Here is a 57,558-nt window from a genome sequence, read left to right as displayed (position 1 = left end):
CCAAACCCTAAAACTAAAACCTCACGTTCACACCTTAAAATTTTAGCGAATTTGACTGAAATTTGTTAGAGATGACTCAAAATGACAATCGGCTACTTCGTGCAAATTGGTACTGCTAGATCTACATGTCGACTCATGTCGAAAGTTAACCATATAATATATTTAGAAAATAGGTTGGAAGTGGTTTAGAACCAGTTTGAGATATTGGTTTGGTTTAGATTGGAATTTTTTACACCATTGAGTTGGTTTGGTTAGATATATAAGAGTAGTGGGTTGGTGTGGTTTGAAATTAACTTCGTTTTATATGTGGTTTGGTTTGGTTTTAGGGCAGTTCTCGTACCTTTAGCAACCTTAGACAGCTAGAAACCAAATTATCATATCCTGTTCCAATGTACCATCGCAGTCTCTTTTATTTGTGCAGGTGTGATGTGGATACTATGGAAAACTACAAATGACATGGTTTCAAAAACGGTAAGCTGTTGGCCATGCCGATTGCAGCTGCCCACAAGTTAATATCGTTTCTGAAGCACCCGAAGGCGGAAGCCACTGCTTAAAATGAAGGACGCCCCGAGCGTGGAGGAGAGCATCAACAAGTTGATGGCGGGTCTGGGAGAAGCAATCCGAGTTGTCGCTCGTTTTTTTTCTTCTGTCAAACTTTTTTGATGTAATGTCTGAGTTGTAAGTTTGTTTACGTTGTTTCGAGTTTGGGGTAAATTTTTTAAAAAAAATTGGAGCAGTAGTACAGATAGTAGTTTTGTAGAGCTCTGGGTAGAGCTGTTCTTTTGTTCCATTTCCTTTGTCAAGTACTATGACGATTAGCTGGATGCCAGGATTCCGTGCAATGTTAAAGCTTAGAAATAATGCTCGACAGATGTCTTTGATTAAAAAAGAAGGAAACATTGCTAGTTCTGAAAAGTAAAGGGTACCCTTGAAATAATCGATGTAATATTAACCGTACATTGTTACACCAGCTAACATATGAGGTACATTGGATGGAAATTATGAGAGGCACCACGTGGCTCTCAAAGATGCGTTTGAAGGTGCATGGCTCCAGTATTTTAAGATAAAATGCCGATGTTAGCCCTGTTCGTTTCAACTTATTCAGCCGGCTTATCAGTCACCAAACAATGTTTTTCTCTCACAACAAATCAGCTGTTTCAGCTTTTCAGCCAGCTTATAAGCTGAAGCGAACAGGCCTGTTATCTCGACTGCCATGTTCTCCTGGAATGCTCGGACTGTAGCACCGACAAGACAACAAGTTCATGTGTACTAGTCAACAAACCTGATGGACGCTGAATAAGGAACTTAAATAATCTTAGCGAAATTGCAGCACGGAAGTGGTCGTGCCGGAGTGGTTATCGGGCATGACTAGAAATCATGTGGGCTTTGCCCGCGCAGGTTCGAATCCTGCCGACCACGCCTTTTTCTTTTCCTGTTTTTCAATGCCGAACTCCACAGTTTTCCTCTGCTTTTTTTTTTCCTGTTTTTCTTATCGTTTAGTGGTTCAAGATGCCGAACTCCACAGTTTTCCACTGCTTTTTTTTCCCCGCACCAGAACTTACGGGGTGTTTAGATACCATCCGCTAAAGTTTAGCACCTATCACATCGATTATTTGGATAATAATTAGGAGTATTAAACATAGGCTAATTATAATACTAATTGCACAGATGGAGTCTAATTCGTGAGACAAATCTATTAAGCCTAATTAGTCCATGATTTGATAATGTGGTGCTAGAGTAACCATTTGCTAATGATGAATTAATTAGGTTTAATAGATTCATCTCGTGAATTAGCCTAGGAGTTCTGCAATTAGTTTTATAATTAGCTCATATTTAGTCCTCCTAATTAGCATCCGAACATCTGATATGACACTGGTAAAGTTTAGCACCTATGATACTGACCCTTAGAACGCCGCACGAGCTCGAGGGAGAGCACAGATTCTTCCGTTATCCACGGGCGACCATTTTTTTTTTTTTGTTCTTTCTGCCTGTTGATGTGTTCAACTTGGCCAGGAGAATGGTTCAGTTTGCTCCATCAACAGAGCATGCCGTGCCATGAGTTAGTGGGACAAATCGTTCACCAAACTATTGGCGAGCTTCGGCAAGAAAAATAATGGAAAACATGATTTGCGAGTTCAGTGTTCCGAATCTACACGTGCGATTCGAACAGTGGCCTAAACCAAGGTGCAGAGCCAACAAAGTTGTGGCGTGGCATGCTCCAGCCACGAAGCAAATAAAATCATAATAAAAGAGGGAGTTGCTGGTGATGTTATTTTCCCCTATGTTTCTAAAAAGGTTGTTAATATTTTGGAGAATTCGTACACTTGATTTTCTTTCCACCGTTAGATCAAAATCTAACAGATGTCCATCCTCTTCTTCTTTGATCCAACACCTCTGCCATCTTCTACAGTCCCCTCCATCACTCCACCTAGATGGACCGGCTTCCCACCGGTTACGAGGCTTCATGCCTCCAATTCCAATGTGGAGCCTCGATAAGATGACAAGGTCCACCTTACCCTGTCCATTGTTAACTCTCACCACCGTCGTGATAGATGTGGTTGCCCCTCCCCCTCTCCGACCCAACCACTAGTTGTCCTCCACCATCATGCTGCTGTGCCACCATCACCTTGCCTCACCGTTACTGTACCTGTCACCTTTGCTATGCCGTCTTGCTGCTCACGACTTTCCCCTAAACCTCAGAGCTTTTTGTTGAAAACCTCACCCTAAAGCCCCCGAAGGCCCCAACCTTGAGCCCTAAGCACCCTAAACCTCGATTTCTAGCCATCCTGGAAAGATCGTCGGAGGAGGAGAATGATCTCATGCGGCCTTGGATTGGCAAGCGTGCAAGGAGAAACAAAATTCAAGCGTAGGGAGCACAAAAATACACTATAGTGATATGACTTTTTTCCTTTCTAAATTTGACGTGCAATCAGGATTCAGGATAGTGTACGCCATCGATTAATGCGGGTCCCACCTTAATTGAAAAGGGCGATTACATAAAATGAGAAAAAGAAAGATGTGGTACAAGTTACCCAACAAAATACGAGATCTTAATTGATCTCGCGCCAAACAGTAACAACCGCCTTCCTAAAATCGAAATAATCATAGCATTGTGAGTATCCTTACATTGTTATTTTTTAATAAACTGACGGCAGTTGACGGCGGTTCACGAAGGTTTGAACCTCCGCCCTCCCCACCGTCCTCCCCACCCATAACTGTTGGGGAAAATATTAATGATCTCCTAAATACCGCTTAAAAGAACAAACATGAAGGCCCAGGCCCATCCAGGATAACGAAATCGCCATCAAGCCCAACATGAGTGGGACTCCGCCTCGCCCGACCGCGGTCCCGGGGTCGGGAGTGTCTGACCTCCCGCCGCGAGGCTCCGCCTCGTCCGATGCCGACCCCGGGGCATCTGGCAGCGGCCGCTTGTCGCCGCTTCGCTGCCCTCCAGCCTCGGGCGCGACGACGGAGGCGGTCTCCGCGGACCTCCGGGGAGCGCCCTGGGCGGTCTCCTGGGGGGCACCCCGCGCCGGCTCCTGGGCAGCGGCGGGGGTAGGCTCCGAAGACCCCCGGGGGACGCTCCGCGCCGGTTCCAGGGAGGAGCCCTGTGTCGACCCCTGGGAGGCACCCATCGCCGACCACCCTTGGGGAGCGTCCCGCGCCGGCTCCTGGGAGGCGCCCCGCACCGACCCCTGGGAGGCGTCCCGCGTCAACTCCTGGGGGGCGCTCCGTGCCGACCCCTGGGGCGCAGCCCCAGGGCCTTGCGGAACCACGGTCCGGGCGGGCGCCCCCTCCGCTTCACCCCCCGCGGCCGACTGCGAGCGCACCTCCCGGATTACAAGTGTGCCCGATCAGAGGGAGGAAATCAGCTCCTCCCCCTCTTCATCATCTTCCTCATCTTCATCCTCTTCATCATCATCATCGTCGTCGTCGTCGTCGTCTGACACGACCTGCCCCCTCCGCCACCGTTGGAGCTCCTTGGCGGCCTTCTTCTTCTTCTTCGCCGTCTCCTTGTCCTTACGGCGCTTCTGCGCCTCGGCAAGGAGACGGTTGCGCGTCCGCCGATCAGCGTCCTCCGGCACCGGCGGGAGCGAGTCCACGACCCGGGTCAGCGCGCCCTACGAACGCAAAACGGCCCCACGTCAGAATGACAATTACAAGACGCGAAGAAAGGAAGTCGGCGCCCCAACCCCTTACCAGGTCTATGAAGCCCGCATCCGGGCGCATCGGCGGGTGCCCGGGCACCGGGTACTCGGCGTCCTTGTCCTCCAGCGCCTCCCGAATCCGTTGCCGGATCTCGGAGGCGGCAAGCGCACCCGCCGCCAAGGCGGTGCCCTCGGTCGGCGCGTCCGGAGTCATGGCGGCAAGCGAGCGAACCTAGAGCATCAGCGGCGCCACTCGCTGGGCATGGTACGCTCCGATGACCCCGGCGCCGCTAAGCTCGCTCCTCTTCAGCTGCTCGATGGCCTGTAGCAGGTCGAAGATCCGCTTCTTCTCCTTGTCCACCGGCGCGTACGCCCACACCTCCGGTGCCACGTCGATGGTACGGCCGGTGAACTCCGGCAGGGGGGAGTCCGAGTAGTTCTTCACATAGAACCACTGGTTATGCCACCCCTTGTGGGACGCCGAGGTCTTCATCGCCATATACTCCTTGGAGCGAGTATGGCGGAGGTGGATCCCGGCGCACCCAATCGGCACCGGAGGCGACCGCTGCTGGCTCCCCCTCTTCTCCGTCCTCTGGTACAAACTCACTGTGAAGAAATACTTCCACAGCGAGAAGTTAGGCTCGATGCCCAGGAACCCCTCACACAGTGCGACGAACGCCGCAATGTGCTGGATCCCGTTGGGGTTGAGGTGCTGGAGCTCGAGCCCGTAGTAGTGGAGGAGCCCCCGGAAGAAGCGGCTTGGTGGAGTAGCGAACCCTCGCTCGTGGAAGTGAGCGAAGGAGACGACGTAGCCAGGGGGAGGCGCCGGCACTTGCTCCGGCCCGGGCAGCTCCCACTCGCCCGCCTCCGTCCTCTCGCAGAGGAGGCCTTTCCGCACCAGGCCCTCGGCGCGCGAGGAGTTGAAGTGAGAGATCCCCCAAGAACCCATCGCCGGAGGAGGAGGAAGCTTGACGGAGGGGGATCGGCTTCTTCTCCCACAAGCCACAGCACATTACTACTCTCCCTGAGAGCACAAGCACGAAAGAGACTTGGGACCAGTCCCTCTCTCGTCGATCTGTAACCCCTACTACAGAACCCCACGTGGGCAATACGAGCATCCTCGATACTGGACGTAGGGCTTCCCTTACCCGAACCAGTCTAAATCCGTGTCTCCCACGCCACCATCTGAAGCCTTACGCGCATAAAAGAAATTTACTAGTCTAAGTCTTATCCGCAAATCTTGACAACGACAATAACTTAGAGGATAACTCGAATATAACGTTCCATGAAAAAATCATTTTAAATGTACAATTGATTTTAAGCTAGATGCTAGTAAGATCTGCTAGTACCCACATAAGAACTTACATCATTTTTAGAAACCTCTAGATGTTTCAATTTAAATTATTTGTTCAGATAAAAACTACACGTCACTACTCTCGTTTTGGTCCTTCCGGTTCTCTACAATTTCTCCAAGAGAATTGGTGAAAACTCAAGAACTCTCACCTATTCAAGTAGCAACATAGTGTATTTTCGTATTTTCAATTAGGAAAATTAATTTAGCTTCGTTGATTGATGATAATTTTAGTTCAATAAAAAAAATCTATGATTTTAACATGTGAAATTGATTTTTTCAGAGATAGTATATTTTGTATGTTTATAATTTGGTGGATTGTTCCTTTTCAAAAAAAAAATTGGTGGATTGTTTGTGAAAATGCCATTAACATAAAATATGAAATTTTGTAAAAAAAAAGTACCATTATTGTTCAATATAAAAAATTATATATCATTATTGACATTCCCTCCACACTCCACGCTCTCTTCAAGAGGATATTGGCGAAATTAAAAAATCTGACCTTTTGAACTAGTCACATAGTATGTTTTGTAGTTTCACTTCTTTTATCGATGAGAATTTTCACTGAACAAAATTATCTAGTTTCATGATTTTAACCTGAAAAATTTATTTCCGGCGAAAGTATTTTTTATGTTTATGATTTCTTGAATTATTTGTGTGAAAAAGTTAAATATTAAGCTAAATATTTCCGCAAAATGGCAAAAAGGTAGCCCGAGCACGTGTCAGCTATGCTCGTGCCCGTCTCACACCTGCCCGCCGTTCCTGCACACGCGTCGTCCGATCCCTCCGCCGCCCGCAGCCTCCCACGACCCAATCAACCTCTCAGCAGCACCGCCCACCGCCCTGCACACGCCGCCGCATCCGAAGCCGACTCCCACGCGCATGGATCCCCACCAGGTCGCCGCCGCCGGGGTCCAGCACGACGACCTCGGCGACACTGCCACATCCGCAGACGCGGGCGGCGACAGTGGCGGCAGTGGCGACAGCTGGGGGCGCGCTCTGCTCCGCCGGGGATGGGACCTGTCACGGAAGGCCGCCATCGCCGGCGTCGCGGCCACGGCCGCGCCCGTCGTAGCCCCGCCCCTGCTCGTCCTCTCCGTCGCTGGCCTCGCACTGTCCCTCCCCTTCGCCGCCTACCTCGCCAGCGTGTTCGCCACCGAACGCCTCATGGGCGCCCTGCTGCCGCCTCCCCGGACCCAGCCATACCACACCTGGGACGTCGAAGACGATGAGTTCCTGGATGCGTCAGAAGCGCCCGGCGGCGAGGCCACTGTGTTCGACTACTGGAGCGAGACAGAGGACGGCGCCATCATGGAGATGGAGGATGATGAGAGCTACGCGTCGTTGCCTCTGTCACGGGAATGTCGTCTGTTGGAAGAGCCGGCGCGGGCATCGAGCGACGATGAGGATACGATGCCAGAAGGTGAATTTCGTTTCCAAGAATCAGGCCACGAGTCATTTGTGTTGGATAATAGTGCACAGAAAGAGGAGGACAACGAGTATATTACCATGGAGGCGGTGTTGCTCCCAAAGGACTTCGATGAGTCCATATCAGCAGCACCGGCGTTGTGCGAGGAAGACGATATGGTTCCTAAAATCGTAGAAGCCCTGGTCCAAGAGTTATCTGTATCAGACAGTGGAGATAAAACAGAGGATGGCAAGCGCACAGGTATGGATGAAGTGGAGCCTAGCAAGGAGATGGTGTCAACGGGCATCGACATCGGCACCACTGAAGTGAGCGGCTTCCCAGTGACGGACGATAACACGCTGCAGAGCAAGGTAGAAGGTGATGTAGCAGTGGAAATGTTGCAGGAGGAAGTGACCATTAACACCAATCCTGTTACTGAGGAGGTGGTTGGTGTGCAAATGGAGGCCACTGCTACTGAACTGCCTGAATGTGAATTGCTGCACCCGAGTGATCGTGTGTCTCAGGAGCCACAAGCGATGGCAGAAGCTGCGTGTGTTGATGATATTCTCGAGAGTACCTTAACACAAGACATTGTACTGGATACTGGTGATGCAAATTCAGAGAGTGTGGAGCACACTGGTGTGGGAGATGTTTCTAGTGTGGTCTCAGTGGTGACCGTGGATGATGTTGCAGATCTAGCTTGCAGTATGAGTACACCGGATGTCTCAGCCATCAGTGACGATAAGATGAATGTTGAGAGTAGGCCAGATGTTGACCACTCCAATCAGACAACTGGTGTAGAATACACATGGGCGAACAAGGTGAGTGTTCCGGGCTCACTCTGTCATTTAAAGAATAATATAATTTTTTTTATCTAGAATGGTTATATGATTATATCAATGTTGTTTTATGCAAAAACATCATCCTCTTTGTTACATTATTTTTAAAAATAATTGACACGTGTAAATATGCCCGTCTAAAAATTGGTGGTGAAATTGGTAGTCAGCGAAAACAGAGGAGAGGAAAAGCATGGACAGCGAAGTGTCTACTAGGAGCATGACACCGCAAGAAATTGATGTTTCTAAATCACCAGTGCCAGATGATCAGAGCAAGAGAGAAGATGAAGTAACAGTGGAGACGGTGCTGGAAGAAGTGACGAGTACTACTGATCTTGTTACAGGGGAGGTGGTTGGCGTGCAAGTGGACATTGTCGCTAGTGGAAGCGAGTCACTGCCACTGAGTGACCTTGTGGCACAAGAGTTACAGGCAGTGACTGAAGCTGCAAGTGTTGAAAGTATTCAGGGAAGTACTGTAAGGGGAGACATTGTGATGGATACTGATGATACAAACACAGAGGGTGTGGAGCAACACGGTGAGGGAGGTGCTTCCAGTTTTATCTCAGGGGCATCTGTGGTGACCAGGGATGATGATGAGGATATAATGTCCAGTACGAAACCTTATGTCTCTGCCATCAGTGAAGATATAAAGAGTGTCGAAGGTAAGCCAGATGTTAAACACCCTCATGAAACAACTCTTTTTGAAAACAAGCTGACAGATGAAGGACTGAAGGGGAAGGTTGTAGCTGAGGACAAGGTGAGCTAGTGACACATTTGCTACCCCCCCCCCCCCCCCCCCCCCCCGTTTGCTACATCATTTAAATCATCTTTAATTTTCTTATTCAGAATTTGGTACTCCCTCCATTCTAAATTGTAGGTCGTTTTGGCTTTTCTAGATTCATAGATATTATCATACACCTAGACATATACTATATCTAGATGCATAATAATATCTACGAACCTAAAAAAAGCTATAACGACCTATAATTTGGAACGGAGGGAGTACTTTATTTGGATGTTTATGCATTTAGTGGCAGTATGCAATGCATCCCTAATTGAACAGATGCCGGAAGTTATACTTCATATAAAAAAGGATTTTTTTTATTTTGTTGCTACTACAGTGAATGTGCCTAAGAAATGATATTATGATAGGATTCATAGTTCTTGTATATTGATACAAACCTCAGTAATTCTGTTAATAGTTAAATAGCTGATGTCTACTTTCGCTGTTCGTCAAAGGCTACAGTTTCATTGGCAAAGAGGAATAAAGATATCCGTAGCATATTAAAATCGATGCCATTTTTTCTTGTCCTGCTTATAACTAACGTTACATGCAAATCATGAATAGTAAAAGTTGGGTCTGAACCTTTGTGTGCCAATTTTGATCTTCTTATGGGTTCCTCCATTTGAAGAGTCCCAAACTGTCATTCATTGAACACTAAGACTTCATTTGACATGATCTAGTGAAGTTACAATACAACTGAAGTGAAATCAAATCCAACTGCACAACAGGACGGTATTGTTTATGCAAAAGGTGTATTTTAATTGCTAGAACTATGTGTTGATAGGTAGAACAATTTATTGCTGTCATAGTTCTAAATTTACTCTCAGGCCTAATTTCCTTTCCAATTATTATATTGCTGGGAACTAGCAGAGCAAACCTGAATGAGGTGTCAAAAACACAATGAAAAATATGATCTTTTCCTTTTAGTAGTTTTTTTACTCAAGAATTTGTTCTTATGAAGAACTAAAGCAAAAGACGGTAGTCACATGACCAGCATAAAGGGTACAAAGAAAATCGTTGTATCAATGATGGCAGGAGAGATAAAACGAACAGTTCAAAGCTTGGTCTGTTATCACAAATGTTTAATGATTTCATGCCATGGGACAACATGAAACAGTCGAAGCTACTAACTGCTAATCTATGTGCATGAACAAGGCAGTTGGGCAGTTTATACTGATTGATTGCGATTTTCTTCTAAGCTATAATTTGCCTAGCATGACCCATAACCGTCTATGTTTCTTATTTAACATGAAAGCATAATTATCACTTGTTTACCAGGACAACTACATAGAGGTACAGCTGAGGGAGCAGCTTGATACACTAAGAACAATAACTGGGTATCGCCCGGCGACATCCTTGACTCTGGAAGCCGAGCTTGCTGGGTTATACATATTCGTCGGTGTGGAACCCCCTGTCAGCTCGAGGGACTCCTCGGACCTGACAGAAATAAACTTGAAACTCCAGTTCTTGAAATCGATAATAGGAGTGGAGTAAAGATCTGAGAGGGAATTGATATCTCAGGAGCTTTGTGGTTGTGTATGAAGCATAAATTGCAGTAGTCCACGGTCCATTCTCTGTTAGAAAGTTGAGACCTGTATATGCCATTCTCTGTTTTCATGTGAGAGACGGTGGTGAATGTTCTGTATGACTGTATATACCTACAGTTCCTGTTCCATTTGTCGTCTTTGGGAATGTTTTGTTGCCTCAACTGTGACCTTAAACTTACCTATTGGGTGGAAAACGCTCTTTGCAACTGTTTCAAATTGTGATTTTGACCTACTATGCTTACTCATGTGGCTTATTAGTGTGGTGCTACTCCCGTCGTAACAGCTAATATTTATCACCATTCACCAGTCAACACCTAAAAATCAAATATAGCTGTGATTCGTCCACCCTAAGTACTACAAGAACAATTTGGCTGCAATGTAAGCAGCGAATACCGTCGATGAGCTGCTGGAAACGGCTGCGGCTAGTGTTTCCTGCGAGCCAGGCTTGTGCTGGCTTTGCGGGTGTGACCTTTGAAAATACTTAAGTGTAGCAATGTGCTTGCGCTCAATATTGCACTATTACTAGATGAAAACATTGAAAATACTAACAGATAGCATGCGTGCTGGTACATGCTACAGCCCGTTTCCTTGTTACAATCTTCTAGATGAGGTGGGAGGTAGTCCAAAAGACGAACGCTAGCTTAGCTGCTGCCTGCTAGGCGACGGGATTTGGCTGAGACAACGAGATGAAAACCTTGGACGATTGCGATAAATTATTCTTAATTTTAAGCTTTGGGCCTTGGTGCCTCCGTTATTCGCAGAGATAGATGCTTGGATGCACAGTCGTCCTGCGCTGTTGCTTTCATGGCATTGCGCAATATAAACCTTGCGCTAGCAGCAGGTAACCAATTCCCTTTTCCTATCCAACAGCAGCTAGCTAGCCTGCGTGACACCGGCACACAACTGCGTCGACCGACTGCAGATACAGAGGCTGGACCAATTAACTCGCTGCAGCAGCGGCCGTGCGGAAAGCCAGGAGAAGAGCGCGAGGCATGCTGTACCGGCTTCGTACGGCTTGGCGAGAGCGGCGGCCAGAGGCGCGGTGTGCTGCTCTGGAGCCGTGGAGCGCCCACCGCGCCCCGCGCGCGGTTGCGGCCGGCCGTGATCATGTTGGAGGACGCTGGCCGCTGGCCTGGGCAGCCTCATAGTCGACAACCACGGCTACAACGACGTGTTCGACTGCACGCGGCGGAGGGCATCGGCTTTCCGCGATGATTTGTGGGACGAGAAGGGCCACGGCGCGGAAGCGGCAGGGCGGGGACTTCGTCGGCACCAGCAAGATGATGGTCTTCCTCGATGTCACAGTCAGGCCCGTACCTAAGTTTAGGAGGCTCTGGCGCCAAACACAAGATGGTAGCCCCATATTTTCTTTCTTCCCCATGGAAACGCCGCTGGCATTTGTACCGTTCTAGTATAGTACAAGTAGTATATGCACCGGATCTCCGCAGAGTATGTTTGTACTATTTACCGTTAATAATATATAGAAAAATGTTCCGGAAAAATCAAGAACTTTGCAACAGAATTTCATTCTGACTCATCCGTCTGTCCATTTGCTTGCTAACCAGAAAAGACGAACAGTTCACCCCCCTAAACGAATTCCGGCGGAGACTACAGGAGCTGCTGGCCGGCCCATGCGTCTTGGAAAACTCATCATCAACAAGGTGTAGTATTTGAGAAACCTAAGTGCAAGGCGACAGGAATGTGTATAGAAACCTATGTACTATACGGCATACGGGATTATGGCACACGCTGGGGCTGAGCCATCAAGGTACATGTCAGCCGCACTATGCCAGCTGGAGACTGGAGTATTCGTTTCTTTCCAAGACTGAAGTTTGTCTTGGCTGTCCAGAAACAATGGCGAAGTTGCTGAATGTTTACTCCTACTTTCGTTTTCGTCAACTCTCCCCAAACAGTCATCCGCTCTCCATATATACGCGCTCCTTCACTCAAGAATCTCAGCTGAAGGTAGCTGCAGAATTAATGGCAACGCACATTGCATACTATGGCTTTACTGTCATTAGCATCGCGGTCGGAGCGTGTATTTGGTTTGGTGAAGATGAGACGTTCCTGATGTTTACAGCCATTGTCTTCAACCTGGCCGTCATGGCCATGTATGTTGGGCTTATTACAGCCATTCCTGATCTTCAGCCTTGATTCTGACGATCAGCATTGCAAAGAAACGCGTGCTACGGTGATGAGTGCTATCCTATCTTTACACTCCTATGCAATGCAACCCGAATAAAAGGACTGCGTATCCTGGAACAATGACCAAGATTGCAGTGTAGCAGCTTGGCATGCAAGAGTCTGAATTTCTTCTGTAACCAAGTACAACGTGTCATACTATATCATATATGTCGTGTGGTCATCAGTCATGCCAGTTTTAAATTTCCTTTGACGAACCACTGTGCACTCGTTTCCTTAATTATGTTTGTTCAGTGTGTAATTTGCATGTGATGCCTCCTTTTTTTATTTTTTATTATGAGATCTGCTACTTGTATGCGTAAGTGATGATTGGGTTGCATTTCTAGCCCGCCAGTGTGGCGATCAAACAGGCCACAGGAAGTGCTGGGCTGCTGGGCTAGCCCAACCCAAGCACGAAACGACTCGGGCCCGTCACATTTATCAGAGGCAAGCCTCCCGCAGGGGCAAAACGTCGAACACATGGCGCGCGCCATCCTCCGCCGCGCGCTCTCTCTCTCCGCCGCCGTGGCCGCCTCCGCCCACGCAACCCCCCGGGTCGCCGCTGCTTTCGCTTCCACATCCTCCTCGGCCACCGTCGTTTCGCTGCGCTCACCCCTCGACGACCGCCTTCACCGCCTCCTCCGCTCCGAGATCACCTACATCGCAGAGCGCCGCCCTCCCTACCCGGTAATTTCCCCCCTTTCCCTTCCTCGCGCACGATTCACTTCTCACTTTCGCAGCAAGACCCGACCCACACGGCTTACTCCTCTTCGTGCAGCCGCCGACGAGCTTCAAGTCCTTCGCCGTGGAGGACCGCCCGGGGGAGCAGTGGGTGCGCCTCCGCGCCGCGCGCCGCGGCCCCGAAGCCGAGGAGGTGAAGGTCGAGGCCACCATGTTCGACGGCGCCGCGGAGCCGCTCCCTGAGGACGCGCCCCTCTTCCACCGCGTGGAGTCGCTCGAGCGCGGCCCGCGCCTCCATCTCAGCCTCATCGTCGAGGTCACCCGGGCCGACCGCGTCCTCGGCTTCATCTGCTCCGCCTGGCCCGACGAACTCGCCGTCCGCCACGTTCTCACCCTCAGGGCTGGCGGCGGCGCCGCCAGCAGTGATGGTGCGCGTGGTGGACGCAATTTCGAGTATGGATTAGGATTGCTGTGCGGTGCAGTGAGCTTTGTGGCCAGCAATTTGGTTCTCTGTTACCTGAGGTTTGTATCGTTTGGTTCACAGGAAGCTGGGTGCTGGGGAGAGGGAAGCGGTGACTAGGTTCTTGAAGGAGAGGGAGGTGGACGGGGAGCTCGCTGAATTCTTGCACGACTACATGGTGAACAAGGAGAAGATGGAGCTGCTCCGATGGTTGAAGACTGTCGAATCATTCCTTGACAAGTAGGATAAGGACGGGCACCACAGGTAATATGGTCATACTTATGGATATATCCTTGATTCTAGGTAACTTTTAGTATTCTGAGGCCGAGTAGAAATGAGTTCAAGTATAGCTCAAGGGCTGCATTGCTGGAAAAGAAGTATAATTAGTTAATTACCTGTAGATACCGGTAACATGTGATGACTGAGTAAGCCCTAAACACCTAATGAGGGAGTGGGGAAACAATAATCCGTCCACAGTTATGGAATTTCAAAATTCATGGTATTGTTTGTACTTGGTATTGATGATAGGGTTTCCTAGTAGTTTAGGTGGGGAGATGGTGAAGAGGAAAGTTAATCTACATACCAGACTGCTGATATCTGAAGACTTTGAAGGCCTTGATAATTTGCTTTGTCTTCAGGTCTTGCTGGTGTTGATACGATTATACCTATGGTCAGGTCTGAGGTCCTGTTTTGGAAACTCAAGTTTAATTTTTGGTTTCAACCTCTGGTGCATTTAATTTAATTCTGAGAAAAATGGTGCAAATGGGGATAATACAACCAAGCAATATGCACCCATTTACTCTCTGAAAATTTACAGTTGGTTACCATGGTTAAGCTGTAGTGAACTTGTGTTAACCCACAACCGTTTAAGTCTTAGAAACATTTTTCTGTGTTGCTTCTCTCTGGGAAATCTTCAACTTTCATTACCAGAATGAGGAATTGATACAACTATATAACTGATTACCTGTTTTCTGTTTGGAATCAATAACTGTTCTAATCAACAATGTCTCTTAATTTTTTTTTGAAAGAAACAGCGAGGGAAAACCCCACTGTCGTATACATATTAATAGGAGAGAAAAAAAACACTGTACAGAGCCCGAGAAGGGCAACAACAGCACAAGAGTGCCCCCACCGAAGAGAAAACTGAAAAGAAAAGAAAAAACTATACATTAGTTATACAGAGTTTACCCAATCTAAAAAGGCTTGTTTGTTGCATCCTTTAATCTGTGTGCTTGAAAAAACAATGTCTCTTAATCATTGACTGATGCCCCTAAATCTCTGAACATGATTCCATTTGCAGGTGCCCTGCTGTTGTAAGCATGATTTCCAATCTTGTTACTCCCTGAGCTGGGAGCCAATATGCTCCAACAACTGGTGTTAGGGATGGTCTGCTGCAGTGCATGTGAATTATCCACCTCCCCACTACCGTCATGTATGAATGTTTACTTGCTGCTGCTGAAGTTCTATTTTTCAGTTCTCATAGTAGCTCAGTGCTCATGGAAATTGATGATCTGAATACCCTACTGTATTATCATTTCTTTGTGGTGAAGTTTGTTCTCCATCGTGTATCTGTTGACATCTCTGCCGTTTGATTTTTTGCAATACCAAATCTGTTCATTTTTGAATTTCCAAGTGTTACCTACGTGCGTGCTAGAGTAATCTGCTCTTCTGAACTTCCATAGTCCAATGGCAAAGGACCTGCAGCCCTTGGACTAATCGGGTGGACGGCATAGATTGAGACGCAGCACATGAACTGATTCAATTGATTTTTCAAAAGAAAAAAAAACATCACGCAAGCTGTATGCAAGGAACCTGCCTGGTAGGTACTCCGCGGGCCCCCCTGACGGATTATGACCTCACTGACGAGCGGGGCCACCTGCGGATTCAACCCTCCTCTCAACGGCTAGTTCCACCCCCCAACCGTTGGGACAGATACCAAACAAAACCTCGGGAGCTCTCTCGCCAAATCACACCCCTCCTCTCTCCGATCTCCGTCTCTCTCTGACGCTCCCCTCCCTAGCTCACCTCTCGAGAGATCGCCAAGAAGCGGCGGCGGCGGCGGCAGCGAGCTCCGCGGCCATGGGGTACACGTACACGCCGACGTACTACTCGGGCCTGCAGGACACCATCGCGTCCCTGTGCAAGTCCATCATCCCCTCCTTCCGCGTCGGGCGCCGCCTCACCGCCGACCAGGCCGCCGCGCGCCGCCACGCGGAGCAGCTCAAGTGGCAGCAGGAGTCCTTCCACCGCATCCTCCACCTCTCCGCGCTCCACCGCGAGGGCATCGTCCCGGCCTCCGACGTCGCCGCCTTCCGCGGCCCCATGCTCGCCGCGCTCGTCGCGCCGCCGCCGCCGCAGCACCCGGAGCAGCCCGCCGTGCTCCGCGACAAGCTCCTCTTCCTCCAGGAGCTCCTCTACTCCAAGTGCATCTCGGCCGCGGAGTACAACGCCTCCAAGGCGCCCCTCGTGCAGCGCCTCGCCGCGCTCGGCGTCGTCGTTGACTGCCCCGACGCGGAGGCCTCTGCCGAGGAGTGGTCGGAGATCGACCTCCAGGACCCACCTCCCCCCGCCTCCGCGGCGGCTTCCGACAAGCCGAAGCACAAGGCCTTCATCACGCCGTGGAAGAGCAGATCCAAGAAGGAGCAGGACGCGAACGGCGCGTCAAGGCCGCCGCTGGCCCCGGTGGACCAGAACAACGCCAGGAAAGCGTCGGTGCTCATGGCCGAGAGCTCACCGTCCCAAGCCGTGCCGTCCTCCGGGAAGGCCGAGAAGGGGAAGAGGAGGCATCTGGCAGCGATGTTCAGCAGCGGCGGAAATGGCTGCGAGAACAAGGACCCTGCGGCGGAGGAAGGGACCGATGAGAAGGAGACGGTGAAAGGCAAGAAGAAGAGCTCGTGGGGCTTCGATGGGCTCAAGAAGTGGAAGAAAGCTGGCTGTAGCAGCGGCGATGCGGCAGCCATCGGTGAGCAGCCGGAGCGTGCTCTGCCACGGTCATCGTACAGCGAGTGCCGGCTCGAGGCGAGCCCCATGGCTGCCTCTGGCCCGGATGCCAAGAGGGCCAAGACGAAGCTGCACACGGCGACGGGTGATGACTCTGCTTCCGAGTTGTTGCATGACAAGGTACTGTGAATTATTGCGACTCTTGAGGAATGGCATTGCGCGAACTATCATCATATGACGCATTGGACATACTAGTGGGCTGGATTCTTTTTTTTTTTTCCGAAGCTATCAATAGCGCAATTGAGAGTTTTGTCTCGAATTACTGAAGGTTCTGGTGGAGAACACAAAGAAGGAGCTCTCAAGGATTCAGGCTGAGCTATCATCTACAAATCGGAACTTGAGCTTCTCGTAAGTCGTAGATCGCTCTTCTTGGCTAATGTAACCTTTTTGGATCATGTTCTCTTGTTTGGAGTGATTGAAGATGGTTCCTGTATCTGTAGGGATCAGCAAATTGAGGCCATCTCTACAAAGCTTCCAGTGGACAAGTCAGAGCTCAAGCCCTTTTTCCCAAAGTACGCACGGGACATCACCACTTGAACATCCACCATTCAGATCAGCCACATGATTTTCGGCATTTCTGAGACGATGTCATTGTTTTTGCAGGGCATGGTGTGATCAGCATGGGGACGGCGTGATCACTGCTGCAAAGAAAGAGTTCAAGGAACATGTCGAAGAGATGGAGAAGCAGAGGGACATCAGTGACAGTGAGGGCTGGGCTACATTTGACGACATCAACCTTGATGACAACTTCAACCCCAGGGCCTTCGCTCAACATCAGTCAGACTCGGAGGCGAAGGGGAACAAAGTCAATGAGAGCCTGACCAGCAGTTTCACGAACCCATTCTACAACGACAAGAACCCGTTCTTGAACACAAACTACGACTGATAGAATCATACAAGTGAATGGTGTTTGGGTCTCTTGCATTGGGATGTATCATTTCGTTTATATATTCTGGTTACTGGTGTTGCACTTAGGGTTCAATTGTTATATTGGACCAGGGTTGCTGTTTATGGTGTCAAAAGTTGTATGATGGGAGAGTATGCTCCCTTGGTTAATCAATTACGCTTGATATCTATGAATGATTACTCCCAGCTTTTCTTTCCCATTGACCACTAACATTAAATTTTGCGTCAGATGAAAGACCCTAGGATGCACATACAGCTGATAGTTCATTTGGCTTCACAAAAGATAAACTGGCACTGCCAGATGCAAGTCCCTAGAGTTTATATACATCAAGCAGTTTATTGTTCTCCCAGACATGCAATGAAGTGTTCTAAAGGATGAAAAATAAAGGATATATAGACATGTTACACAGTAAGATGGCACAATAGTAAACTAATTGAGGTAACGCCTGCAGTATCTTGATCTACAGAAGCAAGGGATCCTCTGGCCTTCATCTTCACGGTTAAAGTGGTAATCGTAAGTAATTTCCTCCCCTGGGTTTATGTGACGTTCTGCAAAGAACATTACCTGGACATAGTAATAATGTGGTCAAATTCTAGTCCACCACAGTTGGAGATTGTGAGAACCCCATAGCTTTAAACTTCTAAAGTTTACAACACACTCCCTCCGTTCCAAATTACAGGTTGTTGGATTTTCTAGGTTCATCCCTTTTATTATGCACTTAGATAAGTGCATAGACACTATGTCTAGGCGCATAGAAAAAACTATGAACCTAGAAATGCAAAAACGACCTAACAAATTTCATGCTGTAGTTTGCCCTTTTTATTTGCTTTTTGGTACTGCTGCAGGACTAAAATTTACAATGCAGAAATATAAATTTTGTAATAAGAAAACAAATATACATAGGCAAATTGAGTACCTTCTTCTCATTCCTGACCGAGATTATTTTCGCAACGCAGTTTGGCTGATCCAACACAGATTGAGAGAATTGAATGAATATAAAAGGGTTCATTTGAAAAAATAAGCTGATTTGGGCCCTGTTTGGAACACAGGTTCAATGCCCACTAGAATCAGGGGGGAAAATCTCATGTTTCAATTGGGGTATAAAGACATGTTCAAGCACAAGTCATTACCTGGCATGAATGGTTTACAAATCTTGCAATCCCACCTTTGCGGGTGGCATCAATAATATGCTCCCTGTCAATCTTAAAGAAATAACAGGCACTCTTATATTGTAGTCGTTTCCCAGACTGGTATTCGATCTCTCTTTTGTCGGCAACCCGCTGCCCAACAATTTCACCCACATACTCTACAACCTGAACTATTTTGATGCAAAACTTCAGAACGGTTTCATTTTGCTAAATTCCTTTAACAGTGGATACATTGAAAAAACAGAACTGATGAATTACCATAGAGCCACGCGGAATAAACACTGATGTGTAGAGACCAAGTCCATGTATGCCAGATTTGTACACTACCAAATGCTTCCATCCTTTTAACTGCTTATAATGGATGTATTCCTTCTGAAATGAAAAACAAAGACATGCATGAAATGCTTAGGGTTTCATCCGAGCAGTTGATTCTATAATATGCTGCAACCTATGATGTCTCACTATAGCAATATAGCATATATAACGCTATCATTATAATGAAAGATAACAGAAAGAAGATACCTGTCCTCTCCCGCTAGGCTTCGAACCATTTATGCGTAACCAAGCATTTATCTGTTCTTGGGAAACACTGAACTCACCACTGTACTCTTCAGATTTCTTGTGACTACTACCATGACAGCCTTCTCCCTTTCGACCTTTAAAACCCTGTTTAAAATAACAAATTTGATTTTGATTTCCAGGTAATGGAAAGGTTAAAGAAGTATTACCTCTGTACGTGCGCATGTCCAGCTGCTGCTTCTCAAGCATTCCTTAGGATTAATGCGACTAGAAAAATCATTAGCATGATCCATGCATCGCCCATAAAAGCCAACATTTTCATTGCACTCACCTTCAGGCTCACTTTGCAGCAAACCCTGTTCAGATATCACAAGCAAATATGAACATGGAAAATAAAAGCTCCATGAGTGTAATGTTAAATGCAACAATTGAAGCAGATTTTTTCTGGTAAGCATGAAATTCAGGACCTGAGAAATCACAGAAGATATTTTTTTAAAAAAATAGAAATCACAGAAGAAACAACTGTGATTTTGCAACCAAATAAAGGAAAAATAGAACAGAGAAGAAAACAAAACGGAACCTTTTCGTTACTATTGGAAAGGAGCACATGACTCATGTCATCCTAAACAATCAAGCAGTGTGGAAATTATCTACAATAAAGCCACCTCCTTGTTCCTTACATTGCTTGCAGAACATGCTAAGAATTCGGGCATTCTCTATGACATCTCAGGTTTACATAGTATATGAAAACAATAAAGTTGTAACCAAAGTTTCGAACTATTTCCTAGAAGCAGGTAGTAAGTAATGAAAAAAAGTGAGCTTATTATATGTGCAGGTATCATACCCTCTGATGTGCACACCAAGGATGAAAGAGCACCAAACAATTTACATCTCGGCACTTAATAAATGAGCCCCCAGTTCTGCCACATATTGAACATGCCTGATGGCAAAAAGAATTGCAGGAGTCAAGGTCAAGAATACTTGTTAAGAATTATTAAATTTATAATTGTAATACTATTGGACGACTTCATTACTAAACATCAGAGGAATTCCATGGTCAGGTGCAGAAAGGTCACTCCATTAAATTATCATAAGAATATGCATGTATGGGACTCACAGTATTTCTCTTGGCAGGTGAAGCACCCGATACATCAAAAGCACTCATCGTGGTGGCATTTGGGCATTTTGTGCCAGGTGTCCAAAGTCCACAGACCATGTGAACCCACTGCATTGTTCGTGGTCCAAGTAAACTGGAATTGTGATTAATAGAGGTCCAGGAATTGCTGGTAATGTTCTCCCCATTCGCAATGCTATCCCCACGTGCACTGTCTACTGGATTTCGCAGGCCTATTGCAGACAAAATGTTCAAAGCCTGTTGATTTGGAAGCACAAAATAAATTAAGCTCGGCACCATCCCTATGTAAGTACTTACTTGTACACTCACTCCTTCCGTTTCTTAATGAATCAACATTTTTTTCTGATCTTGCTGTAGTCATCAAACTTTTGAGCAAACTTTTCAGAATATTCTTGGTTTTCAGTGCCCTTGTCATAGCTCCACCTCCATAACCACACAACACACAGGCCTGAAACGCAGACGCAATGAGAGACTGGTAGGCAACACAAAAATTTTGTCCCCTACAAATAATTCATCTCGATTTGGTAGATTTTAGGGGAAAAAAACAAAGCTAGGTTGTATCATGAGCAAATATTTTCCTTAAAGGCAAGACAGTACAGTGACTATCAGCAGCCTAGAGGCTCCAGTGTTTTTTCTCGTGGCAGCTTTAGTTTGAGATGCTCCAGCATGTCAGCCTAGAGGCTGTGACGCCAGTATGCCACACCCTCATGAAAAGCGCTGCAGCGATTGGTGGCACCAAGTTGCCCGGACAGTGAGCAAGGACCTGTGGATGGGGCTGAATTCCTCTCATCACCCTGGTCAGCTGGATGATTTGGAAGCTCCGCAATGACTGCGTGTTCAATGATGCACGGCCAGACTTGCAGAGTCTCTCCCGGGCAATCTCAGAAGGGGCAGAGCTCTTGACAGCATGTTCCAAGGGTTTAGAGCAGCTGCAAGCACGAGAGTTGTATCCCTAGGTTTTGGTTGCCCATTTAGTCCATGGCACATAGTCTATTGTAAGCCAGGGGCCATGTTGACCTAATAATTCAAGGAGGGGCGCATAGTGAGTTAGTGAACCATTCCCCAGTCTCCTACACGGCTAAAGTGTGCGGGTCATTGTTTGTTTTTTTTTAAGGTAACCGGATCATTTGTTTGTCCTTAATATAATGACAGCCAGATCTACTGCTGGTTCGAGGAAAAAGATTTCAGCAGCCTACCACTAGAAGATACTCGCAAAGTTTCAGTTTAGGTGGTTGGGTCCAGGGTTCAGATCAGTAAGGCATGGATGCACTTAAAGTCTTAAACAGAACCAAAGTTGATATAAATGAACTTTGGCAATGGAGTAGCAAATAGAATGTGCCCATTTAGATTAAAAAATATCACTGGATCCATGTACATAGCTCCTTTCCGTGAAATCAACTCTGAGGATCAAGCAAATTGGAGGCTTACTGATACACTACAAGGAAACTTGCCACTTTTGACAGCTAGAATATATCCATGTTGCTACTGATGAAAGAATCGACCAGTTTCTTATCATATTCTTTCTAGATATCGTGTTCTTGAGTTCCAATGTCGAAACTTTATTGTCTAGAAGCACCATATCTAGGTCCATTTGCAGAAAGAACCATCAAATTCTTTTTGTTTGTAACCATCCTGCTAAACTCATAAAGCATGTGCATTTCCTTTAACAAGTTAAATCATTGGCTACATTGCATCTATTCCTTAAACAACTAAATCATCGGCTTAATTGCCTAAGGACAGAAAGAATGGAAAAGATAGTTTTATCGTGATACTAGAGCAAATAAATCAACATGCTTAATTAGTGATGATAAGATGAACTGGCAAAGCCACTCTTGTAGTTTGCATACGATAATATTACACTAGGTAAATATCCACGAGGATGCATGTACTAATCTACCTCCGTACCTCGTGACATACTAAATGCTTTAAAAATTACTTTCTGAAAACGATTTTGCTTACTGTGTTCAGGGTATTAGTCTTGCAGGGTCTACAGAACCATTGACCTCTAGGAACTTTTAGAACACCATAGCAAGCTTGGTGCACCTGCACCAAATACAGACCTCTATAAATATGCAGTAGTACTAGAGCAGAGGTAAGAAGTAGTACAAATAATTTGATATAGCACTTTTTTTATGGGATACTTTGATATAGCACTTGCAGCACTCTATAAATTGATTGCAAGGCTCTGGGTCTGAGATTCCACAAACGCAGCATGGAGCATCTAAGCTGAGTCTTCCACTGTCTCTGTACAAAATAATGTTGGATCAGTTGGTAATGAAATAAATTAGATAAATATAGAGTATTTTCCCAAGAACATATTGGTAAATAAATCTACAAGATGCATATAATGGAATCACAACCTCCTAACATTTTCTTCATGGGTTAGCACAGCATTTTCTTTGCCACTGCTGGAATAGCATGCTGATTTGTTTGCAAATTTCTTATGCCTCTTAATCCTAGTAAGGGATACACTTGCTCTTCGATTCTTGGTCCCTGTATATGGTATATAGTGTTAGTAAAACAAAACTGCAGTTTACTAGTGTATCCTGATGCATTTTCATGCAAAAAACAATTGCTGCTCATGTTAATAGTTAATACATAAACTGAGGTATGTTGCCACTTGGGAAACAAAGGAGCGGCAGCTATGGTGCCACAGGATCAATTCATGGCTGTGCCATGCTGCTTAAAGAAAAAAAAAGGGTTTGTTCCCAGTTCCCTATGTCAAAGAAAATATAATTAAACTGTATACCAGGTGGTGAAGCACAATCAAATCATTTCTTTTTCTGAAATGGCTTCAAAGTTTCTAAAAATACTAAAAAGTGCTAACTACAGGGCATCTATACAAACTTCATCCATCTTATGGAGCATAATCAATTTCAGTAGTATACAGCCAAACATACTACGCTAATCTTCTCTTACCATTACTTCTTGATGATGTTATTGACAGGCGATTTGTTTCCATATCTTTTAGACCAAGAGGATCATCTTCTCCAAGAACTGAAATGAGAGGCCTTTTCATATTTCTAGTTCTCTAAAGAAAATCACTGTAAGATATATGTTCAAAGTAGCTAAAATGAAAGTTTGTGAACTATACCACCAGATGGTCTTTTGCAGTGAGCCATAAAATGTGACCTCAAACCATTAGATGAATACCTACTCCTTTTGGAACCCTGCATTTCATATTCAGCTTGTGGACTGCAACCTTCATCATCAATGGGGCACTTATCTACAGAACAATCTGATGAGCTGTTCACAGAACAATCTGAGCCCTTTTTTTCATACAAGTGGGTGCTTTCGGTCTTACAGAGTTTAACAGAATGACATCTCTTAGCCTTTTTAAGAACCAGACTGAGTGGAACGATTTTGGGAGATTTTCGGTTATCATTTGCCATTCCCGTGGCAATTAAACTTGAATCAATTCCAGCACTCCCACTGCAAGCATCTTCACTGTTAGGTTCATTAACAATGCAGTTTAGAGACACATATTTAGGTAGTTTGCGGACAAATGCTCGACTCCCTTCCTGGTGATGTTTTGTTCTACCCGGAGTCGTATCCTCTACTTGTTTTTTTCTATCAAAGGAATCTAATCCACCAAAAAAATTTCCCTTGGTATCTGGTAGCTTGCCATCACCTTTGAAAACCTTGTTCTGGCTATGAAGCTGTTTCACAGGCTTATTCAGTTGCATGGTAGGATGTTTTCGCTTGGTTCTCAACACCCTGCAAGAAAATGAGTTAACCTCATTTTGTGGTTGACAACCCCGCTTCTGGGACGACTGGGAACTAGTCCTAGTACAATCTTCTGATTCAGAATTTTTACTAGAGCACCTCAATGTTCTCATTCTTTTTGGCAGCCCAAAACAAAGCTCCTCATTGTCCTTTTCCTCTAGTCTACTTCCCACAGAAATCTGATTACCCTTGCGCTTCACTCGAGATGGAGCCAACTGAGATCTGGTAAAACTATTTAGGGCTTCCTCACATCCTGTACTACTGGCAGGCACATAGCTGGATGCTGAACATTTCTCAATTCTTGATCCTTCATCACATACATTTTTATGTTTCCTATGTTTAGCAGTAGATGACACTTTGTGAACTTCAGGTGACATCTGAAACTTTGTAACCACAATGCTTGATGATCCAGAAGAGAAACCAAACTTTGGTTGTCCTTTAGATACTACAGAATCTTTAGAAGGGCCCTTTCTCTCTGTTACGGCTTTGGACGAACTATCATCAGCCACTGAAGCTTCGGATATATTCTTCAGCCTCTCCGTTATTGCAATAGAAGGCTGGTTCATTACTTTATCAGAGACATCTTTACAACGAGAAGCTTGAGATAAGCTTCTTCCTGCAATTCTATTGCTTAAGCATTGGCATGTTAATTTCTCATTCTCCTCTAATGTGCAGCATCTGGTAGGCATTTGCATCTGGTGTTTGCTTATAGGTGCAGTATGACCAATTTGATCAACTCTGACATCACAGTGCTTTGTAAAGGCACAACTAGACAAACATTTTGGGACTACAGAATAGCAACATCTTCCATTGCAACAAGGACCTTGTTCTTTTGTGCTACGTCCATCAAACAGAGAGTGTTTTGTCAAGCTGTCTGTTGCATGTCCCATGGAACTGCAATAAATAGAAGTACATGAAAAGAAGCATGGAGATAGGTACAAAAGCATATTCATGAAGTCTGAAGTGTGATCTAAGGTGGCTAGGGTAAAAGATGAAGTGCATTGAGATTAAAATCATTTTTTTTTCTCGAGTGGGCAGGAGAGTTGCACAACATTGCATTAAGAGGAAATGTACATAGAGTACAGCCCACACACAAATTTGGATGCCTATTTTCTTCTTAATATAAAGCCACCACACACACACACATCAAAAGGATACTATTATATTTTAATTAAATGATGGAAAAAGTTTGTCAGATCCCTTAACTACAAGGGGGAGTCTAAAGCCCTGAACTGCAAACTGTGTCTTGAAATTATTTAGTACGTAAACTATTGGAACAATTAACCAGAATAAGGCAGGAATTTGAAGACAGTCATTATCGTGCATCTTGGTAACAATCATGGTGCTAAAACATGGATCAAGGTACACAGTGAGAAAAACAAAGGTGCGTAATGTGATGGCATAATCAGCCAGAATAGCAACAAGGAGAACAAAAGGATCAAATAAAATCAGTTTACTTTCTGTAGTGCAATCCATCAATGGGGCATGCATAACAAGACTGCAAGATGTGTTCTCGAGAACATAATGACGATCTTTGCATAAAACTGGAGCAGGCACAAAGTTCATCTTGCCCTGAAACAAAAAAAGAAGTTTGCAACCAAATTAAGACATGGCAACAGTTCAACAATTGTCCATCATAGACACAATTTTCCTAGATGAAGAAACCAACCTTCAAGGGTAGGCTTACTTGATACAACTGGACCAAGATCACTAGAAAAACGAGTTCTGCACAAGTGACCAGGTATAAAACCAAGCTTGGAAACACCTTCCTGAATTTTGCAACAGCATCCACAAATCGATTTTCCGAGTGTTGACGGATCATTTTGGCAAAAGCTAGGTAGAAACTCCTGAGAAGAACAGCAAGATTTCCCATTCTCACAACTGATTTTGGCAAAAGCTCTCAAACTTCTATGTGTGCATAAGTCATCAACTCGCTCAAAAGTACCATGGCCCCTGGCCTGCACAAAATCCTTGGATTATACAAAAGCAATAAGGAACAACAATTTTCATGGCTGTGCTTGTTGTTGATTCTGCTATGTGCAAGAGCAAGATGAACTTACCATTTTATCATAGAAACAGGGAACCCCAATCTCACCATGTGCAACCTGATGGGATTTATTACCCATGTGAGTGCAGCACATGCAATTTGCAGGACATGAAACTCTTGCACAATTTGAGATTCCAGCATTAGGTTGATTAGGCAGCAAATGTGATGGGCAATCCCCATGAATCAAATGTTCCTGACTATTACCATGGGATGCATCTTGAGGATTATATCCACTGTAAGATGCTGAAAGAGAAATGCCTTCTGATCTCCTTTTCATATGAATAATGGTTGGGGCCAACTTTGGATGATTATCATTAACCCTTGTCTCAATATGTCTACTGGCATTTTTTGGATGATCGGAACCACATGCGACATCCAGGGCCTTAGGATGATAATGCTCGTTACTGTTGAGAATATCGTCAATGGGTTCAGGTGTACTATTTCTCTCAAGGTGTGAAAGAAATAATGAGATAAATGAATTCTTGGATGTATCATCCGTAAGCTCACCAACTTCAGAATGTTTTGTTCCATTAGTAACTAGAAGTGGTTGCTTATTTCCAGTACTAATGGATGGTCCATTATGTTCAGGTTCAGCTAGATTGTTGTTGACCTTTGTTGCTTGCTTTGGGCAAGGATCTGCACCACATGGGAAGTGCACATATAATCATGAACCAAATCAGATGTTTCTGCTATGATGCTCTAAATCCTACTAAAAACTCATATTTATCAATAACCAATATTTGACTGTTTCTTATTGTGTCCTGTCATTTTGACATTTACAGAGTCTCGGTGTGGTTAAGCATACACAAAACCAGAAATGCTTGATTGGTTATCATAGTAAACTTCTAATATTCTACATTCGAATGACAGTGCACAAAGAAAATAACGAAGTCGAACAACATAAGAGGCAAACTCACTCTGATTTATCAATGGCCTGTGTGATTGAGGTTTCTGAAATTCAATGACCGCCGACTGTACCAATGGAAATAGAGTGGTCATAGATTGATGATAAGAAGATTGTCCAAGCTTTAATTCAGTGTTTGAAGTGTTGCACAAAGTGTCCTGCAATATTTTGTGGGGGAAATCAGGTCTGCACGCCCTACTATCATGGTTCACAACTCTTGAGGAACGTGGCTCAGGATTACGAAAAGAGGCATCAAGGTTTTTCTCCAAACAGATTCCATAATTATGTGCCAAGTGATTTCCTTTGTAATGTCTTCCCATGCTTGCTTCAGAGTGTAGGCTTCCACTAGGTGTGCTAAGAGGGTTCAGGTTTAATGCATGAACCGTATGGTTTCTAGCGAGCCCTACATTCATTGTTGTGGAATTCTGTAGTAAAGCAGAGTCCTTTGTTAAACCTTCGTGCACGTCAACACTCTTTTTGTAATTTGTTCCAACTGACCCATTCATTTGCTTATCAACATTAGTGCATCCTCCACCTTCGATGTACAGATCGCTGGAATAAGCTGGGTTGTTTATAAGTCCATTGATTTTTCCATATCCACCTAACAACCTTACTTTTCCTGTACCACTGTTTCTTGAAGCAAGACTTTTCAACATGTATTCTTCTGGAGAACTTTTCATACATGCCCAGTCTGGCCAATCCCACCTGGTATTAGCAATAGATCCCGCCACCTAGATACATACAGATGGGTAAAAAAAATGCAACATTAGCTCTGCTTAAATGTTTGAACTCTAAAGAAAGAGGTTGTTGATAACTTTGAATATGATTGGGCATGCTGGAGCTGCATATGTGACCAAAACATGTTTCCCTAAGCTCTGTTTTGTCTTTCCAGAGACAAAAGTGTCTCAAAGGAAAAGGTGGGCAAGAAGAGCACAACTAACTAAGAAAGGCATAATTATAGTCACTATTTTACATCATGTAATAAACTGTAGTGAGCAATTCATGATTGTAGACACTTGGACCAATTAAATTACAACAGATGGGACCACAACTGGATCTAATACTCACTCCTATGCAGAATTTGAACCATTGCGCAATAGTCATGCCATTCTCCACGTGGACAATTTCACCAGCTTTTTCTGGAGTTCCACCCGCATGCTGTAACAAACATATACAAGTACATAGCTTCAATTTTTCAGACATAAAGTGGATAACTGTTACCAGTAGAAAGAAAAAACCATGTCAGAGAGTTATAATGCAGAATCAACAGAATAGCTAGCACAATCCTTTAGTACCTCGCAGAATTTAGCTACAGACATTCTCAACCGATGACACAGGCAAATGATTCCAAAAAGCCCAGCTTCACCCACAAAGAACTCTCCACCTATTCAAACACCATGGGCATATCAGAAGAACTTCAATATATATGTTGAGTGAGGGTAATCGATTTAGGCAACACCATCAATAGATTGCTATAAATATCCAACTAATAGTCAGTCTAAACTTTTCTCGTTTTCATATAAACAGACTGCTATTAAAATGCTGAAGGCAGGACTCATCCAATGGTTGTGTGTAAATGTTTTGATTGCACACAACTCATCATAGTTAAATGGCTGTCTTTACTAGAGGCCATTCCAGATACAGGAACATTCTAGCCATTTCAAACACTACCTCCACAGTGATACTGTGGTAGTCAAGTCAGGTTGTAACAACGTTGCAACTTGCAAGTTGAACCCACCGACGTTCAGACAGGTGACATGGATACGATCACCAAGCAGCGTAGGATGATGATGAGTCGTCGATCTGAATGGCAATTTCTGCAGTGCATGCGGACTTGAATCCTGTAACTGTATGCCACCATTTGCCATTCCTGCAAGTTGCAATTGGCACAAGTAGTCAGATCATGGAAAGCTAAAATTTCGGATAAATATGGTGCCATTGCCTCCAAAGCTCCCCAGTACCATACCTTCATTAGTTGAAACTTCCCCAGTAAAAGTACCCATTCCATTAGCACTTTTATTCAGAAAAAGTGCTCCAGCAGAGGACTGCTCATTGCTACTGCTAGCTGTCAATCCATGTCTTGAATACTTGGGCAGAGTGGCAGCACTACAGAGCGGGGGTGTCCGAGTAAGATCAATGACATCAGCAGCATTGCTCGCGTTTGGCTTATCGAACAATGCCTTAAGGTCCGGCGCAAGGCTGAAAGTGGAATAGCTCCCCGGAACTTGAGCAAGCAACTCGTTGCTCGGCCCAGCTCTCGCAGGCTGGCCGGACTGCGAGGTCGACGGATTTGTGATCAGCTGCTCTGGCGCTGCCGTCGCTCGGCCACCCGCCGCGGCCTCCTGCGCGGCGAAGGGGCGGAGCAGGTGGCGCAGAGTGACGCCGTCCATCTGCACATTAACGCCATGTTAGCGAGCAGCATCCCAACGCTCAACAGTGAAACAGCAAGCAAAGCAACCCCGTGCACGTGCAGTATAGCAGTGCATTCCAACCCCAAAATCGCGCACATAGCGACACCACCCTCCGAATCCCGGGATTGGCGAGGGTTCCGGGGGCCGAACGAAAAACCTCTCCAAAACCCCCCCGCATTCCGCGCCCGCAGCGATCGAACCCCCGAAATCCCCACCGAGATGCGCACGGGGGGCGCGTACCTGGTTCGGCAGCGGCGGCACCGGCGCAGCGGGGGGCGCCGGCGGAGGCCACCGCGCGGGCCACGACGCGCCGTCCATCGCGCGGCCTCCCCGCGGCAGCGAGGCGCGGTTCGGGTTCCAGTCGGTGGTGGTTGTCTAGTGGCTAAGTGGCAGGCAACCGCAGCGCAGAGCGAGCGAGGAAGAGGAGGGGCGGAGGACGAGAGGTGAAAAGTGATTTCGCAAGCGAGGGGGGTGACGCTGGCGTGGGGACGTGGAGTAATGGGGTCGCGCAGGCGCAGCGGCGGGTACAGCACAGTGCCGCACTGCAGCGCGGCGTGGGGACGCATGGCGGCTTTGGTCAGGCTCGCCTTTGATTGTCTTGTCGAGTCGTGGCAGGCGCTGAGACGATGGGGTTGGCAGGGGGTCTTTCTCCCTGGACCCCGTCCACTGGACGGCCTGATGGCGCTGCTCGGCGAGTCGCACCGTGACCGTGGTGTCAGCGGGCCTAAGCACGGATTGATTCCCGCTGTCTTCCTCCGCTACAATGATTCTCCCCCTGATTTGACTCGCCCTCTCTGCTTTGTTCCTGCTCCTGAAAGCTTTCAGACTGATCCATGGTGAAGAAGGAGTCATTTTTTTTTTACTTTTTCTACTGGGTTCATGGACACCCGGTGCAGCGACCACTTTTGGTGCCGAAAGACAGCAGCGCGGGGTGGGTCCTGGTAACAGTTCAAAGCGTAGAAACCGCTGGGGCCAAGTGTCCTCGACCTCGAGGACCCGGTGTTCCATGCGCTAAGCTTCAGCTGCCGTTGCGCTGGTCCCACTTGCAGTGACACCTCGCCCACAATAGACCGTGACTGATTGTCGTGCCGTGCAGTGCGCCTACATCGTGGACTGCCACGCGCGCATGCTTCGTTTGATAGAGCAATGATGTGATGACGACTCCAAAGTGAGGAGCCTCGACATCCGTGAGCCGCCCGAAATGATGCGTACTCCATGATTGGTGGGCTAGGAGTCCGAGCTCACTTGGCCCACGCCCCGGCGTGAGCGCGTGACGCGCGACAGGCAGGCCACAAACAGCAAGCAGGCTGGCCCCAACAAACTGCTGGGCTCGTCTCGCTCGGATCCGATGTCCTTGCAAATCGACGAACTCGCTCGCAATCAACAAGCTCGCCAATTTCTTAGGGTGGTTCCGATGACGAAGTGTGATGGGACGGGATGATTTTACTTCATTCCACGTTTGGTTGGAAGATAGGTGGGACGGGAATATCCCTACAAAGGAATACACTTTCCAGATCCAGGATGACTCCATCCCACCAAAACGAGCGGATGGGGGCATCCCACTTCACCCCATCACGCGCTAGTATGCTCCGTCACGGAGGGGCGGTTGGGGGCGGCGTTGCACGGCGGAGCCTGAGGGGAGGGCGAGGCGGGGAGGAGAGGTTGGGGGCAGTTGCCGGAGCCCGAGGATCTTCTTGCGGGGGTGACGCTGCGCGGCCCGAGGGCAGGGCGGCGGCAACGTGGAGCAGGGGGGTGGTGGGGTAGGGTAGGGCGGTTGGGTGGAGCAGGAGGGTGGCGGGGTGGAGCAGGGCGGCAGTGTGGAGCAGGGGGCGCCGGGGTAGCAGGGGCGGTAGCGGGGTAGCAGGGGCGGCGACGTGGAGCGGGGGGCGGCCCTAGAGCGGCGGCGTGGAGAAGAAGAGGGGAAAAAGGAATAAAATAAAATAAATATATACATAATGACATGTGGGGTCAAAAATACTGTAGCTAACGGTGTCAAAAATTTCATCCATATCACCCACCTCAACCTCTCCAACCAAACACAGAACGGGACCGTCCCATCCTATTTCAACCAAGTACTAGATGGGACTGTTCTATCCCACAAAATTGGAACGGACCGTGCCGTTCTACATTATCTCTCATCCAAACACATAGTTATTGGTTGACTTGGCCTTGTGAATTTTCACATTAGATTATCGAACTAGCATTTTTGCAAGCACAAAAACCTTATAAATTCTCGTGTTTTATGCGAAATTCTTCTGTTTCTCCATGCTGCATTGCAATGATGTAAAATGACGTATTGCTTATTTTCATTGACCGAGAAGACATGTAGCTTTACGTGATTTCCCCCCAAAACCATTCTCATCTCATGTGAAATTTCGTTGTCAATTTTCGCTAAAATACAGTGACAGAAACTCTTCAGAAAAAACCCCCCACAAAAATCGAACAAATCGGAAGGCTATCCGCAAGGACCGCAACCCTTCGTCGGCTGGCCCTCTCGCGCACTGCCGTCACGACCCAGAAAGATGGCGGCGGCCGCGGCGAGGCGTGCCGCTGGCCTTCTCCCTCTCCTCTCCTCGCCGTCCGGTGCTCGCATCCCCCTCCGCCGGGCGCTATCCCTGATCTCTCCGCCTCGCTCCAATCGCCTCTTCTCGCACCCCGCCAGGCCCTTCTCCACCTCCCCCTTCTCGGCCTCCGCCTCCGCGTCGAATGGCGCGGCCGCGGAGAGAACCCGCGAGCTGCACCTGTACAACACGAAGTCGAGGAAGAAGGAGCATTTTCGGCCGCGAGCTCCTGACGGGGAGGTCGGCATGTACGTCTGCGGAGTCACGCCCTACGACGACAGCCACATCGGCCATGCCCGCGCATACGTCGCCTTTGACGTCCTCTACAGGTTAGTTCGTGCGACTGTGAGCTCTGTTAATCTAATCGCACACTTGATTCATTTGCCGGAGGTAATATGGATTCTAGTTCTAGTGCAGTGTTACAGACTTAAGAGGCAACCTAATAGCAGCATTAACTACCGAGTGAATTGATGGCTGATATTGCGAATTCAAATAGACACAGATACATTTGCCTTGTGATGATTAAGCTGATTGTTACTCCAGCCCTAAAAAGGCTGATTGTCACTGCACATCAACATTTTTGTGTTTTAACTGGTAGGATAAAAACTGTAGTGACATGGTTACAGTGGTTAAGTTCCTTGTAAATTGGATCTTCCCTTATAATTTGACTGTGCGTGCATAGATATTTGTTCTGGATTCCTAAAGGTTATGTGTGCTTAACACATCTTGCAACCTCTGATCTACTCCCTCTGTCCCAAATCATAAGTTGTTTTGGCTTTTTTAGATTCATAGACTTTGTTTTGCACTTAGATATACCCTATGTCTAGATGCATAATAATATCTATGCATCTAGAAAAGCCAAAACGACCTATAATTTGGAACGGAGGGAGTATTATGTTATGGCCTTATTTATGTGATACTTTTCTTTCTAAGGAAATATTGCATAAACTTATTGTGCCACCTTGATAGGTACTTGCGTTATTTGGACTATGAAGTTCGCTATGTTCGGAACTTCACCGACATTGATGACAAGGTGATCTTCAGACTAAGCTTTGTTTGCAAATAAACAATGCTGAGTTCTCAGTTTCTGTTAACCAATTTAATGATTTTTACATAGCTCAATACTTGAAGTTGCAGTTATTGTTTTCTTTACATCTTTGTTGTTTACAAGCTGTTCAAAGTCATAGCTTTATGGTGCACAGAATTCGCATCAACCTGAACTGAAGTACAGAAGAAAGATCTTGTTTGAATGTTCACACATTTTGGCTGATGTCATGTTTATTTGAGATTTATGTCTGAATTTAAGTAATTGGCTCTATATAAACTATTTTCTGCTGAAATTGTATTACGCAATTTACATGGAAGACTAGAATGAATATTTAAATGCAATTTGCTAATCTGCACAGGAAACCTGAGTTGCACTTCTGGAATTCTGTAGATAATTGCAAGAGCAAATCAACTGGGGGAAGATCCTTTTAGCTTAAGCAAAAGATTCTCTGATGATTTCCTGTCAGACATGGCCAATCTTCAATGTTTGCCACCATCCATGGAGCCCCGTGTTTCAGATCATATTGATCAGATTATAAATATGATTAAACAGGTATGTGTACTTGGTTTTGTGGCTCCGTAGCATTCTGTGCGAAGTACTTAATATTTATGCTTATGCATTTTCTTTATTCTGTTCTCTTGAAAATGTTACTGATATCTGTAGTAGGCTCAATAGGAGGTTAAATCTCAGTTTGGTTGGAAGTTTCTTGCTTTGACATACTCTAGTTCAGATTGAAAAGGTTCACCATATGTCATTAAGTTGGCAATTGATTATTTATTGCATTGTGTTGCTTGGCCTGTCAACTCATAGGGTTCATGTAGAAATAACACGCAATTTTGAGATGTACTTTAGGCATTGCTATTACAACTTTGGGAAGCGCTATGTGATTCAGTGATAATCTTAAAAGTATGCGAGCTGCACAATGTTGTGTGCTATGTTTGTATGGTCGTGTTCAGTATGATCACGCCATATGTATGCCGTTGTGAACATGAAGGACAATATGTTATGTTGCTCTCTTGATGTGAGATATCTGCTGTAACTAATTAGCACTCCCTCCGTTTTTAAATATATGATGTTTAGGACAAGCTAATATTTTAAAAATAAATTAATTATCTTGTCCTAAATGTCATGTATTTAGAAATGGAGGGGTACATTTCCATCTGGTTGCATACCTATAGCATCTCTCTAATGTGCTAATAGTATCAATGCTGTCTTTTGTATAATGACCTTTTGCACTAACAGCTTGACTTCTTTGTGTTTTTGGAACTTTTCTTTGAGCAGATCCTTGATAACAATTGTGCATACGTAGTGGGTGGGGATGTCTATTTCTCTGTTGACAACTTTCCTGAATATGGAGAGTTATCTGGTCGAAAACTAGATGATAATAGAGCTGGTGAAAGGGTTGCAGTTGATGAAAGGAAGAGAAATCCTGCTGATTTCGCTCTATGGAAGGTAAAAGATGTTCAAAATCCTAGTATGCAGCATTTTTTGTATTCCATTCTCTGCGGAGATGGTTTAGGGAATCATAAAATTAATTCATTCCATGTTAATCCCAGGCTGCAAAAGATGGGGAGCCATGGTGGGACAGCCCTTGGGGCCCTGGAAGGCCAGGATGGCACATAGAATGCAGTGCCATGAGTGCACATTACTTGGGTCATTCTTTTGACATACATGGTGGTGGGGAGGACCTCATCTTTCCGCACCATGAGAATGAGATAGCACAGAGCCGTGCAGCGTGTTGTGACAGTAGCATAAGTTACTGGATACACAATGGATTTGTCAATGTAAATAGCCAAAAGATGTCTAAATCGCTTGGTAACTTCGTAACCATACGCAAGGTAAATGTGACATTTCAAATCCCCAGTAAGTAATAACTCCGTTCCTGTATTTGCTCAAAGGCTGCCATTTTTCTCAGGTTATAGAGATGTACCACCCGCTTGCTTTGAGAATGTTCTTACTGGGCACACACTACAGGTCCCCGATCAACTACACAATAGAACAACTCAATGTTGCATCAGATAGATTGTATTACACGTATCAGGTATGTTCTGCATATATATTATTATTTCTGATACAGAGATGTGTGCAAGAACCCCTTGCTAGGCAACTCTTCGCTGATGCTATCCCATATTTTTTTCTGGCAAGAAAATGGATTAGGTAGTGAATAAGATAATCCTATTTTGTACTTTTGGAAGCAAACTTCTCCTTGTTCAAAATGGATTGCTAATATGGTTCACGGGTAGTTCTCCCAGGTAACATGTATGAATACTTGATACCCAACTTGTACTAAATTAACATAAGAATTTTTTGCTGGGTGATGTTAGCTTTTCACTAATAGAACTAGCCAATTGAACTTCACCTGACCCGCCCTTACTGCCTTGAACCTAAGAAAAACTGCATTGCTTAAACTGAATTAATTCTTTGTTTATACTGAAACTGCTTGTTTGTCCTAGCTGATTCCCAAGTGTTCACATATTAGCCGGCCTAGCTGCCTTGGACCTAAGAAAAGCTGTGTTGCCTAAACTGAACTAGTTCTTTGTTTTATACTGAAACTGCTTGTTTATCCTTGCTGATTCCAAGTGCTCACATATTAGCCAATGTTTTAGAATCAGTACTGCTGCCACAGTTGATTGTTCAATGTCACTTGATTGTTTTGATTTGGAACACAAGGGATAGCTGCAGTAGTGGATACTTGATCTGAATTTGCTGGATTGTTCCTTGCTACAGTTTCTTTCTGAAATTAGATCTTCGACAACACATAGCTAATTCATGCCTGGAGACTGAGAAGTTGCTTCTATTTGCCTGGAGACTCAGACATTCTTTAAGTTTTTTATGGCATTGAAAGACATATTTCACGGATCTTGCCTTTTCTTTTAAGCACCATTTCAGTGCTGTAACTTCTAATCAGAGGGCTCACATGAACTTTTTTGTGTCCACAGACGTTACACGATTGTGAAGAGAGTTGCCAGCAACAGCAAGATAACTCTGGAGACTCATTACCTGCTAATACCTTAAATTACATCCAGAAACTACATGATGAATTTGAGACTTCAATGTCAGATGATCTTCACACTTCAGTAGCACTGGCTGCTATTTCTGAGCCATTGAAAGTCATGAATGATTTGTTGCACACTCGTAAGGTAAATTTAATGATGAACTCCTGGAGATACAGTTTACTAGTATTCAGACTGAACTGTGCACTTTCATGCAAACGATTACCATTTTCATGCAGATGGTAAGATTTATCTAACTTGTTTTGACCTTCCTCTGGCGTTTGAACAGGGAAAGAAGCAGGAAAAACGATTGGAATCACTTGCTGCCTTGGAAGAGAAAATAAGAGTAGTGCTCTCTGTTCTAGGATTGCTGCCTTCAAGTTATCATGAGGTGAGTGCATCTGTTAACACTGCTGAATTAGATTGATATATATTGTTGGTGAGTCTGCAGCTTGCAGAACAAATTTGTAGCTACACGAGTACACTGTCACAGCCTCTGAATCATAGTACTTCATGTTGGTCCTTGCAGATTCAACTATGTAAACTCCTGGTATTAGGAAAGCTAAGTTTTGCACAGTTAAAATATGACAGAGGCCATACTCAACGCAGAGTTATAAGTTGAACTGCAAGTTCTAGCGGACCTTTTGAACTTGTCTCCTTGATGAATGAAAGAGGGATAAAGGAAAGAAACTTATATTAGTGATCACTCTACATGTGCTTAGTCATTTGTAGCGTATATCGCAATACAAGTTTAAAGCAGAGAATGCAAGTGCATCTTAGAAGCTTTTTTAGCTTTAATTTTGATTGTGGCGCAGCAAATTTGATCCAAGTCTGGCACTACCCTGAATTTAAGCTTCAGTTTTCACCAGTATCTTTCACTGATATGAAACACCCCCTTCATGCTACTAATGGGTTCCTGTTCTCAGGCTCTGCAACAACTGCGTGAGAAAGCACTGAGAAGAGCTTCCATCACCGAGGAGCATGTGCTGCAGAAGATCGAAGAGAGGACTGCAGCAAGGAAGGCGAAGCAGTACGAAAAATCTGACGAGATCAGGAAAGAATTGGCTGCTGTTGGAATCGCCCTCATGGATGGTCCTGACGGAACGACCTGGAGGCCATCTGTGCCTCTTTCTGAGGAGGAAGGGGTGGTTGTGAAGACTTGATCTGCGCAAGAAGTTTTTAGGGAGACCCACCTACACCTGTTCTCGCCGGTCGTGCTGGATTGCAATATTGTGCACCATTTGCACGATTGTGCGCTCCCGTGAGGGCTACAAAGTAAATGGAACGAAAAGATAGCCAATTTTGGTTTTCACCTTCTTGCCTTGCGATTGACAAGTAGCATTCTTGACAGCCGTTACTGCGAGTTTTATAGATCATGTTTTACTGAATATTTGAACAGATATACCAGTTATACCATTTACCTTCAAATCTAAGAAAACATAGAATGTTTCGGCTGGAATGCCATGCGATTTGCATAGGGCTGCTGCTGCTGATCGTGTTCTGCCTTCGTTTTCGTCTGTTTTCGTTTTCTTCCGTTAATGAGCGGTAGCCCGTGGGGCACCACCGCGCCAACGAGGCAGGCAGCGACCACGTGTCGTCACTAGGCTGCTCGCGGTAGTCTAACGCGTGGGCCACGCCAACCACACACTCTCGGCTTCGTGCTCTCCTCTCCGCCGCGCAACTCCGAAAAGAGTTCAAAGCGCAACAGTTGCGCACACACTTTCTCCTCTCCTCGTGGCCGCTCGAGCTCGCAAAAATTCGAACTCCACGCCTCTCGCTCGCAGCTCGCTCCACACGGCATGGCGGCCTCGGCGCTACAGCCCGAGCGCCATCTCCTCCTCCTTGCCGGCGGCGGCGGCCGCCACCGGCCCCTCCGCATGCTCCCGCCACGCGCGCCCCTCCCGCAGCAACGCCGCCGCTGGCCGCGGGCAGTGAGGGTGTCCTCCGGGGACGGTGGGGGCGGGAAAGGGTTTCCGAGCGCCGTGGAGAAGCAATCGATTCCGGGGGCGGTCGGGGAGGATCATGGAGCGAGGGGAGAGAAGGAGCTGGAGGGGGAAGCGGCCGGCGCCTTGGAGCTGAGGTGGCCGCCGTGGGAGGGGTTGGCCGAGCGGTACAAGCTCATTGGCGCCACCTCCCTCGCCTTCGTTATCTGCAACATGGACAAGGTGACCCATCCTGTTCGTGTCTCATCTGGACCTTGCACGGGATAGTTCAGCCGAAGGCCACTATTTCAATAGTCTGTATCTGTACTTGCTTAATGATACAGGCCATATCTAACTTGTCACATTTTTTAGTGCTCATTGTAGTATTCATTTGCATCACTGGTACGAGCATGTAACCTTCACTGTAGTCCAAGAGGGTCTTTTTAAATACTATATTACAAGCATGCAAATGTTTGAAGTAATGAGAAAAAGTTCAGATTACTCCCTTCAAGTATAGTGAAAGTCCAGATAACCCCCAAAACTATGTTTTGGTTCAACTTACCCCGTAATGCAATTTGTCATTTTTGTTTCTCCGTACACAAGTTGAATTTAATTTGAGAGTTTGCAGGGTGGTAGTGGGCATCATAATTTGTACTAAAAAAATATTTATGAATTTTTCATCATTAGTTTTTATATAATTTTGTATCTCAAGGATAAATTTTATTATTAAATATCCTACCCTATCAAAATAATGATAAAAATTCATGATATATTTTTTTAACATGTCTTATGATGTCTGCTATCATCTTGCAAACTTCAAACTTAAAACTCCACTTGTGCATGGAGAAACAAAAAAGACAAATTGTGTTAAGGGGTAAATTGAACTAAATGGCATAGTTTAGGGGGTAAACTGAACCAAGAAATATTTTAGGGGGTTATCCAGACTTTGGTTATACTTGAGGGGAGTAATTTGGACTTTTTCCTTAAAAAATAATAAAATTGCTGTTTACAGTTTAATGCACTCTTCTTGATGCAACATGATGGAACTTTTGTTAATTTCAATATTCTAGTTCTGCAGGTTAACTTGAGTGTTGCAATTATTCCAATGTCACATCAGTATGGTTGGAACTCATCAACTGCTGGCTTAGTTCAGTCCTCATTCTTTTGGGGTTACGCGTTGAGTCAACTACCGGGAGGATGGCTGGCAAAATTGTTTGGCGGAAGGTTTGTTTAGGGTAACAAGATCGTCTCGAATATGTATGAATGCAAAACATCTATGATTGTGAAAATACCGATCCATTATTGTTTACTAAGTAAGAAAATTTCAAAACAGCAGTATGAAGTAGGAATTGCCAATTGCTACTGTATGGTTCATAAGCTGAGCATATCTTTATTTGTTTTACTCCTTTCCAGGCTGAAAATAGTTTATATTTCCATTATAAATTGAAGCAGTTGAATTCTACTCAGATGCCTTTCCCAATTTCCTATAGTTGGATCCCATGTTCTTTCTCATCATCTAATATTACTCCTACAGTACATATAATGTCTATCTATTTATTGTTGTACTGTAATAATTTAGTATTGTTATTTTATGCTGATTGTAGGAAAGTGCTTGAGGTCGGTGTTGTGACATGGTCTTTGGCCACTGCTACAATTCCTGTTGTAGCAGGGTTCATGCCAGGACTCGTTTTGTCAAGGATTCTGGTAACCTACTCACTTTAAGTATCTCCTAGCTGTTGATCCAAAATTGTATTCAGGGGTTGTATCATTCGTATCGAGTAACATAATCGACGTTTATAAGGATATTGAGCACAAGCAGTCCCTCAACATTTAATTAGGGTTTAGGAGAAATTAGGTTATTATGAAGAACCTGATTTTGTGCTTATATTATTTAACAAATGCAAATTTCCAGAAGTGTCAGGAATCCCAGAACAAAAAGAGATTGTGAAATAACAAATTACCATGTAGAAGCTTTGCGATATGCTGATACCATAATTCCTTGTATAAATTCTGGAGCATTCACGTTTGAGCACAATGTCCAGTCATTGCATCTCCTTTGATTGAGCTGTGGGTGTGTGAACTTGAACAAAAAAAAATTACCACCGTTCTTTTATTTGCATTTTATTCTTTTAAAATTGGTTATATGCTAGGTAGGCATTGGAGAAGGTGTCTCTCCATCAGCTGCTACAGATTTAATTGCTAGGTAAGATCCATTTTTATATGCTAGTTTGTTTCCTTCCTTGTCTTGACATTTATTTTTGGAACTTCTATCTTGTGGAGTTGTGTGTTATAAATTCTAGCACAACAAAGGCAGCTTATATGTTGGCATTTTCTCTTTCTCCATGCTCCTCTTTTGATGTTTAGCGGATGAATTTTTGCATAGCTACATGTGAATCACAGGTGGTGACTACATTTGTCAATCTTACATTAAATGCTATTATAATTGACAACGGTTCATATGACATATATTTTGGCATGTTGTAAGTGTAGTTTGGAACTTCAGGCTTTCATTGGTACTCACATGCAGGTACATTCCCTTGCAAGAACGATCAAGAGCAGTTGCTGTTGTTTTTGGTGGTTTAAGCTTCGGAAGTGTCTTAGGGTATGTGTATTAAGATATATGGTAGCACAATATGTTCGCAATCTTTTATGCAACAATTTACATACTTCCATGCATATGCCGATGCATGTAAATGCTGAATTCAAACTAAATTAGAGTTCCCATATGTGTTCAACTCTAAATAGTGGCTTCATAGGAGTATTATTTTAAGCTATTGTGCTTCTATCAGAAATTCCTGCCAATCATTTGATATTTTCCAGTTTTTCCTGTAAGTAAAGATTTTAAAAGTATCCCGCTTTAAGTTCTGGGCATCTAACTTGTCGTGCACTTGGATGTAAACATAGAAGATTGTAATGAGAGATTTATCTAGAAAGATCAAATGCTAAATCTTTTTTCCCGTGAACTGCCTGCAACTGTTTTGCTGCTTTCATTTGTTTCATTCTTCAATCCACATGGATGAGGTACAAATTTAGCATCCTAAGCATGATGGGAAACTTGTTGTTTTCATTATCTCAAATCTTGATAGCTGCACAAGACATCCTTAATAACGAGATGCTAACTTTTTTCTTGTTTATCAGAACAACATTGCCTTCCATTTGTCTGTATGAGTATATGACTATGCAGCTTGAAGTAATAGCAGTAGCTTTTCTATATAGCTAATGGTTTGCCTGTTTTATCACATTGCAGACTTCTGTTTGCCCCTCCCATCATTCAGAACCTTGGCTGGGAGTCCGTCTTTTACATATTTGGCCTTCTTGGGATTATTTGGTAAGCAGGTTTTTCTAAGCAGTAGGAAACAGATAATTTGTTGTGGCTGAACTTTATTTTCTGTTTTGTCCACAGGTGCGTAGGGTTTGATTCTCTTAAAGGGCAACAGTTGGGTAACAACGAAGGCCTATTCAGTAAGTGCTGATCTATTTTTACGATATCAGCCACCATGATAGAAATGTTCCCTTAGAAAACACTATAATTATTATCTGTGATATATTTTCTGAGGATTTTGGAAAACTATATGTTTCTTATGAACCGGTCATGTTTGGAGTCAAAACTTTTACTGTTTATCATTACATTACAAAATTTACTTCTACTTTGCAGGTTTGGGAAAAAGTTCTACTGTATCTGATGGACTTGTCTCATCAACTGTATCTTCGGAATCATCAGACCCATCATTGGAAGATTTGCAGAATTCACTGAAGGTTGTTTTCTACCGAGGTCGTGCTATCTTAATCTCTACTTTGAGTATTTATTCAGGGATCAAGTCACAAAACTGTTGCCAAGTTCTGATGTCGATGAAATTTTAAAAAGATGAGTTCCATAATCAAGGCAGAACAACCAATGGAAATCTAATGTCCAGTTTGTTGCTCATTATCATCTCATCTCCAAGACATATATTCTTCCTAACCAGTTGGCATCAACACACTGTATTTCCAATGAAGTGAACAACTCTCAGAGTCTGAGAAGAGCAAAATCTAATTCAACTACATGCAGATAAAGTTTATCGCTGTCAAGAAATCATGTGATGCAATGTAACCATCTTAAGGAATGCCGGAATGGACACATACTTTTCTGTATAAAGATTGTTTTTGTTTAATACATATCTCTAATATAGCAGGCTCATTACTTGTTTTGTAGGATGTGCCTTGGAGAGCATTTTTCAAAAGCAAGGCCGTGTGGGCAATGATATATGCACACTTTTGTGGAAATTGGGGGCATTATACTTGCTTGTCTTGGCTACCAACATTCTTTAGGTTTGGCACCTTGCAAGTTTTCTTCTCAAGTTACTTTATAGGAACAAAGAGAAAAGGACTAAAATTGAAATCGGATATCATGAATTAACAGAAGATTGTTATAGTTTCTCTCATCTTAGCTACATTTTCTGTGATATAAGTCTATATCATGCCCTATTATCCTATTCCTGTGATCTAGAAATGTATGGAAGTGTTAGTTCTAATTAAAATACATTTTCTATCTGTTCATGATATTGTGTCAAACATATGTAGCAACTTCTTATTGTGATTTTTTCCCCCAACTCATGTGTTACACAGTGAGGAGCTGAACCTGAACTTGACAGAAGCAGCATGGGTATGTACACGCTTTCTTTCTTAAGTTATAGTAAATCCTTATATTAAAAGCCTCGCCCTCACTAGGGGATCTCAATCCGCCTTTATTTATCATTGATATCAACTCATTTAGTGCTTCTGAATTTACATTTTTTTTTTCTGTAGGTGTCAATCCTTCCTCCTTTGGGTTCAATGGTCATTTCATCTATTGCAGCACCTTTTGCAGACAACTTGATATCAAATGGAGTTGACACCACGAGGGTAAAGCATTCATTCTTTTAATTGGCCTCCCCTTGAGGTCGTTGTGTATACCTTTGTTGCGGCGTGTCAAACCTCAACTGTTTTTTAGGCACCTCCGTGTAGGTGCAATGGTTGCTTGTTGGCATTTAGAGAATAGTCATGGGGGACTGGTGGTTGAGAAAACAAGAGAGGGTTGGCAATATCAGCTGGAAGGAAGCAGATTGACATTTTACATTTCATTGAATTTGTCTGGCCCCCCTCAGTTAACTAGAGGGGTTCTCAACACTCCATACTAGACCTGGACCCTACACCTCACTAGGACTAATAGTACAGTGCATACTCCATTCCATATTAAGGACTATTTCATACGAAGTCAATTCTTCTCTTCGTATATGCCTATGACTCCTATGTATCAGCCGCTGCTGATTGCTGCAAACTCCAGTACTCCCTGGATTCCCAAATTGCTTCTGTCAGTTTCCTCAACAAGAAGTCCAATATAGAGGCTGTATAAGCCCTGGCAATTCTCAGGAGTGAACATAATATATGCTGTATAAATCATGATATCATTTTCATTAATTCAAAAAAGAATTGTAGAACTGAAAAAAATGAATCTGTTGCTTAAACTTGTAGGTACGAAAAATATGCCAAACAATTGCCTTTGTTTCACCTGCAATTTTCATGATGCTTTCCTCTGTGGATCTTGGACTGCCTCCCTGGGAAATTGTTGCTTTTCTTACAAGTGGTCTAGCACTCTCCAGCTTCGCATTTTCAGGTCATGTTGTTAAGATGGCAATCAAATTTTCACTTTTTACATGGTTCCAAGGTCCAAACCTCAATATTTTGGTTGGTAAACAGGGCTTTATTGCACGCATCAAGATATCTCTCATGAATATGCAAGCATTCTCCTGGTAAGTCATTAAATTAATATTTTCTCAAATTGCATGTATCTTCTCGAAAAGAAATAGAACAGTAACGTTCTGTCGCTTAGATGCTTAAAAGGATGACTGAAAGACAGTTTGCAGTCGGTGCAAGTTGCATTTCTGGTACCCTGTACTCCTTAGATTCCATCATGAGCGATTGTTACTGATTTGTTGCCTTTGTGCTCCAGGGTATCACAAACACTGCAGGCGCCGTGCCTGGAATTGTTGGTGTTGCACTGACAGGCTATCTTCTTGATTCAACTCATTCATGGAGTGTATGCCATCAAACCATCGTCATAAGCTATTTTACATTTTATGTACATCTCGAATCACCATATTGGTATCGTTTTATGTGCAGATATCACTCTTCGCACCTTCTATCTTCTTTTATTTAACTGGTACTGCTGTATGGTTAGCATTTGCCAGCAGTGAGCCCCAGGATTTTTCCAAGTCAGGACCAGAGTCGTGAAGTATGGTTCCCCTTTGCTCAGAAGGGACTTTTTTCAGAAGGAAATTTCATCTTTACTGCATGAATAACTATGGATCCCTTGGGCAGCAAATAGGTTTATGTTCCTTTTCCAGTTGCAGATAGGAGGAATCCACTAACAAGGGGACAACGTATACTCTGTAAAAGCGTATGGCCATTGGCTGACATCTATATAGGCCTTTTTTGGGGTTATTTTTCACATTTTGACACGATTTCAGAAGGGAAAGAGGAATTTGTTCATGGAGAGTTTATGTTTCCATCAGCGGTAGTATTGTGCCAGGAAACACTTTCAGGTGTAAATATGGAGCACCATGACAATTTTGGTTCGCAGAACACAATCCATTTTTGTGACATGTTTGATGTTGTTTAGTCCTGCACTCCAGTTCGACTGGATTGGATTTCCATTGTTTGTGCAGCCAGAATGAAGTCGGTAACTTGCCACTTTGTTCAACATAAGTAATATGCCTTTTCAGTCGCACACCGGTAAAGTGCTTGTCTAGTCCTAGTCCAATCACCAATGTTGTCAATAAAAAAAGTCCAATCATCAATGCCCAGTCATACCAGACAGTTCCAAGAGTATAGGTCACGTTGCCAATATCATAACCACAATTGGATAAATGAGTCCCAACAATAGGAGGCATGAAGCCGCATGATGCTTCCAGCAACTATAAATGTAATAAGCACATTTAAAGATGCTCCCAGCGTCTATTGTCAGTGAATACAATTCAGGCCTCACTGCCTCAGTAGCAGAATGAGATTGAATGGCATGACACAGAATCACAGCTCCAATAATAGTAAATGACCCCACTTGAACACACAATTAAGACTACATGCACAACGGGGAAAACACAAGGTAACAATTTAACATCAGATGTCAAATTTTCCTACACTATTGAGACACTGACAAGCCACAAGCTACATTGGTCCCAAACCTGTTTCACCATCTAAACAACACAACTAGCAGCATGAAACAGCAAGGGGGTGGATGCAGGGTGAAAATTGCCAGATCACTTCTTCTTCTTAGAAGGTGGCTGGTCCTCATCTTCGTCGTCATCTTCATCATCATCATCGTCGTCATCATCATCGTCATCCTCACCATCGTCATCACCATCTTCATCATCATCGTCATCGTCATCACTCCCTCCTTCACCATTAGCCTCAGGATCATCATCGTCATCATCATCATCTTCACCCCCATCATCCCCAGAGTACTCCTCAGCATCATCATCATCTTCACCCCCATCATCATCCTCATCTTCATCATCGTCGTCGTCGTCGTCATCCGACCCTCCAGCATCCTTATTCTCAGGAACACTGTCTGATTTGATTCTGCCAAGTAGCCTTCAAAAAATACATGAACAAACTAGTCAGGGCACAAAACATTTTTTCTAAACTAAGCCACTAAACAAACACTTAGACAAAGAGTTAAGAAACCTACTTGTAAATTGCCCTCTGGTCTTCATTCAATATTTCTGATCCACTGTTTACAGCTTGAATCTAAGAAACAATGCAGTTGCATCAGCACAGGATAACAGGAAAAAATTAAATAAGCAAAGCATCTTTCATACAAGAGCCGTAAAACAAGTGGGAAGATACTATAAGAAAAAGATAAAGCAATCCTATATATCATCTATACATAGCTTATTTTCACATTAGGTGGGGATCATCATGATTTTGATCAACAAAAAACCCACTAGTTTTGTAATCGGAGGGTAGTATGACAACTAATTGGGTTGACTTTTGACCAAGGTGGCACATAGCACCTGATCACCCATTAGACGGGCTAGGGCACTAAGCAGCAAAATAAATACTTCGCCAACCAGAGCTAGAATTCTTCAATACATTCATTTTAGCAATGCCTAACTTGTTGAGCTTGAGAAGACACTCCTCTAAACATAACTAATGCCTGTAATCCGATCAGTTCTAGATATACATCTTGTTTTCAATTTGTGCCAATCCTGACAAAATCAATTGGTCAATTGGTAAAAGACAGGACATCAATTGGTAAAAGACAGGACAAATGCCGCTTACAGTAGCTTCCTACAGCATTGAGTTGTTCACTGATCTGGTTCATTGAATCTAAAATTTCCTAATTCAATTACCCAGATCTGCTTAGATCTATTCACAAGAACTATACTTCCCCAGGCAAAAAGAGGGCCTAAATTCCCACACAGCAAAATCAAATATCTCCCTAAACAGCACTGGAACATATCACTAGATCTGCAGACTCGAATACTTCAAAATTCTTCAGTCAAACGCAAAGTACGCCATGTATGAAGAATTAGCTCTATTCGCAGCAGCCGAGTCACATGGTAATGGGGGTAAAAGCCCGCAAAGGCAGCAAATTCACACAATTATCGCTATCACTAGCCGTCTCTACCAAATCCAGCAATTGGACAGCGATAACACAGGTCACACTAGAAGAAAATGGGGGGAAAATTACTCACCGCAAGAGCGAGCAGGCCTAGCAACCTCTGGGCGGCAACAGCGGCGGTGAGCTCCGCCGCCGACGACGACGACGCCGCAGCCTCCATCCTGCCAGGTCCACCAACCACCGTCGCCGTCGCCATCGCTTCGTTTGCCCTGTGCGCGAGCAGCGAGGAGGCGTGGAGATGCGGATGCGGCCGTCTAGCCGCAGAGGTATGTTAACCGAGGCTTTAATAGCCGGGGCGACAGGGGGTTAGGGTTTTTGTGCTTGGCAGCGGGTGGGGATGGGTGTGGGGTGCCGCCGTGCGAGCGCGTGCGTGTTTAGGGTTTTGGTGCGGGGGCGAGTGGGTCTCTGCCTGGTGGGCCCCAGCGGAGGTGGATCCTCCAATGGGTGAGGAGGATTCGAAAAGGTTGCCGGCGCCGATCGGGATCTCCTCGCCTGATCCCGCTTCGCGTCCCGTCATCAGATCAGAGTGGGGGACTCGACTCGTGATTGTGCGGGTCTCTATTGGGCCTGGCTGCTGTCTCTGTCCGCTGGGGGATTCTGCCGCGGTTGGGCTTCGCTACAAGTCGGGCCCATCGGGCAGCGGATTTTCCCCTTTGCCAGGCTACTCAAATCATGTCCGTCACGTGTCCATTTTTTTTTTTAAAAAAATACATGAGCTTTTAACACGGGAGAAATGTTACATTTAAATTTAAATGGTTAGGAAAAACAGGTGGGCACTTGATTAATAACCAGATATAAGCTTGTGTATTTCTCCTAGTTAATTACGTTAACGGGTCCGGAAAAAGTTGCTCTAACAAAAATGTGCCGAAGTATATATTCCGCCCATGTTTATGTAACGTATATATATCAACCTTCTGAACGATTTGCGTAAATTCTTTGCTTTACTAATGTAAGACTGATCACTTTCTTGCTACACAATGCTGTCGTTCCTTTCAGTCCGGACACCTTATGAAACAATCCGATTCAAAGGATCCACATGCGATGCATCTTCTATTGTCATGCCAGCCTCACTCCCTTCGCACATGTGCTTGTCTTGGTTTCACCTACAGCGGCTGTTGTTATCTATACGGCTTGGAATCTATGAAAAGAGCGCAACCAGAGGATTTTTGAAGGATCTCAATGCTCATCGCTGCAGGTGTTCCTCCTCATCAAAGAGGAAATCAGGTTAAGGCAAGAGGCATGCGGTGCTCTATGAATTGAGTAGCAAGACAGATATGCTTTTATGTGTAGTGAGCTTTGATTTTTATATCTTGTCATGTAATATAAGTATTGTAAAATGAACATTTCTCCCCTTCTTATATGACATGGCAGTGCTTTTGCCCCTTACATTTCAAAAAGAAAAGCATGCCACGCCATGCCACGGAACACATCTACACAACTGCTCCGTGCCCGATGGCCCTTCAACCGCGCGAGCTACCTACCAACTTATTATCCCTAAGAAAAGGAGACATGCCGCGGGCGCACTCCGATCCGGACCTAGCAAGGAGTTGGAGGTTGGAGGGCGCTCGGCTCGGCAATAGGTGGGAGGTAGCTTTAGTTGGATGGCGCCGGCAAAACAATTTTGTTTGGCTTCCTATCGTGTTTGGTTCCCGAGACCTCCTAATCCCAAGCTCGAGAGTTGTGGACATGATGGGCGTGCAGCAAGAGATACATTCTTTGCTTCCTAGCTACTGCTACTCCCTACTCCATAGCTACTCCCTACTCCCTACATGTCCCTTGATCCGCTGATCGTGAACAATGATGATAGTATGATGTAGTAGTACCTACTTAAAGGGGATGCTTACGCCAGTGTGACACTTTCTTCGATCCGGATAACCATGTGAATTAAGCATGCAGTGCAGGTTGCCACTATATATATGGATCCCCTCGTGCTTGAAGTTTTTTTAATAAAGCATAGCACTGCTGATTCATTTAAGAAGAAGAGAGAATGTCTGCGTTACATAGAGTCCGATATTACATAAATTGACTAACTCGCTTAGCAATAACATAAAGATACAAAGCACTCTAACCCAATTTTGGTTTACCACATGCCTATCGCTGCCACTGGACTTCTTCTTGGATCAGCTGGAAGACCTGCTGTGGCCTCAAGTTTTTTTCTTCAAAAACACGCCGATTCCGTTCCTTCCAGATGTTCCATGCTGTAAACATGAGCAATGCAGCGATAGACCTTTGTTGCTTCGTCGTGAAAGTTGCCAGCGATTTCCACCACCATTCTTAAACACACACATCCTCAATATTCGGCACCTTGATCATTCCTCCGGTCCAGTTGCTCACCGACATCCAGACTTCCTTTGCAAAAAAGCATTGCAGGTAGAGATGTGTTGCTGTTTTAATTCTTGATCACAAAGAGAGCATGTAAGGTTGCATTGCTCGGTTCTCGTGTTTCAGGTGCTTGAAGAATCACAAGCTGCAAAGTTACATGTTTACTTGCACGCGACGCTGTCGCCCCTGCTACCTGTCACGTGGTACACCGATCGATCGTTGTGGTGCGATAACACTGCAATTTGGCAATCAAATTTACTACTTCAATAATCACCGCAAGTCGCAACTAACCCAATGCATGCAACGGTAGTGATCAGAACTCGTCAGCTACGACTAAAAGAGTAATGCAGCTGCCTCTCTAACTAGCTATCAGCAGATGGTGGGCACACTTCGAGATCCGCTGCACCAACCTTGCTCATCATTGGCGTCTACCACGTTCAATTGCAGAGATTCTGACCGTCACTCAAAATCAGAGCTGTGAATTGCAGTAACTTTCATGTTGTCCTCCCACATTGTGGCCATGTATACATCACGCAATACTCATATTGACAACAAGTTGCCTAGAAGTGGGACTGGCCTGTTTTTCTTTTTTTCCTGTGGCAAAAGGCTGCCCAGAATCGAAACAAATAAATGTACTACTCGTCAACTTCAACCTACGCGGACAACGCCGCATCAGCGTGAACCGTGAGTTAGAGAAACCGAGACACGTCGGGAAGCTCTCCCCGTCAACCTGATCCGTGTAAACAACGTACGCCTCTTCCAGCACTTGTGCGTGAACGAAGTATTCTACGGTACTCCCTCCGTCGTAGGTCATGTAGAATACTGATCCCTTCGTCCGTCCCAATACAGGTAGTTTTAAATTTTTCAATATATAGTTTTTGGTACGCATCTAAATATATAAAAAAATTATAAATCCGAAAAAACTAAAATAACCTACCATTTAAAATATAAGGAAATCTCATAAACATATGCAGCACAAATTAAACTAAGTACCCTATAGTAACGAGAAGGACGAGCACATCATGCACGCTCGCTCATGTCTCTCTCCTGCGGTATGCGTGCCTCGATCGAGCTGAAGCAAAGCGACGGACTGGCGGAGCGGCGGGCAGCTCGCTGCCGTCGATATCGGCATCCATGCGACAGGGTCGAGTCGTGCTGCCAAAGCGTTAGCACGATCAACGTTGTCTTGGGGCTCAAGGAGCGGGGATGCCACGAGGCAACGCGAAGGCCAAGGGCGGGCGTCGACGACCTTGATCGCGGGCGTTCACGGTCGGTGACGGCCAGCAGAAAATCTGGCAGCTGGAGCTCGTTGTTGCACAACACAGCTGGGCCTGCTAATTTGGACACCTCATATTTATATTATCTAAACCTAAGCCAATCCACCTTACTAGTTGATAAAATCCATAAATTTGCTATAAAAAAATCATGATTTGTTATATAAATCTATTGGCTCATATAAAAACCTCGTATATATTTGAAATAAATGTGAGTCCGACATGTGGGTTCTACATCAAGAGCCAGACTCTAAAACTAAAATGTTGTGTTCACACCTTAAAATTTTAGCAAAATTGATTGAAATTTGTTGGAGATGACAGAGTTTGATTGTCTGCTACTTTATGCTAAATAGTATGGCTAAACGTGCATTTGGGCTCCGCATTAAGAGCTGGAACCTAGATTAAAACCTCGCGTTGACACCTTAAAATTTTAACGAAATTCATCAAAATTTGTTGGAGATGACTCAATTTGACTGCCTACTACTATGTGTAAAATAGTATGACTATACATATATGTGGGTCCCGCGTTAAGAGCCGGACCCTAGAATTAAAACCTCACGTTCACACTTTAAATTTTAGCGAAATTGATCGAAATTTGTTGGAGATGACTCAGTTTAAGTGTATGCTACTTTGTGCAAAATAGTATAGCTGGACATAATATGGACCCCACGTCAAGAGTCGGACCCTCGAACTATAACCTCCCTTTCACGCTTTAAAATTTTAATAAAATTGATTGAAATTTGTAGGAGATGATTTAGTTTAATAATTAGCTACTTCATGTATAGTTGAACTTATATTTAGGCGCACATCAAGAATCAGATCCTTAAATTGTTTTGTGAATTAAACCAATGCAACCCACTCTAAATCACTTCCAAACTATTTCCTCTTAGAAGGGATCCCAAACAAACCAAACCACTTGATGAATCAGCTTATTAATAACCAATATAAACAACTTTCAAAAGAAATCCAATCCATTAAAACCATTAAACTCAATCAATTACACCTAAACACACAGCTCGGCGCGACATCCACGAGTTCGGACGTCCATGACCCGGAGCTGGAACCCAGATACCATGGCGCCGACATGCCAGCCAGGGTGCCGTTTCCTCTGCGTTCAGCCCAAATTCGTGATGCCTCCCAATCCCACTCACACAAGCTCTCAAACTGGCCCCCTTTTTCCTTGGGGTTGCTTCTTTTATTTTGTCTAGTGAGAGTACCTACACGTTTCTTTATTTAACATGATCTCATCGTGTACGCAATGTTGTAATAAGCACGGGTAGGTAGCATCTCTAATTCGCAACTGCAGCCTCTATATATATGGCCCATCAGTTCATACAAAAACTTATATGCAACAGAAGCTGCTTATATACTACTATCCTCAACCGTTTGTCCCATGTACACCCAATGTTGCATTAACGCTGGCAACAATTGGCATCACTCTCTACCAACCTAAGATAGGCCCATCCAACTAAACTTTAACTAAAGAACTACAATAACAAAACTTCCACTGCAAGTAATATGGCATGTCTCATTGTATCAACTAACTTAGTGTCCGTTTTATAACTGAGTGTATCTTGCCTAGTTAGGTTCCTTGTGGAACCCTGCTCCTTGAGTTTGAGTGTCTAAATTAGCATGCATGGGTGCTTGCGTTTACAGTTGTCGGCAACGAAGAATGGGAATGCGTATATGTTTATATGAGCATCTGTGTATGTATTGTGTTTAGAAAAAGGATTAATTAATGTCCATTTTAAAGAAAATTCATCATTGCCTACAATGCTAGCTCCAGGTGCGTCATCATCCAAGATACAGTAACAAACAGAGCTGGGTCAACTGAGCCCTAATGAAAAAAAAAATCTCTACCAGAGAACACATGCACGCTGTGTTTCACAGTTGATAAGATTATCCTCTAAAACCGGTACGTATCATCTCTCTCAAAATGTATATATTGCTCTGTTTTCACAGCCATCGCTCACGGAGCAAGTAAAATTTGAAGTTCCAATCACAAATTGTTCAACGTAACATATATATAGTCATCATCACTGCATAGCCATGTCTTTTCTTCAGATTTCTATTCACATGATTTTATCCTTTATCTAAAAAAATGTAAACAAATTATAGACATGGACACAGATATGAAAAAGCAACATATGAAGTGCACACAAGATGATGGAAGCGATGGAATACCAACACACGCAACACTAATTTGTTAACAAATGCACACGCCGCAAACTACCAATCGGATAGTCTCTAAGCAACTCCAAGAGACTGCTAATCTTACCCAATATCTTTTTTACGTAAAAAAAGAGAAAAAACGAACTCCAATAGTCCACCCAAAACTCCCCCAAAAGATTAGCGACGCGACCCCTCCCGCATATTTCCGCGACGCGCGTTCTTCCCTAATCCTCCGAGCTCGATTCCCGCGCTCATTTTTTTTTTGCCCCGCACGCGCACCGCCCGCATCGCCCTAGCCACCTGCTGCTCGCCCCGCGCCGGAATCGAGAGACGATGGTAAACCAAGTTGACTCGTGCTCCGAGGACCGAAGAAACCGTCAGATCGGCGTTGGGGGAGAACTGTGGTTTCCATCGAGTAAGACCCACCTGCATCTCGTCGTTGCCGCTGCCCTCGTGCTCTCCGGCAACCGGTGTTGGCCCTGCCATTGCGCGTGCTCCGCCGCTGCCTGGTGCTCGCGCTCTGCTCGCAGTCCCGCTCGTCGCTCATGTGAAGCTTGCCCACCCACTCGCCGCTGGTGCCTGCTGCTTGCCCCCTCGTTCGCTCAACGTCAGACCACACCGCTAGAATCTCGGATAGTTGAAATTGAATCCCAATTGCAAGAATCCATGCCTGGTGGAGTGAATCAATAGCGATAGCAAGAATCAACACATGACTGCGGCTGGATTTGATGGATTTGCTTCTGCTCACTACCCCGGCCTCCCTGTGCCGAACGTCGAGCTCGTCGTGGCCGCCACGGGCCTATCCCGCGACCTCCTTGCGCCGCCCCTCGAGCTTGCCCAGCCCGTAGCTTGCCGTGATGGGTGAAATGGATGCGGGATGGTAAGAGGAAACTGTTGGTGCGAGGAATCGAACAGAGGCGGTTCGGATATGGCGGATTTGGTCGGCGGTGAGCTCTGCTCGAAGGAGCGATGTAGCTATGTTCCGGAGGTAGAGGGAGGCTTTGTTATGGAGGTAGGTATAATTACGATGACATGGCTAATATTGAGAGTAATTTTTTAGCGTTCTGTTGTGGTCTCGTATGTTTTTGAGGAAATTTTTTTTAGCATAGCCTCCAATACCTCATTTCGGAGAAGAATTTTTGGAAAACTCTTGGAGAGTTGCTCTTCCACCCGTGCCCGCCGAACTACCGCTGCAAATTCTTGAACATGCAACCCACCAATTTATCCCTAAAGAAAAGCTCAACGACCCATCAACGCACATCGGGATTCCTGCTATGTTGCAGCGAGCGCGCTTGGATCCTGGCGTAGCAGGGAGGCGGAGATTGCGGGCGGCTTGGCTCGGCGAGGGGTGATCGATGGCGCCGGCAAAACTGTCATACCAGCCGCTGTACCGCCGCCGGTTCCTGAGACCTCCTAATCCCAATTAAGCTCGAGTCATGGGCACGATGGGGCGTGAAGCGAGAGATGCATTATTCTCCGTTTCTACGGCTTCGCTTCCTCAAAGGTACAAGTCCCAACTCCCTACATGTCTACATTGATGCTGAACGATGATATGATGTAGTCGTATCTACTTAAATGGGGACATATGTATATGTGACACACTTTCTTCGATCCAGGCAAGCAACCGTGTGCCGCGATGTATGCATGCATGCATGCATGCCCCCCCCCCCCCCCCCCCCCCCCCCCCCCCCCCCCCCTGCTTGAGTGCTTGAACAATGACAAGCTGAAAAGTTACATGTGACGCTGTCGCTCCTGTTAGCTGTCACGTGGTACACCGATCGAAAGTAGTGGTGCAATAATACTGCAATTGGCAATCAACTTTATTACTACTTCAATAATCACTGCAAGTCTGCAACAACCCAGTGCGACGGTGGTGATCAGAACTCTTCACAGCTATAAGAATGCAGCTACCTCTCGACCGTCATCAGCAGATGGTGGACGCACACTACGAGCTACGCTACACCACCTTGCTCATTGGCGTCTACGATCTTCAGTTGCAGAGAATGTATCTGTCACTCAAAATGCCCTTTATTGGCGTCTTCATCTGCCTTATAAAGTTACACTCGAACCACTAACCAACTTGATCACAAGTTTGTTTACCTTTACCGTATTCCCTTTGCGTTTAATGGAAGTTATTATTACAATGGATCGGATATTATATTAGTTAGTGAGCTATTTTACGGTGGTTTAAAAGTACCCATCAGTACTAGTACAAGCTATTTCTTTTGTTTTCACCATCTGATTAAAACATTATTAAAAAACTAAATTTAAGGACTAGTTTTGATATTTGGTCGCACCAATTTAGTATTTTTTAAGATATTTTAAGGTAGAGTTAAATTTTGTTGGAAAGATGGTTTTTACTTTTTCCAACCATTCTAAAATTTCTCTTATTGAGAACCAATCCCCTCACGACCCTACACGACCCTACGGAGACGCTTGTATTTTTAGTTTTCTACCGAACGGGAACGCCACCAATAATCTATACTTCGTCCACCTCCAACAGACAGTGGAGTACTGCGCAATTGCACAAACGAGGTTGATAGTAACGACAAGGAGCACAGCTGGTGCGCTCACGGTCCAGTACGCATGCCTCGAGCTGAAGCAGAGGAACACACGGAGCCGGCGTTGGCCATCTCTAGCCGGAGCACCTTGCCATGCGGTCGACTACTACTACCCAGAGCGGTGGCACGGCGTGCCTTGGTCTTGAGCAAGGACGATGCCACGAGGCAACGAAGCCCAGGGAACGGGGAGGCCTTCCTCGACAGCCATTGTTGGCAGGCGCCAGCGGCCTTGCCGGCGGCCAGCATGCTCGGTGGCGATGGCAGTCAGCAGAAAATCTTCCAGCTGGATGAATGCGAAACGTTGTCGCTCAAAGCAGGGCGGCGACCACGAGCTCAGGGCTCATGGAACCGACACATCAACCAACAGGGAGCTGTGGATTCCATGTTCAGCTAAATTCCATGATGCCTCCCAGTCCCACTTCCCACTCGCCCAGGCTCTCGAACTGGCTCTCTTTTCCATGGGGTTGCTTCTTCTTTGTCTAATGACTCCCTACCCGTTTCTTTATTTAATAACCTCATCTCATCATCTGTAATGTTGTAAGCACGGGATAGCTAGTCTGGTATATGTATGCATGGCCTATTTTATGCATGGAACTGTGAGATGCATACATATAGATATAATACCTGTGTGCCATTATGAAAGTTGGTCGAACCTCCATACCCCTAAAAAGTTCGTCGACACCTGTATGCCCAAGTGCATCTTGGTTTGTCCCTCCATGCCATTCCGTCCATATTTTGTGCTAACGGTCGTTAACTGCGCTGAGAATGGACTGAAATGCCCTTAGGCAAAGGAGGTCTGTTGAACTTAGTTGTTTGCCGCGGTGCCACTCAGAGGTCCCTATTCATGCATGCGGATGGTGGGCTGCATGTACACTACTGCATACAGGCACAGTGTCATTGGAAAACTGTGGAACCATCTTCACACGACACTGACAGTGACAGTGCTAGCTAGGTAAACTAGGTTGATTTTCTTTTTAGTAAAGTATAACCAGGTTGATAGCCCAAGTGCCAATATATTTTGGTACTTAAAAGGGAGTCAACCTCACCAAGGGCAGCTCAACTAAAAGGAATTGGAATGGGAGAAAACAGTATATCTTATAGCTTTCGTAGTTCCAAGGAAACCATTATTACTCGATCACCTTCTTCTTCGAATATGAATAATATGTGCTAACCTCAGCTTCGCGCTTGGCGGGACCTTTCCTTGTAATCTCGCCCTGGTATGCCAGGAGATTTTTGTACTTGAGCTTCTGCTCTCTCATTCAATATATAAAGTAGGTGGGGATATTCGCCCGATGTTGTTCGAAAAAAAAATACGAATAATATTTTTACTCAACATGTAAAATAAGGGTACAAGCTAATGTTGCTGACCGTGCAACAACGTCTTCGTGGCTGGTGTTGTTCTTTTATATAGAAGTTAATTAATAAAAAAAACATTTTGCAAATCTCTTCGATCTGTTGTGCGATTTCGAGAGCAAGCTTAGGCCGGCCGTGTTGGCCTAGGTTTGTGACATCAATGGAAACTGAGGTTGGCGGACATGTAACGTAGAACACGGAGAAACGTATAAAGTGTGAAAACGAAGAGGGAAAAGAGTTCCTGTTGCAGACAAATTCATTTGCCCTTTGGTCCAATAGACATTGGGCGTGTATTTCCCCGTGCATCAAATTGAGTTCGGATTCGGATCGTTATGCGGCCAAATTTGTTTATAAGACTTTATATAAAGTAAGTACAATCCGTGTCAATTATTTCAAAAAAAAAGGTACAATCCATGTCGTAGTAAGTCGTAACCTTGTAGGTTGAAGCATCTAATAACTTGGAAATACCGGGATATTCAATCCAATAACGCAGTTCTGTTACGAACAATCAGTAGACCAGTACGTCGAGTTTGACTGCGGAGAAGCAACATCGTCAATGTCGAGCGACGACGGCCAGATGGCCAGTCCTCCGCCGGCGCTCGTCGTCGACTGGGCCGGCCTGCCCACTGATCTCCTGGCACGCGTGTGCGAGCTCCTCAGCGCCGTCCCCGGCCGCATATGCTTCCGCGCCGTGTGCCGCTCGTGGAAGGCAGCCGCCGACTACCTCCAGGACCAACGCGCGGCGCCGAGGATGCCGCCGCCGTGGGTGGTCATCCCCCACGGCTCCGGCTGCACCGACGCCTTCACTCTCCTCTCCGTCCCGACCATGCAGGCCTTCCGCTGGACGCCGCCGGGCGGAGCGAGGCTCCGCTGCGTCGGCGCCAGCGGCGGGTGGATCGCCGGCGCGTACATCGACGGCGACTACGCCATCCGGTTCTCGCTGCTGAACCCGCTCACGGGCGCGCGCGTCGACGTGCTGGCTTGACGTAGTGCTACGGCCCGTATGGCCCACGCACGAGCAAGCTCTCGGCCCGTGACTAACAAGGGGAGAGAGGATCGGCGATACCGTCTAAAACTGCGCGCGCGCGCGTAACGGCCGGGCATGCACGTACGACTAAAGGTATACTGGACATTTTCGATGCTCGGGCCCGCTTGTAAGAGCTCTCAAACGGCCAAAACCGAACGGAATAGGGACGGAATGGCATGGAGGGACAAACCAAGATGCACTTGGGCATACAGGTGTCGACGAACTTTTTAGGGGTATGGAGGTTAGACCCAACTTTCATAATGGCACACAGGTAAAACCCTCATATATATTCCCTCCAGTCACCAATGTCACATTGTACGTGGTTTATATATGTTGCAATGACGGGAGCGAGCAACGTTTACGACACTAACTACAAAGACCAACATACAAGCCAGTAAACCAAACTTCGTCTAATAAATGTCCAAAAATATTGTAGCTGTGTTTACAGTATCGTTTGAAACAAGTTTTTTTTTCTTCAACAAAGCTGCTGT

The 57,558-nt window shown here is 45.1% G+C and overlaps 7 protein-coding genes and 1 non-coding gene across 16 annotated transcripts; 6 read left to right on the top strand and 2 right to left on the bottom strand.

Annotated features, from left to right (window-relative positions):
- Window positions 1–1,337: 1,337 nt before the first annotated feature.
- On the top strand, window positions 1,338–1,419 carry TRNAS-AGA (transfer RNA serine (anticodon AGA)). Its single transcript has one exon. It is a non-coding gene; the product is annotated as a tRNA-Ser (tRNA).
- Window positions 1,420–6,381: 4,962 nt separating this feature from the next.
- On the top strand, window positions 6,382–10,200 carry LOC117844372 (uncharacterized). Its single transcript, XM_034725092.1, has 3 exons — window positions 6,382–7,728; window positions 7,910–8,500; window positions 9,806–10,200. The coding sequence occupies exons 1-3, from the start codon at window positions 6,382–6,384 to the stop codon at window positions 10,019–10,021; spliced, it is 2,154 nt and encodes a 717-aa protein (XP_034580983.1). The 3' UTR covers window positions 10,022–10,200.
- Window positions 10,201–12,704: 2,504 nt separating this feature from the next.
- On the top strand, window positions 12,705–15,021 carry LOC117844908 (uncharacterized protein At2g39795, mitochondrial). 2 transcript variants are annotated; one of them, XM_034725756.2, is made up of 4 exons: window positions 12,705–12,942; window positions 13,034–13,389; window positions 13,481–13,660; window positions 14,035–14,690. In XM_034725756.2, exons 1-3 carry the CDS (start codon window positions 12,736–12,738, stop codon window positions 13,638–13,640), a joined length of 723 nt encoding a protein of 240 aa, XP_034581647.1. In that variant the 5' UTR covers window positions 12,705–12,735; the 3' UTR covers window positions 13,641–13,660; window positions 14,035–14,690. The 2 variants fall into 2 exon arrangements, with proteins under 2 accessions (XP_034581647.1, XP_034581646.1); XM_034725755.2 differs by lacking the exon at window positions 14,035–14,690 and adding an exon at window positions 14,697–15,021 and having other exon boundaries at window positions 12,715–12,942.
- A 126-nt stretch (window positions 15,022–15,147) lies between these two features.
- On the top strand, window positions 15,148–17,488 carry LOC117844907 (uncharacterized). The gene is made up of 4 exons (XM_034725754.2): window positions 15,148–16,516; window positions 16,665–16,744; window positions 16,837–16,908; window positions 17,000–17,488. Exons 1-4 carry the CDS (start codon window positions 15,476–15,478, stop codon window positions 17,280–17,282), a joined length of 1,476 nt encoding a protein of 491 aa, XP_034581645.1. The 5' UTR covers window positions 15,148–15,475; the 3' UTR covers window positions 17,283–17,488.
- A 59-nt stretch (window positions 17,489–17,547) lies between these two features.
- LOC117844906 (uncharacterized) lies at window positions 17,548–29,655 on the bottom strand. 5 transcript variants are annotated; one of them, XM_034725749.2, is made up of 23 exons: window positions 29,434–29,653; window positions 28,749–29,172; window positions 28,521–28,652; window positions 28,078–28,166; window positions 27,851–27,940; window positions 26,796–27,513; window positions 25,892–26,514; window positions 25,501–25,801; window positions 25,289–25,403; window positions 23,200–24,725; window positions 23,025–23,102; window positions 22,466–22,598; window positions 22,247–22,349; window positions 22,065–22,148; window positions 20,403–20,553; window positions 20,088–20,317; window positions 19,815–19,910; window positions 19,180–19,326; window positions 18,974–19,117; window positions 18,710–18,823; window positions 18,434–18,616; window positions 18,220–18,264; window positions 17,548–17,867 (listed from the first exon to the last, which is right to left on the bottom strand). In XM_034725749.2, the coding sequence occupies exons 1-23, from the start codon at window positions 29,509–29,511 to the stop codon at window positions 17,733–17,735; spliced, it is 5,739 nt and encodes a 1,912-aa protein (XP_034581640.1). In that variant the 5' UTR covers window positions 29,512–29,653; the 3' UTR covers window positions 17,548–17,732. The 5 variants fall into 5 exon arrangements, with proteins under 5 accessions (XP_034581640.1, XP_034581641.1, XP_034581643.1 ...); XM_034725750.2 differs by having other exon boundaries at window positions 25,501–25,789; window positions 29,434–29,652; XM_034725752.2 differs by lacking the exon at window positions 20,403–20,553 and having other exon boundaries at window positions 20,088–20,342; window positions 29,434–29,655.
- Window positions 29,656–31,653: 1,998 nt separating this feature from the next.
- On the top strand, window positions 31,654–37,254 carry LOC117843001 (cysteine--tRNA ligase CPS1, chloroplastic/mitochondrial). Of its 2 annotated transcripts, none has more exons than XM_034723548.1 (9): window positions 31,654–32,083; window positions 32,724–32,787; window positions 33,193–33,354; window positions 34,084–34,254; window positions 34,359–34,640; window positions 34,718–34,843; window positions 35,742–35,942; window positions 36,085–36,186; window positions 36,722–37,254. In XM_034723548.1, the coding sequence occupies exons 1-9, from the start codon at window positions 31,716–31,718 to the stop codon at window positions 36,956–36,958; spliced, it is 1,713 nt and encodes a 570-aa protein (XP_034579439.1). In that variant the 5' UTR covers window positions 31,654–31,715; the 3' UTR covers window positions 36,959–37,254. The 2 variants fall into 2 exon arrangements, with proteins under 2 accessions (XP_034579439.1, XP_072147630.1); XM_072291529.1 differs by having other exon boundaries at window positions 32,007–32,083; window positions 33,161–33,354.
- Window positions 37,255–37,499: 245 nt separating this feature from the next.
- Window positions 37,500–44,337, top strand: LOC117843002 (probable anion transporter 5, chloroplastic). 3 transcript variants are annotated; one of them, XM_034723549.2, is made up of 15 exons: window positions 37,500–37,960; window positions 38,796–38,941; window positions 39,322–39,421; window positions 39,868–39,920; window positions 40,245–40,319; window positions 40,965–41,045; window positions 41,121–41,179; window positions 41,373–41,473; window positions 41,910–42,025; window positions 42,323–42,359; window positions 42,503–42,598; window positions 43,208–43,349; window positions 43,433–43,485; window positions 43,686–43,772; window positions 43,856–44,337. In XM_034723549.2, the coding sequence occupies exons 1-15, from the start codon at window positions 37,595–37,597 to the stop codon at window positions 43,964–43,966; spliced, it is 1,623 nt and encodes a 540-aa protein (XP_034579440.1). In that variant the 5' UTR covers window positions 37,500–37,594; the 3' UTR covers window positions 43,967–44,337. The 3 variants fall into 3 exon arrangements, with proteins under 3 accessions (XP_034579440.1, XP_034579442.1, XP_034579441.1); XM_034723551.2 differs by having other exon boundaries at window positions 37,822–37,960; window positions 38,796–38,952; XM_034723550.2 differs by having other exon boundaries at window positions 37,833–37,960; window positions 38,788–38,941.
- Window positions 44,338–44,637: 300 nt separating this feature from the next.
- On the bottom strand, window positions 44,638–46,712 carry LOC117843003 (uncharacterized). Its single transcript, XM_034723552.2, has 3 exons — window positions 46,432–46,712; window positions 45,423–45,481; window positions 44,638–45,325 (listed from the first exon to the last, which is right to left on the bottom strand). Exons 1-3 carry the CDS (start codon window positions 46,552–46,554, stop codon window positions 44,992–44,994), a joined length of 516 nt encoding a protein of 171 aa, XP_034579443.1. The 5' UTR covers window positions 46,555–46,712; the 3' UTR covers window positions 44,638–44,991.
- Between the last annotated feature and the right edge of the window lie 10,846 nt (window positions 46,713–57,558).

This window comes from Setaria viridis, chromosome 2 (assembly GCF_005286985.2).
Source record: "Setaria viridis chromosome 2, Setaria_viridis_v4.0, whole genome shotgun sequence".
In the NCBI taxonomy this organism is placed as follows: Eukaryota; Viridiplantae; Streptophyta; class Magnoliopsida; order Poales; family Poaceae; genus Setaria; species Setaria viridis.
The sequence above is the reverse complement of the archived record's forward strand: the minus strand, read 5'-3'. Positions and strand labels throughout refer to the sequence as shown.

Excerpts from the sequence above, each read along its gene's own strand:
- LOC117844372 (XM_034725092.1), top strand. The coding sequence starts at position 6,382 with ATGGATCCCCACCAGGTCGCCGCCGCCGGGGTCCAGCACGACGACCTC. Across the intron at positions 7,729-7,909 it reads AATACACATGGGCGAACAAG|TCAGCGAAAACAGAGGAGAG; the intron begins GTGAGTGTTCCG and ends TGAAATTGGTAG. Across the intron at positions 8,501-9,805 it reads AGGTTGTAGCTGAGGACAAG|GACAACTACATAGAGGTACA; the intron begins GTGAGCTAGTGA and ends CTTGTTTACCAG.
- LOC117844908 (XM_034725755.2), top strand. The coding sequence starts at position 12,736 with ATGGCGCGCGCCATCCTCCGCCGCGCGCTCTCTCTCTCCGCCGCCGTG. Across the intron at positions 12,943-13,033 it reads AGCGCCGCCCTCCCTACCCG|CCGCCGACGAGCTTCAAGTC; the intron begins GTAATTTCCCCC and ends CTCTTCGTGCAG. Across the intron at positions 13,390-13,480 it reads CGTGGTGGACGCAATTTCGA|GAAGCTGGGTGCTGGGGAGA; the intron begins GTATGGATTAGG and ends TTTGGTTCACAG.
- LOC117844907 (XM_034725754.2), top strand. The coding sequence starts at position 15,476 with ATGGGGTACACGTACACGCCGACGTACTACTCGGGCCTGCAGGACACC. Across the intron at positions 16,517-16,664 it reads CCGAGTTGTTGCATGACAAG|GTTCTGGTGGAGAACACAAA; the intron begins GTACTGTGAATT and ends GAATTACTGAAG. Across the intron at positions 16,909-16,999 it reads CTCAAGCCCTTTTTCCCAAA|GGCATGGTGTGATCAGCATG; the intron begins GTACGCACGGGA and ends TTGTTTTTGCAG.
- LOC117844906 (XM_034725749.2), bottom strand. The coding sequence starts at position 29,511 with ATGGACGGCGCGTCGTGGCCCGCGCGGTGGCCTCCGCCGGCGCCCCCC. Across the intron at positions 25,802-25,891 it reads CCTGTTTCTATGATAAAATG|GATTTTGTGCAGGCCAGGGG; the intron begins GTAAGTTCATCT and ends GTATAATCCAAG. Across the intron at positions 22,599-23,024 it reads AACATCATCAAGAAGTAATG|GGACCAAGAATCGAAGAGCA; the intron begins GTAAGAGAAGAT and ends TACCATATACAG.
- LOC117843001 (XM_034723548.1), top strand. The coding sequence starts at position 31,716 with ATGGCGGCGGCCGCGGCGAGGCGTGCCGCTGGCCTTCTCCCTCTCCTC. Across the intron at positions 34,255-34,358 it reads CTGATTTCGCTCTATGGAAG|GCTGCAAAAGATGGGGAGCC; the intron begins GTAAAAGATGTT and ends TGTTAATCCCAG. Across the intron at positions 34,844-35,741 it reads GATTGTATTACACGTATCAG|ACGTTACACGATTGTGAAGA; the intron begins GTATGTTCTGCA and ends TTGTGTCCACAG.
- LOC117843002 (XM_034723549.2), top strand. The coding sequence starts at position 37,595 with ATGGCGGCCTCGGCGCTACAGCCCGAGCGCCATCTCCTCCTCCTTGCC. Across the intron at positions 37,961-38,795 it reads TTATCTGCAACATGGACAAG|GTTAACTTGAGTGTTGCAAT; the intron begins GTGACCCATCCT and ends CTAGTTCTGCAG. Across the intron at positions 40,320-40,964 it reads AGCTTCGGAAGTGTCTTAGG|ACTTCTGTTTGCCCCTCCCA; the intron begins GTATGTGTATTA and ends ATCACATTGCAG.
- LOC117843003 (XM_034723552.2), bottom strand. The coding sequence starts at position 46,554 with ATGGCGACGGCGACGGTGGTTGGTGGACCTGGCAGGATGGAGGCTGCG. Across the intron at positions 45,482-46,431 it reads TAGGCCTGCTCGCTCTTGCG|ATTCAAGCTGTAAACAGTGG; the intron begins GTGAGTAATTTT and ends ATTGTTTCTTAG. Across the intron at positions 45,326-45,422 it reads GACCAGAGGGCAATTTACAA|GCTACTTGGCAGAATCAAAT; the intron begins GTAGGTTTCTTA and ends TATTTTTTGAAG.